Here is a 72,089-nt window from a genome sequence, read left to right as displayed (position 1 = left end):
ACAGCTTTACAGTCTGATAATTGGAAGAGGTCAAAGGTAGGTTTAGCCGGACTAGTTAAATTAGACTGGAAATCTAATACAATAACTCTACAGGCAAAATGACCATTACATTTATTTTCATGAGTCTTCTGAGGTAACTCTAATCTCCAGTCTAGACGACATAATTCTCTCATGATGAAGAAGTAACAGTGTTAACTTTGTGTTCCTGCCTTGGACTGCCTGTAATGAAAAACTTTTCAATTTTGCCCACTTCAGTTCGGCCAACCAATGTGCGTTGCTTCTAATAGTGCGAGAGGAGAAGGCAGTCCCATTTGTAGAAATGAGGTTGAGCGAGTTCAAATAAAGACAATTGGAACCAGCTGGAGTTAATAATTAGAAGACAGCCCAGGTCAGCACTTTAAATGTCAATCAATAAAAGTAATTAGTCTATTAAGTTATAATGGATGACGGCAGGCACTGTACCAGGAAATTGAGGACAGACAAGATACCTGAAGGACAAGCAATGGGTCAGGTTCTTTATTTGTCCTCACAGTTGCATAACGGAGTACCTGCTAAATACATTATTAAGTCTTTGTCACAGTAAAACATTAAGTTGGTTGCTAAGCCGGAGAAATTGTCCTATAAAAGTTCTAGGTAATGGAAAAGGAGAAGCAGAGAGATTGGTTACTCAATCATGTTTTAAGACCACAGACCATAAGACATAGGAGTGGAAGTAAGGCCATTCAGCCCATCGAGTCCACTCCGCCATTTAATCACGGCTGATGGGCATTTCAACTCCACTTACCAGCATTCTCCCCGTAGCCCTTAATTCCTTGTGACATCAAGAATTTATCAATCTCTGTCTTGAAGACATTTAGCGTCCCGGCCTCCACTGCAGTCTGCGGCAATGAATTCCACAGGCCCACCACTCTCTGGCTGGAGAAATGTCTCCGCATTTCTGTTCTGAATTGACCCCCTCTAATTCTAAGACAGTGCCCACGGGTCCTAGTCTCCTCGCCCAACAGAAACAATTTCTTAGCGTCCACCCTTTACAAGCCATGTATTATCTTGTAATTTTCTATTAGATCTCTCCTTAATCTTCTAAACTCCAATGAGTACAATCCCAGGATCCTCAGCCGTTCCTCGTATGTTAAGCTACCATTCCAGGGACCATCCGTGTGAATCTCTGCTAGACACGCTCCAGTGCCAGTATGTCCCTCCTGAGGTGTGGGGCCCAAAACTGGACACGGTACTCCAAATGGGGCCTAACCAGAGCTTTATAAAGTCTCAGTAGCACAACGGTGCTTTTATATTCCAACCCTCTTGAGATAAATGACAACATTGCATCTGCTTTATAATCACGGATTCAACCTTCATGTTTACCTTGAGAGAATCCTCGACTAGCACTCCCAGATCCCTTTGTACTTTGGCTTTATGAATTTTCTCACCGTTTAGAAAGTAGCCCATGCTTGTATTCTTTTTTTCCAAAGTGCAAGATCTCACATTTGCTCACATTGAACTTCGTCAGCCATTTCCTGGACCACTCTCCCAAACTGTCTAGATCCTTCTGCAAAGGAGGATTTATGCGCTTTATGTGAATTGAAATACTTGTTCTGTATTCTCAGGCATTTCCTGAATTTAAGATGAGGCCACTTTAAACTTAGTAAAACCTGTGAATTTCTTAACTACTTTCCTATGTAACTGTAGAACTCCAATCACCCCTTGCCATACAACTCTACGTGGCCGACATGTGAGACTGCAATTTGCTCGCATTTCTCCCCAATATATTGGATGGGCCTGGGGGAAAGGAAGCTGCCCCTTTGATGGGTCACTCCCTCATTCCTGGTGAAAAGGTGATGTTCGAAATGTTGACTCTCCTACTCCTTGGATGCTGCCTGACTGGCTGTACTTTTCCAGCGCTACACTTTTAACTCTGATCTCCAGTATCTGCAGCCCTCACTTTCTTCTTTTTTCCCTAGAATGCTGCATTGTTTGCAAATAAAAAGTTCTACCCTCCGTGAGAGAAGAGGATGAAATTCATTTGGGGCAGTAGTGCATAAGGAGCAACAATGAATTAGCAATTTTCTCTACAATTGCTTTTTCTCCTATTATTGCTTTCTTATTATACTTCCCTGCTGCTGCCCATGTGACTGAATTTGGCTCATAATTCATTGCAACAAGGTATAGACTTTGTTAGGCACAGGACACAGTTTTCTCTGAAGAGTTTTTGACTAGATGGGTGGCACAGTGGCCCAGCGGTTAGCACTGCTGTCTTACAGTAACAGGGGCTCAGGTTTGATTCCAGCCTCGGGCAACTGTCTGTATGAAGTTTGCACATTCTCCCCGTTTCTGTGTGGGTTTCCTTTGGGTGCTCCAGTTTCCGAGCTAAAAACAAGGACTGCAGACACTGGAAACCAGATTCTAGATTAGAGTGGTGCTGGAAAAGCACAACAGTTCAGGCAGCATCCAAGGAGCAGGAAAATCGACATTTCGGGCCCGACACACTCCCACACTCCCACATGCACCCCTCACAGACTTAAGACACTCTGCACTCACTACACACACACACACACACATACACTTTCTCACACTCACAACCCCCAACCCAGACACACACACACACACACACACACACACATACACACACACACATATTTTGTGGGGTGAATTTGTACTTGCAGGGTTACATTGTACTTTGCTCAAAAACTGCATGCATTCGTGTAGAACCCTGAGCTCAAAAACTGCATGAATTTACATAAAACTAAACATCATGGCATAGACAGAGAACAACAGAGGGCTAACACCTTCAACATATTGTCTAGCTATCACCATTGTTAACAGCTAACCCGAGAATGCAACTTTTTAAAAAAGGTTTTGTGATTTACACATGAAAGAAGTGAAACTATCATGGTATTCTAACAGATGAAAGGCTTAACAGACAATCAATTTTTCAATGTATAATTTCAGTTACATCACACTGTAAATTTTTGCTATAAATTCTGTGTTAGGATTGAGCCCTCCACTATCACCTGATGAAGGAGCATCGCTCCGAAAGCTAGTGTGCTTCCAATTAAACCTGTTGGACTATAACCTGGTGTAGTGTGATTTTTAACTTTTTACACCCCAGTCCAACACCAGCATCTCTAAATCAATTGTTGATGAGTAGGATCCTGTGCAAGTTATCGCACGTTATTAATTTCCAAGTTTCATTCCTAACTATCTGCTAGTTAGCAGATAATGGCATCTCTAGCTGCTTCAACATTTGAGTTACCTCTGGAATCCCCAAAAGAAATATGATTACCCCACTTATTTCTCTTCTACACTCTCCCCTTAATCATCTGAAATTTCAAAGTTAGGTTTCGCATGTATGATGATGGCAGGTAAGTCTACCCCATCCTCTGAACCCTTCTATTTTCTGTTTGCCTGACATCCACTACTCGAGTCGCAGAAATTTCCCCAGTTAAATATTGGAAACATTTAAGTCATTGGCACCTATATATACGGCGAAATGGACAGAGATGTGCAGTGAAATGGAGGAAATCTAGAAATCCCAGGATACATAGGCCCTGCTGAATTTAACAGTTTCTGTTCTTTCTATAATTTATCTAATGCGCCTTGCAACATGTCAGATTGGGGATTCCTCCATACCCTGTCCCATTCAGTCCTGTTCTCTTATCGGCTCCTCAAATGCACAAGCAAACTGCATTACAGCTTGTTGAGTATTTTATATTTGAATGGGTCCACTTTCAGTGGCCATGCTATCCAGGCCCTAAACTCGAGAATGATCTCCCTACCTCTTTCAACCTTGCTCTCCCTTGGAAGGCACTCATTAAAACCTCTCTTTGATTGGGCAATCCTTCAAACCAAACTTCTTCTTATCTGCTCTCATATTTCATTATGCAGTGTGGTGTCATGCTTTGTGTTATAATAGCTCTGTGAAGTACTGGAAGATATTTACTCATTTTAAAAGCACTGCACTAAATCAAATGGTTATTGTTGAGATGCTTCCCAGTGAATTAAATCCAGAGATGTCAATATCCCATCACCAAATCACCCTTTGTTCGCATGTGGAGAGTCCTCAACACTAATGAGGGCAGAGCCAGCCCTCAGAGTGAACAGGAACTCTGACAATCCTGTTCTTAACTGTCAGCCAGGGCTCCCGATTGGACCAGCTTAACAACCCCAATCAGCGAACTCACATTCTATGAGGTTCCTTGGCTGACCTCATTATATTCACGACACCCAGTAAAACAAAACGTTTAGGTGTCAGAGAGGGTGGATCTGGACATTACAATTGGGAGTGAGGTAATGATCAGGGAGATCAAAGTGTGGAAAAAAGGTGGAAGGATGTGAGAGAAGGAGTGAGATTTGAAGTATGGGGGTGTAGAGAGTGTGAGGGTCATGGGGAACTGACTGTGGAAATGAGGAGAAATGTTTTCCACACCAGTTCTCCTTCAAGGTTTGGGGAGCACAAGAGAATATAAGCTGCAGAGTGATCACAGGATTGAGTAGAAGGATATGATTAAGCTCGAGAGGGTTCAGAAAAGATATACCAGGATGTTGCCAGGAATGGAGTGTTTGAATTATAAAGGGAGACTAGATAGGCTGAGACTTTTTTCACTGCAATGTCAGGGTATGAGGGATGACCTTATCAAGGTTTATTAAATCATGACAGATATATTAAAGGTAACTGACAGGTATCTTTTCCCTTGGATGGGGAATTTCAAGACTAGGGGGTATATTTTTAAGGTGAGAGGAGAAAGATTTACAAAAGGCACAAGGGGTAACTGGTTTACACAGAGTGTGGTTCATATGTGGTATGAACTTCCAGGGGAAGTGGTGGATGCAGGTACAGTTACAATGTTTAAAAGACATTTGAATAAGTACATGAATAAGAAATGTTTGGAGGGATTTGGGATAAGCACAGGTGGGTGGGACTAGTTTAGTTTGGAGTTATGGCTGACGTGGAGTAGATGGACCAAATGGTCTGTTTCTGTACTGTATGACTATGACTCATTAACTGAATGCTAATGCTGAGAGCTTGTCATAGGGGAAATGAAGTAGTGTTACTTTGCTTTGCTAAATGAATAACTTAAACTGATCATTAAATAGAACTTAAATAACATTCAAAAACAGTTAACTAATCAAATAAATAAATCAATGGGGTTGGATATATATGGTGAGGGCATTACCAGTTGGAGGTGAGAATCTCGACCATAGCAAAACCACACAACCACTTCTGTGCTGAGCGTACAGCTGAGTTTTTGATGAGAAGTTGAGTGTGCAGCTGAGTTTTTGATGAGAAGTTGAGCATACAGCTGAGATTTTGATGAGAAGTTGAGCGAATAGCTGAGATTTTGATGAGAAGTCCAAGAATGAGACATTGTGGGGGATCAGGGGATCGGATTACATCTTTGTTCATGAAGACAGGCACCCTCCTTGGGTTAAATAGAGCTTCAGAGTTGGGCAATAGTCAAGCACATGAAAGTGTCACTATGAGTCAGATGGAAAATAAGAGCCCAATTCCAGTGATGGAAGAGCCTTAACTTTGATCATAGGCCACATTGTACTTACCTACAGGGATGAGGAAAAAGGACAGCAGGTTAGGAAGTCTCATAGGAACATTCAGCCCCTTGAGCATGTTCCACCATTCAATGAGATCATGGCTGATCTGTGGCCTCACTCCATAGACCTGCCTTTGACCCCTATCCCTTAATCCTCTGCTGATCAAAACATTTTCTCGCTCTGTTTAAATTTAACAACTGACCCAGCATCCACTGCCACTTGTGGAAGAGAGTTCCCGATCTTTACCACCATTTATATGTAGAAGTTATTCCTAACTTCTCTCCTGGATGGTCTGGCCATGATTTTTAGACTATGCCCTTTGTTCTAGAATCCCGAAACAGTGAATATAATTTATTTTTATCTCCTCTGTCTTTTCCTGTTAACATTTTGAAGACTTCAATCAGGCTATCCCTTAAACTTCTAAATACTAGAAAAACAGGCTTAATTTATATAAGCTGTCCTCATAACTCAATCCCTGAAGTCCAATTATTTTTCTTGTAAACCTATGCTGTACTCACTCCAAGGACAATATAACCTCCTTGAGGTGTGATGTGCAGATGAACTCAAAGTATTCCGAATGGAGTCTAACCAGGGCTTTGTATAACTGCTGCATTAACAGGTTTTAGCATGGTGATCCAGGAGGCCACATAAATGAGGGGAATGAAAAGGAGTGTGCTCATGATAGAGAGCAATATAATTGGCAAAATATATACAGTATTGTTTCTTTGCAGCCGTGACTGTCGGTTCTAGATATTGCAAAACATGTACAATGCCAGGTTTAGGGATGACATCTCATGGTTGAAGACTGGAGAAATGGACAATTAATCTAGTCCACACAGGAATCACTGACTTTGTAAAAAGGGAATAATATTCTTCAGCGAGAATTTAGCAATTTGGGGCTGAAGTTTAACAAAACAAACAAAACTGCAAAGGCTTGAATTGTTACTTTACTCAGATGCTGCAAGACCATAAGAGAAAGAAAATCAATAGGCCATTTGCCCCCTGGAGCCTTCTCCTCCATTCAGCAGAATCATGGCTAATCCAATACTCCTAATGTCCACTTTCCCACATTCTCCCCGTAAGCCTTGGCTCCCCCACTGATCAAGAATCCATCAGCCTTAAATGTACACAAAGAATCTTCCCCATGCAGCTCTTAGTCGCAAGAAGTTCCAAAGACTCAGAACCAACTGAGAGAAGAAATTTATCCTCATATCAGTCTTATATTGGTGCCGTTATCCAAAACCATGCCCTCTGGGCCGGGACTTTTATATGGGAGGAAACTACATATACCTGTCAATCCCTTAAGAATCCTTCATGTTTCAATGAGATCACCTCTCGTTCTTCTCAACTTCAGTGAGTAGAGTTCCAACCTCTTTAGCCTTTACTCATAAAACAATCCCTCCATGCCAGAGATCATCCTAGTGAACCTTCCCTGAACTGCCTTCAGGGAAATGATATCTTTCCAAAAATAAGGAAGCAAAACTGCTCACAGTAATCTAGATGTGGTCTGATCAGCACCTTGTACAGCTGCAGTAAGACTTCCCCACTCTTATATTCCAAATAAGAGCCAACATTCTATTGGTCTTTCTGGTTACCTGCTGCCCCTGTGTGCTAGCTTTCTGTGTTTCATGTTTAAGAATCTCCAAGTGTTTTTGTGTTGGAGGGTTCTGCTGTTTTTCTCTCATTAAATAATACTGTTCTTTTGTTCTCCCTTCCCAAATGAACAAGGAGGGAGGTGGGGTTCAATGGACAGTTACCTAGAGGGTTACACTAGGAATTTGCTCTGTGACATTTCCTAAATAAGTAAATAAGCATTGTTCTAATCTTCAACTCAACTCTAACAAAGACCCAGAGACATTTTCACAGGAGAGCAGGGGAATTGCCAATTGGAATTTTCAAACTTCTTAAGTAACGTCCACAGAGTCAGTGCATCGGGATTCTTGGGGGTCCTAATGCACAACTTGAGTCATAAGTAACCTTAGAATTCCTACAGTGTGGAAACAGGCCCTTCAGCCCAGCAAGTCCATACTAGCCCTCTGAAGAGTAACCCACCCAGACCAACTTCCCTACCGTACTACTCTACATTTATTATGGGCAATATAGCACAGCCAATTCACCTGATCTGCACGTCTTTGGACTGTGGGAGAAAACCAAAACATACAGAGAAAACTAACGCAGACATGGGGAGAACATGCAAACTCCACGCAGACAGTTGCCTGAGGCTAGAATTGAACTGGTTCTGGTGCTGTGAGGCAACAGTGTTAACCACTGAGCCACCATGCTGCCTCATGATTTGGAGATCAGAACACCTCTGCCTTGATGCATACTCTTCTCTAACCTTGTTGCTAAAATATCACAGAATAACTCTTTCTGTTTGAGTCTTTCTTAATCCAAAATGGCCTGTTCCTAGTTGTGTCTATGATATACTGATTTAGAAAGATATCTTTTATACATCTGTGAACTTGTATTCCACATTAATATGGAGAAAATGAGGACTGCACAATCAAGAGTGTGTTGCTGGAAAAGCACAGCAGGTCAGGCAGCACCCGAGGAGCAGGAGAATCAACATTTTAGGCATTAGCCCTTCTCTGCCCGAACCATCGATTCTCCTGCTCCTCTGATGCTGTCTGACCTGCTGTGCTTTTCCAACCTCCAACTCTCAACTTCCACATTAATATACCAAATTTGCTTTGCTAATTTTATGTGAAGATTAAAGTCCCACATGATTATTTCATTATCCATGATATGTGTGCACTTGTTTCCTGATTTACTCTCTGCCTGTCACTACAATTAATGTTGGCAGGGAGGAGACAGTTTCAATATCATCTACACAAGGTTTCAGTTCCTAATATAACTACAACTGAGTACTAACCTTGTAATCTTACAAAAATCATCCAGTAAATAGATGAAAAAAACAATGCCTAGCTGCACCAGTTTTTCTCTGTTAACTAACTGAATGTAGGAGGTTCACTTTGAGAATCGTTTCCCTCTCTTTCCACTGCACCCTTATTACCTTTGTCATCCTCAACACCTAACACACTTGCTCCTCCTTATTTACTTCCCTGCAACTATATTCTCTCTTCTAATGGGTTGATGTGACACAAACAATTCATCTTCCCATGATCAGGATTATGAATCAGATTATTCACCTGAGAACGTGGAGTACTGAATTGTGCTTTCAGATGTTTGCCTCATAATGACAACAATACCAATACTTCATCTCCCAGCTGTAACATTCGAGTTGGAGAATGCTTGGCTGTCCATTCTTTTGCTTTTGCCTGTGAAAATTTAACATGTTCTGGTGCTACCTTGCACACTTACTAGAAACTTGGGCATGTACTCTAGCACTGAGGATTCATTATTTTCAGGAACATCTCCCTCACCAGTTTCATTGGATCTTGAATCACATGACATTCATCAATTCAAATTGACCAAGGCAGTCTGACTCATTTGGGGTATCTCTGATAGTAAGTAATACAAAATCTAATTGTTTTTCCCAATCCTGTGGGTTTTCATAACAGTATATCTTAATCACAGTTAAAAATCACACAACACCAGGTTATAGTCCAACAGGTTTAATTGGAAGCACTAGCTTTCGGATCGATGCTCCTTCATCAGGTGATAGTCACTCTGAAAGCTAGTGTGCTTCCAATTAATCCTGTTGGACTATAACCTGGTGTTGTGTGATTTTTAACTTTGTACACCCCAGTCCAACACTGGCATCTCCAAATCATATCTTAATTATGGTTATGAAAGTCTGACAGCATCTCTGCAAAGCTTGTTGTTGACTTCAAATATTTTATATTCAACCCACTAGTCCTGAAAACTTTAAGCATAAAGTTAGAATCCTGATCAGATTGTATTTCAATTGGTATAGTGATTTTTTAAAAAATCCATTATTACTGAAGCTGAAATTATCCTTAAAGGAATATTTTCTGGAAATTGAATTTTCAAATTCATAACATAAGGATATAGTGGTGTCCTGATTTCATTTTTAATAATGGTTTCACACAATCTCCTATTGCATGATTTTCCAAACACTGCTTTGGGTATCTGAATTGCTGGGTTAATTATATGTGCAGGTTTTCATACCATCTGAGCTGGATGACATGTTTTACGGCACTATATTACATCCTGATAAAGTCCTGGTCAGGTAAAATGTCTGTGTTTTTCTGTTGCTACATTCCTTGACATTGGAACTTCATATGCTCCCTACAATATTAGATTAGATTAGGTTAGATTCCCTACAGTATGGAAATAGGCCCTTCGGCCCAACAAGTCCACACCCGCCCTCTGAAGAGTAACCCACCCAACACCCATTCCCTTATATTTACTCCTGACTAATGCACCTAACACTATTATCAATTTAGCACAGTCAATTCACCTGATCTGCATATCTTTGGATTGTGGGAGGAAACCGGAGCACCTGATGGAAACCCACACAGACACGGGGAGAACGTGCAAACTCCACACAGAGAGTTCCCTGAGGTGGGAATCGAACCCGGGTCTCTGGTGCTGTGAGGCAGTAGTGCTGACCAATGAGCCACCGTCTTCCTGTGATATCTGTGAAGTATGACTGTTTGAAGAACAGTTGTCCATGTTTTATCTGAAGGTCAGTAAGAAAGCCTCCAGTTCAACATCCACTTCCATTTTTAAGGTAATTTCACTCAGAAATTTCTTCAGCCTCATCTTTGCTGTGAGTCATCTGTGAAACATAATAAACTCCATATCGCTTCCTGAGCCTCAATTAACAAAGTAATGCTCAATATTTCTTTTGAACTACCTGCATTCTTAAGTTTCAGCTATCCTAGTATCTGTCTGAGGTATTAATGTGGCCTCTGATTATAAAAACTTTCTATAGCCATTCCTCTGGACACTGCATGCAGTAAAAAAAATCCAGAACCTGTTCTTGCAACTCTTCCCTCTCTTTAACTTCATGCAAATTTCCCAAGAATAGTGACAAAGCTCTAACTTTACCTCCAGTCAATTAATTCCCTGTGAGTCAATCAACCCTAACTACTAAATAAATGTGCTGTAGCCCATCAGCAGAATAGTAGTATTCCAGCCATTTGCTGCTTTATTACATGGCATAGCCCACATACAATTATGATTAATCCAGGGTTTTAACCCTTGATCAGTAAATAGTGAAGAAGGGCATAGTGTAAGCAGCTGAAAAGGTGCTGCTGGTTAAAGCACAGCAGGTCAGGCAGCATCCAAGGAATAGGAAATTCGACGTTTCGGGCATAAGCCCTTCACCAGGAATGAGGAGAGGGTGCCAGGCAGGCTAAGATAAAAGGTAGGGAGGAGGGACTTGGGGGAGGGGCGATGGAGATGTGATAGGTGGAAGGAGGTCAAGGTGAGGGTGATAGGCTGGAGTGGGGTGGGGGCGGAGAGGTTAGGAAGAAGATTGCAGGTTAGGAGGGCGGTGCTGAGTTGAGGGAACCGACTGAGACAAGGTGGGGGGAGGGGAAATGAAGAAACTGGAGAAATTTGAGTTCATCCCTTGTGGTTGGAGGGTTCCCAGGCGGAAGATGAGGCGCTCTTCCTCCAACCGTCGTGTTGTTATGTTTTGCCGGTGGAGGAGTCCAAGGACCTGCATGTCCTCAGTGGAGTGGGAGGGAGAGTTAAAGTGTTGAGCCACGGGGTGGTTGGGTTGATTGGTCCGGGCATCCCCGAGGTGTTCTCTCAGGGACGCCCGGACAAACCAACCCAACCACCCCGTGGCTCAACACTTTAACTCTCCCTCCCACTCCACTGAGGACATGCAGGTCCTTGGACTCCTCCACCGGCAAAACATAACAACACGACGGTTGGAGGAAGAGCGCCTCATCTTCCGCCTGGGAACCCTCCAACCACAAGGGATGAACTCAGATTTCTCCAGTTTCCTCATTTCCCCTCCCCCCACCTTGTCTCAGTCGGTTCCCTCAACTCAGCACCGCCCTCCTAACCTGCAATCTTCTTCCTAACCTCTCCGCCCCCACCCCACTCCAGCCTATCACCCTCACCTTGACCTCCTTCCACCTATCACATCTCCACCGCCCCTCCCCCAAGTCCCTCCTCCCTACCTTTTATCTTAGCCTGCCTGGCACCCTCTCCTCATTCCTGATGAAGGGCTTATGCCCGAAATGTCGAATTTCCTATTCCTTGGATGCTGCCTGACCTGCTGTGCTTTAACCAGCAACACATTTTCAACTGTGATCTCCAGCATCTGCAGACCTCATTTTTTACCCATAGTGTAAGCAGCACCAGGCATACCTAAAAAGTAAGTGCCAACTTGGCTAAACTCCAAAACACAATAACCTGCATGCCAGCCACCATAAACAGCAGTGATAGACAGAGATAAGTGTTTGCACAACCAACAGTCCAGAACTACAGTCCAGCCATATCCAATGGTGGTGGAAAATTAAACAACTTACTCGAAGAGCAGGGTCTACAAATTTTCCCGTCCGAAATAATGGAGCAGCCAGCATATCAGTACAAAAAGATAAAAGCTGAAGCTTTTTGCAACAGTCTTCAGCTAGAACTCCACCTTGACCCACTCCAGAGGTCCTCAGCATCACAGAAGCCAGCGTTAGTTAATTTCATTCACTTTGATTGGATGTCACATAGGCCCTGACAACATTCCAGCTATTATCACCAAGCTGAGCTCGGTCTGCACATGGAACCCAGGCACCATGCCAAATCACAGCATGTCCCAGTAACTTGTTTTGAAAAGTACAGCAATTCTTTCTATAGTCCATGGCTTTAAAAAAAAAGTCTTTTCCCCATTTCAATCTGCAATTAAAAAAAAGAAAAATGAGAGGTGGGATTATTGCATTCTCTAGCTTACCACAGGTGAAGTCAGATCAATAGGTGACTGTTGCAATGAAGATCATAGATAATGAAGGTCAAGTTAGCATAAAATGTCAGATAGACAGATGAACAATATCATACCTTTAGAGACCATAAGGACATAAGACATAGGAGCAGAAATTAGGCCATTCAGCCCATCCAGTTTGCTCCACCATTCCTTCATGGCAGATACATTTCTTAACCTCATTCTCCTACTTTCTCCCCATAACATTTGATCTGCTATATAATCAAGAACTATATACCTCTGTCTTAAATATACTCAATGATCTGGCCTCCATAGCCTTCTGTGGCAATGACTTCTATAGATTCAACACACTCTGGCTGAAGAAGTTTCTTCTTATTTCCATTCTGAAGGGTCTTCCCTTCACGGTAAGGCTGTGCCTCAGGTCCTCGTCATTCCTGCCAATGGAAACATCTTCCCACTGTCCACTCTGTCCAGGCCATTCAGCATTCTGTAACTTTCAGTTAGATCCCTCTCATCCTTCTAATCTCCATCAAGTATAATCCCAAACACCTCAAATGTTCCTCATATGTTAAGCCTTTCATTCTTGGGATCATTCTCATAAACCTCTTGTGGACCCACTCCAGGGCCAGTGCATTCTTCCTGAGATATGGGGCCCAAAATGGCTCACAACACTCTAAATGTGGTCTGACCAGAGCCTTGTAAAGCCTCAGAAATACACCCCTGCTTTTATATTCTAGCTGTCTCAATTTACTTTCCTTCCCAATTACCGACTCAACCTGCAAGTTTACTTAAAGAGAAATCTGCACTTGGACTTCAAAGTCTCTTTGTGCTTCAAATTTCTGAATTTTCTCCCCATTTAGAAAATAGTCCATGCCTCGATTCTTCTTACCAATGTGCAGAAACTCACATTTTCCAACGTTGTATTCCATGTGCAAGGTGGAACATAATGATCCATTAATGAAGCACTCAAATGAAAGGTTGACTTTCGGGCATGGGCGCTTGCTTGCTGCACACACAGTGTGTTTGCTGCGTAAGCATCCATCTTAAAGCCAGTTCAATAAAAGAGGCAGACTGATCATGGTAACATCAGTGGACTAATATCCAGAGGCATGGGATAATGAACTGGAGACAGGTTGAAATGCCACCTTGACAGCTGGTGTGATTTAATATTGAGTTAGAAATCTGGAATTAAAAGTAAGTCTCAGAATAAATGCTCATAAAAATGTGAGGTCATGCCCTTTAGCAGGAAGATTGGAGAACTGAATATTATTTAATTGAAGAAAGACTACGGAACAGTGCAATTTGAAAGGCGACATTCATGATAGCATCCAGGTTTGGTGGATAGGAGGAAAGGCAATTGGAACCTTGGCCGTTATTTTAAAGGGAAATAAGTATAAAAACATGGAGCTGTAGTCAGACCACAGCTGGACTGTTGTGAACAGATTTGGGTCTCATATATAAGGAAAGATATATTGGCATTACAGGAAGTCAAGAGAAGCTTCACTAAACTAATACCAGATATGGAGGAACTGTTTAATCAGAAGAGCTTGAGTTGGTTGGGCCTATACTCATTAGAATTTAGAAAAATGAGAGGCAACATGTTATTGAAATGAATTAGATGCTTAGGGGACTTGACAGGATCAATGGGGAAAGGTTGTTTCCCCTGTGAGAGAGTCTATGACCGGAGGATATCATCTCAGAATAAGGGGTTGCATACTTGAGGCAGAAGTGAAGAGAAATTTATTTTCTTAGACAGCAGTGAATCTGTGTAAATCTTTATAACAGAAGGCTGATTGCTAAATACTCGGGGAATCAAGGGATATGTGGAAAAGGCATGAAAATGGAGTTAAGGATTATCAGATCAGACATGGTCTCATTGAATGGTGGAGCAAACTGATGGGCTGAATGGCCTGCATCTGCTGCTACATCTTATGGTCTTAAAGGTGAAGACATTTCTCACGCTACTAATATTGGCTCTTCAAAAACACAACTTTTATTTCATCTCTTAATATAACTTATAACAATCTGTAGCTGCTAGACTCCCTGGAGTCAAATTTCCTTTATTTTGGTTCATAAATCAACGCTCAAGTCTAAACTTCAAGGACAAATTGAATGGTTTTCTTTCAACTTGCAATACCTGGTGAAGTCCTGAAGTTTTATATTAACTGCCAGCATTCCAGATTAACAAAAAAAGGCAAGATTTCATCTTACCTGGTTAAAAAATAAACTAATCTGTGTGCTTTTCCACTTATTCTTTTAGAGACATTTAGAATTTAATCAGCTTTTCAAATCCACATATTGCACTAATGGCCTGTTTAAGGCTGCAGCAGCACATGGAATACTTAGAACATAGAACAGTACAGGCCCTTTGGCCCTCAATGTTGTGCCGACCTTTTATCCTACTCTAAGATCAGATTCACCTACATACCCTTCATTGTACTATCTTTCATGTACCTATAGTAACTGATGGACCAGATATTCAACACAATGCACATATTACTTGTGAATGAAGATTGTAATGTGGTGGGCAGGAAACACAAGTACATTTCCAATAAGAAAGGTTGAAAGAAGAAATTGCAAGGGTGCTGGTTGTAAACGGTTTCGGGAGGGGTAGGGTGGCGGGTGATGGCGGGTGTTTGGGGGTGGTGGAGAGGAGGTGTCAATTGAATGTGGCTGGGATCAGGGAAGCCCAGGGAATTTTGAGAGAAAGGCAGTGGCTCAGCCCAGAACTATCTATAACATGATGCTGGAGTTTTCACTTGGATTTTCAGCAGTTGCACTTCTTTGATCTTTATTCACTTGCAAATCAAGATGACCAGCGTCCAAAGCAGCCAACTGCACCACTGCCCACACCTCACCCAGCTATTTTCAGTACCAGTCCTGTCCCTCCCTCTCAATGGTGTCCCAAAGCTCTAGTAACCCATCTTTTGTCGTGTTGCTTGATGAGTTTGCATTCGGGATCAGGTCAAGATCAAGATCAGGCATACGATTCAAAGTAATAGGGTTATTATAATTTAATATGAATTACTGTCATACATGCTGATCACAGAGACACCAAGCTCTGATTTTATATTTACCTGAGGCAAGGACTAACCTATCTTCTCCATGCATTCCTAAGGGTATGCTCTCAAAACTCCTTGTCATTCTAGAGTGTTGCAGTCTGCTGACATTCTTCCAGAAGCTGCAGGGTGTTCTAACTCCATTCACATTGATCTGTTTATGTGCAGCACTGTGCAGCTCTGTGATCTCATCGCAAGGTTGCTCCAGGGTCCTGACCTACTTACAAAACAGCGCCATCAACCAGCACCAGGCCTTTCAGCCCAGTACCAACTCTTCACTGCTTTTCCTTTTGATGGTATCCCATAGCTGTTAGCAGTCCTGACCCTACTTCTTCCCCTTAAATTTTGTATGTGTGTTGTGTGTATATGTGTGTGAGAGAGAGAGAGAGAAAGAGTGTGTGTATGTGTATGAGAAAGAGAAAGCGAGAGTACGTGTATATATGAGAGAAAGAGGGTGTGTGTGTGTGTGTGTGTGTGTGTGTGTGTGTGAAAGAGTCTGTGTGTGAGAGCGCAAATATGTGTGAGAGAGTGAGAGTCCGTGTGTGAGAGAGAAATTGTGTGCATGAGAGAGAGAGAGTGTTTGTTGGGGAGAATGTATTTGAGAGAGAGAGAGCGCACGCGCGAGTGTGTGTGCCAGACAGAAAGGGCAGAGAGTGTGTTTGTGTGAGAGAAACAGAACGTTTGCATGAGAAAGAATGTGTGTGTGAGAGAGAGAAAAGCACAAAAAGATGTGTGAGAGAGAGTGTGTATGAGACAGGGAGACAGAGAGAATGTGTGTGTGAGAGAGACAGAGAGAATGTGTGTGTGAAAAAAAGAGAGTAAGCGTGTCTATGTCTGTGAGAGAATGACTATGGGTGTGTGAGAGAAAAGAACATGTGAGAAATAGAGAGAGTTTGAGAGATTATTGGATATTGCATTCCCCAAAAAACTGAATTTTCTGAGTATTTACTATGTAGCATAAGATTTCATACAACAGCTATTACAGCAGTAATTCCAACATGGAGAAACATGAGGGAAGAATTATCAAAAACACCGAGGTTGCAATGCCCATTGAATTAGTATCAGCGATTTATCTGGCACCAAACACCCTATTATCTGTGCCTTATTTTTGAAAACAGGAATTATTTCTTTTTGAAAGAATAGCAATCTCACCCTCAGATGAGGATGACCGCAAGCAAAGGGACGATGAGATTCTGACATCATGAATCCTACAGTTATTGGTTAAAAGGATTCGGACATTGGATTAACACAGGAAAAAAAACTTGCACCTAGAAATATCAGATAACAATAAGTGATAAGGGGTAGAGGATGTGTCTTCTCGGGGAGTTTTTAATCAAGCAGAGCTGGTGGGGCCAACATCCAGCCATCTTGCCAAGTTGTTGAGGAACTCTTCCCTTATTCTTCGTCCTCTCCCTTTGGTTGGTCTTCTGTCTACCTTGTGAAGACTGTTTGATGAAGACCACTCTCTGGGGACCACCCAATGAGGATGGCTGCCTATAAGGTCTGCTTGATGAGGTACAAGGCAAGGCAGCAGTAATGATGAGCCTGGCTGAGGTGTTAAAGCAAAAGTAAAGACAAGGCAAGACACTGCAAAGTAGGGGTCATGTGAGCATCAAAATGAGTGAGCAATGGAAGACCCTGAAGAGGTAACCTGGTCCAGTTCATAAGTTGGACGTGTGTCCATGTGAACACACTGTATCCTTGTTGCAGCATTGGAATAATAGTTGTCAGTGTAGCTGAGGTACACATCTTACAGTAGAATCGCTCTGCAAATGGTTCAAAGTTATGCCATGAAGTTTATTAGAGCATGTTGGATGCCAGTTTCTGTGGATGAGGGGATGCATGTGGGTTCATGAATCCTGCCCTCAGGTGTTAGTGACTGGTTTCCAACATGGAAGTCATTTGGAGAAAGCGTTGAGCTGAATCCACCAGGTGTTCGTGATGGTTTCCTAACACCGAGTTATTTGGCAAGTTTGGTAACATGGGAGGCCAAATATTAATGAGGTGTGAAGTGATGAGTTGAGTTAGTTGACAAGCTATTTAATGACCAATATTCACCATCAATTATCAACTCATTGCTGCACAGTTATAATTTTACCAAGCCAATTGTGAAAAGCATAACAGGTGGCATGAGTTGTTCCCAAAATTGAGTTGAGCCTTGCAGCACCTGCCAATCCCTTCTTCCACACATCTCGTTATCGACCACATCATTTAGACTCTGATAATGGAACCCTTAACGGTTCCAACCATTGACTGTTTCTCTCTTTGTGAACCTGCCTGGCCTTTTGATTATTTTCATTTATGTTGCAGATTTCTAACATTTGTCATACTTCGCTATAGGAAAAGCATCAGGACCGAGGCGTCTTGCCCTGGCCTGCTCATAATGAGGAACACTTCTACTGAGTGAACTCAGCTACCGTTGAAATGTAGATCATGTGCAAGAGATCCATGCATTTGAGGTAAACCAGAAGTCTAAAGTCAGAAACAGGGGTCAAAGAATTTCCTTTTACTCAATGATAGATTGAAATTTTGATTGTGGTGTTTTTAAGTCTAAAGAAAATTCATAGCTCCATATTAAGTACAGTGACGAATTGCCTCTCCTGATATCAAGATATGCGAAGCAATGTCAGCATGGCAGTGTGAGTGAAGAAAAGAACAGTTCTACATATTTGTCCAATAACCTTTTGTTAAAAAGGTCAAGATTTGAACTTCTCACAGTTTTCAAAGCCATGAAAATACTATTAGCATATAAAGAGCCATAGCCAAGCTTGCCATGCATCCCCAGACAAATGAATAACGATTTTAATAAAAATGGAACTGAGAAATACTCAATTTAGTCTTAAGCTGTTGTCAACATTCACCAACAACAATGGGATCTTCATGCTAATTTATTTTTCAAATATTCACAAGTCAATGAGCTACAGGGAAGCTGTCTCACAATGAAGTACTGGAAACCTGAGAATAAAGAATAACTACAGTAGTCTGGCTTAACTCCAAATCAGCAAGTAGTCAGGACTTCGAGTTCCACATGTGTTGAAATACTTGAGAACTTTATAGTAATTTTGACATGATGAAGCAAAGCATAACCTTAAATGTGATTGACAGTGACTGTGCTGTTTGAAGTTTGAACAGAGGACTTTCAATGCCTAATAAATGGCACATCACAGGCAAGCTGGCATTCTGTTTGTGAAGAAAGCTGCATGCAGACCTCACTGGGTCAGATTACTGTGGAGACGTTTCATTGTTTTCTGCAGATGAACTTGTCCCTTGTTGGGCTTGTGGTATTTACCAAAGCATAGATGGGAATAGTTGCACAGAGGAACACTCCTTCTATAGAAACTACACAATCAAAACCTCTTTTACAAGAGACAGGGAAAATATTGCTTTTTCAAAATGAATGCTGTAATTTTAAATGTGCTGTTGATGTACTTGTAGTTTAACTTGTGATTTTGCACTCCTGGGAGGCTTATATTAACGAGATGTGGCTCCAAAATTGTAGTCCTAACTCTGAGTCATTTCCTGGGAGCAGAGCATCCTGTTGGGAGTCAAGATTATGGAACTGCCCTTTTAATTGAAACTTCATAGTTTTCATTGAAATGTCTTGAAACCACTGTGTTGTTAAAGTGTTGCTGCAAAACACCAACTAATCCTGCCCACTACAATTTGGATAATCCCAACTAGACGTCATGCTGAATTTCAAAGTGACAACTGATGTATGTCATATTCGCATATGCACTCATGAGGGCAATGATTTATTATTTAAGAATGAAATTCATTTGAAAGTGTAGCATATGTCCAAAAATTGGCAAACTAGGACACATTTATCATTGTCAGTTTTGTGCTTCATAAGCAGTTAATGAGCTGATAAATTGACTTTGTTTAATGAAGGAATGCGAGGACAGATTGCTGAAGTGTTCAGGAAGTGTAACTTATTGTGCACACATCAAAATACAAAAGCTAAAGCACAATGGAAATGCATAGCAACATCCAAGTAAATGTACCTCTGTCATATGGTCATCCTGTTTCCATCAGACACTATTATGTTTTGCAGCTTTTATACAACATGTATACAACATATTGTTTCATAAGTACCTGCCTTAAATTCTTCCTTGGTTCAAGCTAGACATTTGAGTTGCTTTTCATTGCTTTCTTATAAGACGTGGCTCAGTGGTAACACATTTATTTCTGAGTTTGAAAGTTACAGGGTTGCCTCACACTCCTGCAGCATTCCAAATTTGGAATTTTGTCTGCCACTTCAGTGTGGTACTGAGGGGGTGCTACGCTGTTGCACGTGGTTGTTAAATTGAGCCACGACCTTCCTCCTCAGGAGAATGTAAAATATCCCATGGCCCCACAAGAAGAAAAGCAACAGATTTTTCTCAGTGATCTGGCTAACACTTATCCTTCAATCAACTCTAACAAAAGTTGATTACCACATTGTTCTTTTAATTGTTGGTTGTAGAATTTTAATGTGGTATATCGTCTTTTATTTCGGATGGAAAACAAATTTGGATATTCTGAAAATATCATAGGCAGTTTATGAATGATTATTGAAATGCAAATTTATTCAAAAGTTGGGCAGCACAGTGGCTCAGTGGTTAGCACTGCTGCCTCACAGCGCTAGGGAGTCAGGTTCAATTCCTGCCTATCTGTGTGGAGTTTGCACATTCTCCCCGTGTCTGCATGGGTTTCCTCCCACAATCCAAGGATGTGCAAGTTAAATTGACATGTTAAATTGTCCCATTGTACTAGGCGCATTAGTCAGGGGTAAATGTAGGATAGGGGAATGGATCTGGATGGGTTACTGTTCGGAGGGTTGTGTGGACTTGTTGGATCAATGGACATGTTTCCATACTGTAGGTAATCTAATCTACTGTAACAAACCTTCTGGATGAACCAATGAAATAGCTCACTTTATTTCAACAGATTTAATTGGCTATATCATACATATCATTTCTTCATTGAAAGAACAAGCCCTTTGCTAAAATGTGAGTTAAACTATAAACTACTCAATAGATTTGTGGATCAGTGACAATAGATTTGCAATAATTATTCAATTAACTATAACAGGGGTATAGATAGAAATGATTTTTTTAGCTAACACTCAACATTATACTTCATTTTAAAATACAGTTATTTAGATGGCGGTTCACTTTGAACTGACCACAGTATCCCTGTCATTTTTCCTCACTTTGATGATCACATAATGAGGAAAAACTGAATGGAAATCAACCCCAACTAGACTGCCAAAGAAATTTCAAAAATGTTTTGGCACAAAGTAATGTGAAATCAAAATACCTCTGAAGCACAGTCATAGTTGTCAATCAAAAAAATGTTTACCTTAAAAAAGATCCACAGGATCCTTGCAATTGAATGCAATGGCTTGGATCTCTTCCAATGAAAAAGATTGATCGTCTCAAAATTATTCGCTTCAGCTAATAGATATGTTCCATTAAAAAACAAGGGTCTGTTTTCTAATTATAAAGCGATGTCTATTTGCATATAGATGCATCCTACCCAATATTGCATCTCTGCTCAGTTCTTCCCTGATGCATTAACAAGAGTATACGATTTCCTGGAAATGAAACTTATTTTAACCCTAAATGTACCATCTCCAAGTTAGAAGTCAATGGTGTAATCCATAACAGACAATAGCAATTCAATTTTATCACAGATGCCATCATTCAGAATAGTGAACATGGAGATGCAGAAATGATGTAAGAACATGGGAAGAGAATTAGGGCATTCAGTCCCTCAAGCCTGTCCCACCCTTCAGAGAGATCATGGCTAGTCTGTGGCCTAACTCAATGCTTTTGGCTCACATCCCTCAATACCATTGCTGAACAAAAAAAATGAACTATCTCAGATATAAAATGCACAACTGACCCAGCAGCCACTGCCATTTGTGGAAGAGAGCTCCAAACCTCTACTCTCCTTTGCCTGTGAAGTGTTTCCTAACGTCTCCCCTGAACGGTCTGGCCCTAATTCTCAGACAATGTCCCGAGTTCCAGAATCGCCAGCCAGTGGAAATACTTGATTTACCCTGTGTTTTGCTGTTAATATTTGGAAGATTTTGATCCGATCACCCCGAACCTTCTAAATCCCAGAGAAAACAGACTTAATTTGTACCATTTCTCATCAGAAGTGGAAATGCACTGGGCAGAGTGCCGAGTTAGAGATCATGTTTCTTTATCATATTATCTTTCAGAGTGTTCTAACTTCAATAGAAAGAATATATGTGACAACATCTCAGAAATATATGTAATGAAAATATGCTGACCTCACAAAGTTTGAACCACAGTCACCTGGCTGTAATTTGCTTTGTAATTGGAAGATGCACAAGACATAGCCCCAGTCGCTCAAGCGCAGCCAATACAAAAACTTCCTATATTGGACCATCTTCTTGGTGCTACTTCTATTGTATGTATCACTGCTGCTGGAAAGAGCAGAGAGTTGGTTCATGTGTGAGGAGGAGATGACAGGATCATGGTATCATGGTCTGGGGCTGAGTGCAGATTCAAGTCCTAAGGGCTTACGGGAGGGTGGGATGTTGGCACTTGGAGTCCATGTTAGGCAGGAATGGGGACAGGACAGAAGCTCTCTCACATCTGGACAAGGTGGAGAAATTCCAGGAAGGTTTGGGTGGTAAAGAAAGAGGGGTGAGGGGGCACTGATTAAAAAAGAAGGTATCAGAAGTGGAGTTTGAGCAGGGATAGAAGAAAGTGAGTGTGTTGTGTGGAAGACTTATGTGGAGCTATCAACATATATCTTGAATTTCTCCATAATGGACACTTTGCAAAGGAAAAAGATGCTGTGTACAACATCAATTGCATATAGTCAGGAAGGCTTACAGAGAGAGAATGCCTGACTCAGTTTGTGGGTGAAATAAGGTCATTACATTTTTGACATCAGGCAGAGAAAGAATTAAAGACCTGCCTGAGCGACACCATTCTATCACTCTTTATCTCTCTTCCTTTGTAACTTGCTTCATCAAAACATTTGAGCTGAGACCCCCAACAGAGTCATCTTTACCACTTCTGAAAGATTCCTGGAATTGACCCCATCACCTGGTAGAAAGGGAACTTAAGCCATGAAAATATCTCAGTGCCAGCAGCACCTTAATGCAAAATAAATTCGGAATCTGAACACCTGAACAACCCCTATCTTAATCATTTTTGTTTGTCCAAGGAACGTTAAGGTAACTCCTCTCCAGATTTTTCATTTTTCATTTCTCCCTAAACTCAAGTTGGTCAAATTTAATATTCATTATTAAAAGCCACACAACAGCGAGTGCTGCTCTGAAAACTAGTGATTCCAAATAAACCTGTTGGACTATAACCTGGTGTTGTGTAATTTTTAACTTTGTCCACCCCAGTACAACACCGGCACCTCCACATCATTAATATTCATTGTGATTAGTGGAGAAGTAAAGAAAATTGTTCACCCCCCAACATCAGTCGTAGCACTGCCTAATTATCACGATTGATGCCTAAAGATTGGTATAGATGCCTCGTTCCAAATTACATCTTTTAATGTCAAAATGATTTTAACTAATGTTTTGAATACAATTAAATGTAAATGATGTCTAATATTCTAATAATAATCTTAATTGATTCCTATAGTTTACTCAAGGTGTTCTCTACCCTAGACGAGAAACAGAACCAGCTCTTACTTGAAGGAATTTAGGACTTAGCGTTCCTTACACAAAAGGCAGTCTATTCCACACATTATTTTCGTGAAAATAAACATCTCCTGGCATGTAGCTCAGTTCTAATCTGACATAAATTAAGATTGTGGACCTCAAGCCCTGCTTTGTAATAAATTCAGTGGAGGAAACTATATCTGCAGGCACAATCTATTTGTTTCATCATTGGATCTGCCTTTGCACAATCACCCGAAAGTCTGTTTCTCTAAAGTGTAAGATTGTTGCACTTTGAGACTATTTTGAACCACAGATGTTTAATTAATGTTGTTATTATTGAATTTCCCAGTGCTGTTTTGAATTTGTGCACACTAGAAGAGTTATTAACACATCAGAAATAAAAATTATACTATTTTATCAATAATTTACTGGACAATCTGCATGTAGCACAGCTAGTTATTCATTAATGCTTATGAGAAACATTTCATATTCTTTTCATTTTACAAAAATGACAAACCCTGGATCCAGTCAACATTATTCAAGTGCAACTTTAAGAGTTTGACAAGATTTCAAATTAAACCAATATAATATTTCTGATTTACTGGAATATTTCTCTGATCATCAAAGTCATAATTACTCATGAAATCACACAATACAGAAAGTGGGAATTTGGCCCAGCCTAGCCCATTGACTAGTGATTAATTAATCCCATTCCCCTTTGTCCTTATGGCCTTCAGCATTTTCTTTGTCAGCACATCCCCATATACAATGTTGTCCATTCTTTGACCAGAGCTCCTGGTAGAGAAGTCAGCATACCTACTGAGAATGAGTTTCAACGTCTTAGACCAGCTTGGGAGGTTCTTGTAGTAGACTCCAGAGTGTAAACATAATCCCAAACTATGCACATATACAGCAAGCAGAAAGACAATGTGGTGGATGCCGAAGAAGTTGAAGAGTGGGAGCAATCTTCCAAGGAAGAGCAGTAGGGCATCAAGCAGGAGAGACATCACCCTATACATGATGGAGCACAGCTGCATCAGGCTCTACATGCTAGAAAGTGCTTCATTGATATCATTTCCAATTGATGAGAGTGCAGTGATCATTCATCGACTGTAAAATTGTTGGTGCTCAACATGCAAGCAGATAGTTTGTTTACCAAAAGTCAAATGCAGATTCTGCTTATTTAATTTCTGTTCATGTTAGGTGTTTAGAAGAGAGAAAGGGAATATTTTGAGGCAAACAAAGGTTTCTTTGCAGGTAATGATCTCACATTGAACAATGTTAAGACACTGGAATACAATGGGTACTGGAGAAAATGTTAAGACACGGGGTAAACTATCCTGCTTAATTTAAAAACCAGCAACACAGAAAAGATTTATCCCATGCAGTAATCTATAAAAGCTTGAGTGATCAAGAATTATATCAAGTAAAAAGTGACAAGTTTATTTCTTAAAGTACAACAGAGAATACTTATCTAACCAGTATTTGTAACTCCTTCCTCTAACCTATCTTTTACCTTCCCTTCTATAATAATAGTCCGATAAAACTCCCAATTAAGATTTACACAGCAGCATTTCTTATCTCAAAACCAGGCAGTTATAGGTTCTTGTCTTTGTTTCTTCCTCTGTCTTCTTTTTTCCTTGTTAGCAATTTCTGCGCCACAGGTTACTGATCAAAGAGGGACTTTTAACAGAGGTTTATTTTTCAAGCAGTCTGGCACATACTAGGAATGCAGTTCTCTTCTCAACTGTTCAATTTTCCCCTTGTCCTATACCCCAGATCATCGGATTGTGTCATTGGCTTTTAAGATTGTCAATATACTCAATTCAAACTTGATTGGAAATTGGTGGGCTTTTTACAGTGTATAATTTAAACTGATTGGCTGGATTCAAATTTGTTTTTGTCTTCAGACAATGACCTATTTGAGTTGTTCGACCAAGTGTTACATACATTGTTGCCTTATTGAAAACATTTGGTGCTGTGTCCAGTAGTTCTGCTGCTTCTAACACTCTTAAAGGTGCACCCACACCTTCATAACAGAAGAGTGGCAGTGACATAGAAAAGGATGTGGTTTTTGTTGGTAAGCATTGCTGACTGGGTGCTTAAAAAGTATAGTAATGTGTAGTAGTATGGGCAAGAAAGTGCCCCCTCTGTTGTGATAAGCATCGGTTTATCACTGTTGGACCACTACATTGACAGTGAAAGGCAGCTTTGAAGTTGGCATCCCACGTAGACAGAATGGTTAAAACATGTTTATCACGCTTGCTTTTGTTGCTCAGTTCTTTGAGTATAGGAGTTGGAATATCATGCTGAGGGTGTATAGAAGATTGGTGAGGCTTCTTCTGGAGTACTGTGCACAGCTCTGGTTACCCTGTAGTAAAGAATGAATAGGCTGGAATGTTTTTCACTGAAGCATAGGAGGTTGAGGGGTGACTTTACAGAAGTTTATAAAATCATCAGGGGCATAGATAAAGTGAATGGCCGATGTCTTTTCCCTAGGGCTGGGGAATTCAAGACTTGGAGGCATGGTTTTAAGGTGAGAGGAAAAAGATTAAAAAAAACATGGGGACAACTTTTTTTTATACAGAGAGTGGTTCATGTATGGAATGAACATTCGGAGGAAGTATAGCTACAACATTTAAAAGGACATTTGGATAAGTATCTGAATATAAATGTTTGGAGAAACATGGGCCAAGCACTAGCTGGTGGGGTGAGTTTAGTTTGGGATTATGATAGGCATGGACTGGTTGGACTGAAGTGTCTGTTTCCATGCTGTATGACTCTATGACTGTATAACTCCAAGTTGCCACCATTTGACTGAGTGCATGGCTGAAGTTCTGGGAGGGGAGTGAATAGTCACTAATTAAGAGACTTCAGGAAGATAGTGAGAAAATCTACTCAGCATCACAGAGAGAGAGAGAGACATCCTCCCTGAAAGCTCACTAAAATTACACTTTGTCAAAATATGATAGGATTCAACTCTTAGTCTCTTCATATTTGTCTTTACAGATAATTTGTTCAGAGATAATAAAATTTCAATTAATTTGCTACAAATAGCTCAGGTTCTGGAATTATTTATGTTCTATATGTAGATTATGATTTATCACAGACTTAATGCTAATGAATCTGGTTTTCCACTGCACTGTGATACAGGTTTTAGTCAGATTTCATTACAGAAGTGTTTCTATTTTAATAAATCTGTTTTGATTTTTAGACTGTGAAATAATGCTTTATTTAATATGAGTTGCAATTTGCATTGCATTCAATATAAATTCATAAAGGATATAGAATTATCTTCTTCCCACCCCACCTCAAAACCATCGTGATTCTTTTTCAGTTATCAGCATTTGTGGTATCAAATTTATCTATCCTTTCTCAATGTCACTCACAGCACGATTGAGAGTAAAATATCACTTTTATCTTAGGTTTCAGATTGAGCAAAACTGTATGTGTTCAAGAAGTATCTTTTTAATCATTGAGAAATACAAATTGTGCAATTCCCTCACATACACTTCAATCTGTGGCCAAATATGAGCATGAGAAACACTGCAAGAAAAGGCGATTGCAGTAACTTGAAAAGACTTGCATCGCGTTGTATCAGGTGGATAATATTCAATATGCTTTAAGAAGAATGAGGGGGTAATCGTATGGAAACATAAAATTATGAAGGGAATAGATAAGATAGAAGCAGGAAGGTTGTTTGGGTGAAACTAGAACTGGTGGGCATAGTCTCAAAATAAGGAAGTGCAGATTTGGACTGAATTGATGAGGAACTCCTTCACCCAGAGGTTGTGAATCTGTGGAATTTCCTGCCTAGTGAAGCAGTTGAGGCTACTTCATTGCAAGTTTTTAAGGCAAAACTAGATTTTTTTTAAAAAGTAAAGGAATTAAGGGCTTATGGTGAGAGCATGGGTAAATGGAGCTCAGTTCATGAAGAGATCAGCCATGATCTTACTGAATGGTGGAGTAGGCTCAAGGGGCTTGAGAGATACAAACATATGTTTACAATAATTTTTGGTGGATTGCGTGGAGTAGTTAATAATTAAATCATGAATGGAAATTAAACATTCATCCCATGTAGCAGACAAATAGATGATTTTGAGTTTTCACTTGCATTCCCTGTAATCAGCTCATCTCTGCCTGGACATTTGTCACACCTGCCTGACAATAACATTACTTAGAGCAGTTCAAAATATTCAGAGATGTTACCATGGTCACACCATTAAGAGATAAATCCCTGAATCTAAAACCAACCATAACCAAATGCATCTATAATCAAAACTTTTAGATCCTAGTGATTTTACAGACAGTTTGTACTCTGCTGCCAGTTGTTCTTCATGAAAATTAGTCACATAAGTAGAATTAAGTCACTGCTATAACAGATATTACCAACCCATGCTGACATGGGAGTAATAAGGTTGGCACATCAGGCACCAAAGATGCTGCTATCTTCAAACAAACTGTTACATGTAAAATGCTAGTGAAGACTTGTGCATAATTTTGATCCAATATTCTTCTTCTGGAGGTTTCTGTCCAAAGGCAGGTCTGACTATGGGTAGAACAAAGAGGCAGATATACAGACTAGCCCAGCTAGAACAGGGATTAAACCCCCTGCTATTGGCGCTAATCTAATCTTCATTGGTCTTCCAGCAACTGAGGCAAAAGGCCCTTCAAGGAATCTGGGTTGCTATGGAAACATATGGAAACATTTAGATTGTAGTCTGGATAGTGATGACACAGGGTCTAATTTCTTTTCATCATTTGGTTGATCAGGAATCTCTGAAATACCTACATCCATCGCTGGGGTATGTTCAAAGAATTTAAAGCTTGATATCCAACCTGTTTAAAAATGTGCATTTCTTCACCATCAGGACTTGAACCCGAGTTTCCGGGTTAGAAGGAGGAGCAGTATCACTGCACCATAAAACTTCCTTTTCATCTGAGCAATTGGAAAATTATGTGACATTAAGACAGTTGTAAATATGGAATCTTGAATTTTAACTTCTATTATCTGAATGTTATACCTGATACACTTCATGGACTAAAATGTGTTTTTTTTAAAAAAGAAAAAATCATGGATATAAAACATTTGTAGTGATCACTTGACGACAGATTGAGGCCAGCTTTAATAGATCCATAATTAAGCTTTATGCACCAAAATTATTATTTCTAACTAAAGGCATCAAAACCAAGTGAACAACTCAGTGTCAAGAAATCTGCATCACCTGTTTTAGTTCACACTTGGATGATGTTTTATCATAAAGGGAAATGAAATGCTGAGCTAATCCCGTTAGCCAATTTGCAAAGACAATGGAGCTGGTCTCAAGAAAACACACTGAACCATATTTGAATGGCAGCTTTTGACTAGCAGAGCATTAATTTGTGACAACAAGAGCCGGCATTTTCTCCCTCTTTCTCCCTGCTGTTCTCTTCTCAATTTGGAAGATAACATCTGCCAAAAAAAGGCAAACTGAGTAAATTTGCTGAGAACTTCAAGATATCTAAACAATTTGCCACTACTGAGGACTTGGGTCAACAATTACTCAGCTATCAAAGTGAGACCAAGAGACATGGGGAATCCACAAGACAAGTGTCCCATCTCCCATTCAATTACTTGTCGCTCCGAAAACACAGCTGTACATCTGCTGAAGATTTGTTGTCATCGGCTCTCTAAATTAGGTTCAGTAAGCATATTTTGTAATCGGAAATGCATATAATTTCTGATGAGGTTAATATTTGTATTTTTCCTGGGTTTAACAAGAAACATACATGCTTAATCTATGACATGAGTTCTTCGCTAATTGCCAATCAGTGCAAGTTCCAGAGGAAAGCGGTTGCTTCTCTGATTGTGTGTTTTAACATTCTGAACCACAGGTAAACCCGCAAGCAGCTTTATAACTAATTACACGAATCGCCAATTACTATACACAGGGCTTAATTATATTCTGGTACAGTTTAACATGCTTTGCATTGAGCGCTGCTTTGTGGCAGACTTGTGCGCAGATGTGCGCACAGATGTGTTTTGCATCTGTGTAATTACGGATCACTTTTAGGGAATTGCTTTTCAAAGTAATTTTAAAGCTTCTGTGTTATAAATCAGCCAATTTGTGGTCGAGCTAAAAAAAACATAAAATGGCTACTAACTTTAGTTATTTTTTGCTGACATTAAAATGGTGGCCAACCATCTGGAAGGCTAGAATTTGAGAGAAAAGGAAGTTTATCTTAGGATACTGAATTCCTCTATTTATGTGAGTTGGATTGCTAGTTATAGATTGTGATAATTCAATATGTAAACTGTGACCCATAGTGACTTCAATTATGTTATGATTGTGTCTATTATACAATCAATTAACCTAATTAGATTTTTTTATAAAGTTTGTGACAGGAATAAAAACAAGAACGTCAAGGAATCTTTTGAGCATATTTACTCAACTATAGGAAAGAAACAAGTACTTCAACCCAAAAGCTCGATAATATAAGTGAGGCTCCTCCCTTCTTGCTTCAACTGGTCCCAAGCAATATATCCATCTTTCCTTTCTCCATTATGTACATTTTTGTTTTATTCAATTGTGGGACTTAGGCATTGCTGGCTGGCCAGCACTGATAGCCCATCGCTAGTTGCCCATGAGAAGGTGGTGGTGAGCTGCCTTCTTGAATCGCTGCGGTCCACTTGCAGTGGGTTGACCCACAGTGCCAATAGGGAGGGAATTCCAGGATTTTGACCCAGCGACAATGAAGGAACGGCAGTATATTTCCAAGACAGGATAGTTAGTGGCTTGGAGGGGAATTTGCGAGTGGTAGTCTTTCCAAGTACCTGCTGCCCTTGTCCTTAGAAAGAATCATGGGTTGGGAAAATATTTGGTGAATTTCTGCAGAGCATCTTGTTGATAGGATCCACTGCTGCTACTGAGCACCGGTGGTGGAGGGATTGAATGTATGTAGATGTGGTGCCAATCAAGCAGATAGCTTTGTCCTGAATGGTGACAAGATTTTTGAGTGTTTTTGGAGCTGCCCCCATCCAGGCAAGTGGGGAGAATTCCATCACACTCCTGACTTGTGCCTTGTAGATGGTGGACAGACGTTTGGGTGTCAGGAGGTGAGTTACTCGCTGCAGTATCCCTCATCTCTGACCTGCTCTTATAGCCACTGTGTTTGTATGGTGAGTCCAGTTGAGTTTCTGGTCAATGGTCACCCCAAGGATGTTGACAGTGGGAGATTCAGTAATGGTAGTACTATTGAATGTCAAGAGGTGGTGGTTAGAGTGTCTCTTATTAGTGATAAGCATTGTCTGGTATTTGTGTGGCACTAATGTTGCTTGCCACTTGTTGGCCCAAGCCTGGATAATGTCCACGTCTTGTTGCATTTGAGCATGGACTGCTTCAGTATCTGAGGAATTATGAACGGGGCTGAACACTGTGCAATCATTGGTGAACATCCCCACTTCTGACCTTATGACAGAAGGAAGGTCATTGGTGAAGCAGCTGAAGATTGTTGGGCTGAGAACAAGGCTTTGAGGGACTCCTGCAGAGATGTCCTGGAGCTGAGATGACTGACCCTGCACTTCTATCCACTCTACAACTATCTTCGTTTGTGCCAGGTATGATTCTAAACAGTAGAGTGTCTGCCCACTGATACCCATTGATTCCAGTTTTGTCGGGGATCCTTGATGCAACACTCGGTCAAATACGACCTTGGTGTCAAGAGCTGTCATTCTCACCTCACCTCTGGAGTTCAGCTCTTTTGTCCATGTTTGAACCAAGGCTGTAATGAGGTCAGGAGCTGAGTGGCCCTGGTAAAACCCAAACTGGGCGTCACTGAACAGGTTATTGCTGAGCAGGTGCTGCTTGAACGCACTGTTGATGACACCTTCCATCACTTTACTGATGGTCGAGAGTAGACTAATGGAGCGGTAATTGGCCAGGTTGCATTTGTCCTGGTTTCTGTGTACAGAACATACCTGGGTAATTTTCCACATTGTCGGGGAGATGCCAGTGTTGTAACTGGAAGAGCTTGGCTAGGAGAGTGGTAAGTTCTGGAACACGCATCTTCAGTACTATTGCTGGAATGTTATTAGGGCCCATTACCTTTGCAGTATCCAGTGCCTCCAGCCGTTTCTTGATATCACGTGGAGTGAATTGAATTGGCTGGAGACCGGTATCTGGGGACCACTGGAGGAGCTCGAGATGGATCATCCACTCGGCACTTCTGATTGAAGATTGTTGGAATGCACCAGTATTATCTTTTGCATTGATGTGCTGGGGTCCTCCATTCACGACTGGATGTGGAAGGACTACAGAGCTTAGATCTGATCCATTGGTTGTGGGATCGCTTAGCTCTGTCTACCACTTGCTGTTTGTGCCATTTGCATGTAAGTGGTCTTGTTTGGTGGCTTCACGAGGCTGACACTTCAAGTTTAGGTATGCCTGGTGCTGCTCCTGGCATGCCCTCCTGCACTCTCCATTAAACCAGGGTTGATCCCCTGGCTTGATTGTAATGGATGAGTGGGGGATATGCCAGGCCAAAATGTTACAGTTCAGCTGCTGTTGATGGTCCACTGTGCCTCATGGATACCCAGTCTTTAGCTGCTCGATCAATTTGAAGTCTGTCCCATTTAGAATGGTGATAGTGCCACACTATATGATGGAGGTTATTCTCAATGTGAAGGCAGGACTTTGTCTCCACAAGAACAGTGCGGTAGTCACTTTTACCTACACTGTCAAAGGCAGATGCATCTGCAGCCGACAGGTTAGTAAGGATGGGGTCATGTATGTTTTTTCCTCTTGTTGGTTCCTTCACCACCTGCCACCGACCCAGTCTAGCAGTTATATCCTTTAGGACCCAACCAGCTCGAACAGTAATTCTGCTACCAAGCCACTCTTGGTGTTGGACCTTGAAATCTCCCATCCAGAGTAGAGTTTGCACCCTTGACACCCTCAATGCTTTCTCCAAGTGTTGTTCAACATTATTGATTCATTAGCCGAAAGAGGACAGTACGTAGTAACCCATAAGAGGTTTCCTTGCCCATGTTTAACCTGAAGCTATGAGACTTCATGGGGTCCAGAGTTGATGACAAGGACTCCCAGGGCAACGCCCTCCCGGCTGTATCCCACTGTGCTGCCACCTCTGCTGGGTTCCTGGCGGTGGGACAGGACACATCTAGGGATGGTAATGATGGTGTCTGGGGTGCTATCTGTAAGGTATGATTCCGTAAGAATGACTATGTCCAGCTGTTGCTTGACTAGTCTGTGAGACAGCTCTCTCAATTTCAGCACTAGCCCCAGATGTTGGTAAGGACGACTTTGCATGGTCGACAGGGCTGTTTGTGTTTTTGCCATTGTCTTCTCTGGTTCCAAGGTCGATGCCAGGTCATCTGTCTAGTTTCATTTCTTTGTTGTGAATTTGTGATTTATACCACTGAATGGCTTGCTGGGCCATTTCAGAGGGCAGACCAGGTAAGGATGGCAGATTTCCTTCCCTGAAGGACATTAGTGAACTAGATGGTTTATTTTCTGACAATTAGTGATGGTTTAATGGTTATCAGTCGACTCTCAATTCCAGATTTTAAAAATTGAATTCAAATTCCACCATTTACCTTGGCAAGATTTGAACCTGGGTCCCCAGATCATTATTCATGAAATGAATAAAAATGGTCCCTAGGTCTCCAGAACATGTGTAACTTCCCCTTAAATAAAAATATCGTACTTACCACAGAAACTGTTCTTTTCTCCTCACATTCCCATTACTCTCAAGGTAATGAAAATTCTCCTAATAGCGGATTAGATTTATTAGTGACGGCTTTTTTTTTATAAGCATTAAATTTGATCCTATTCATGAGTGGAAACATCTCTATTAAACCATCTGATAAGTTTAAAGAACTCTATCAGAGTCTGCTACACTCTTTTGTTTTTGTCTGATAGTTGCATCTTTCAGTTATGGGTGTACTCGTTATAAATCTTTGTGGAAATTTATCTAATGCTTTTATACCACTTTCATAAGATAAAGACCAGAACAGTACATAGCACTGTAATTATGGTCTAACCAAGGTGTTATATGTATCTAACATAAATTTCCAATTCTGTCTTTCTTCAAATGTTAGGCTTAGTTGCGATATTGAATGCTTTGTAAAGCTGTAACTCTAGCTTACTTGATTCTTTTAAACCATTTTTGTTGCAAATGGTAGGAAACATTTTGTTCAAACTCTGTGTGTTATTTCGCCTCTGCAAAATTGACAGTGAGGCAATTATCATCTCCTTTCACTGCTGTTAGGGTCAAAGGTAGAGGGCAGAGAGGAGAGAGTCCCTCCTGTGGATTTTAAGTGTCTAAAGCAGACGGATTCTTGACTCACATATCTTTAGACACGGGGGCAGATCCTCCTCTGAGGTACTTGCATTTCCAGTACAGTACTTATTTAATCTTTTTGGTTGTTCTTTTGCCATTATTGTTCTGCTTCATCATCAAGGACTCCAAACGTGATTTTGTTGGATGGACAAGTTGTCACGAGGCTGAGTGATTGATAGCAGGATCCTCCCAGTCCCTAATCTCAATGTTAATGTGCTTTGAGATGAGCTGCAGGATATCTTAATATTCTTTGTCTTCTTCTGGAACATTAACCATTCAAGAGAACAGAGTCTGGCAGGAAGACAATTTTTAGCCATGCTCTCACAGTGGCCAGCCCATCAAAGTTGATTTTTCAGGCATTTTGCCCAAATCCTTGCAGACCTGGCTTCAATAAGGAGACTTGTATTTTTGTATCAGTGGTTTCATTGAATTTGAATGATGCAGAAGAGATATTACAGATGGAGTTTGTCTAGCATTCTTTTGTGTTGCCTGATACACTCTCACATAAATGAAGGCAATAGCTCTGTAGACTAGAACCTTTGTTTATTCAAATAGGCCTTTGTTGCTTAAACACTTACAGTCATAGAGATGTACAATACAGAAACAGACACTTCAGTCCAACTCATCCGCACCCATCAAACAGCTACCTTTCCCCCAGCCTCACCCTCTCACGTTTATCTCTGCACACTCGAGGCTCCCAGCATCATTCCTGATGAAGGGCTTTTGCCCAAAATGTGGATTTTCCTGCTCCTCAGATGCTGCCTGACCAGCATCACTCCAATCTTCATCAATGTCCTGTACAGCCACAATGTGACGTCCCAACTCCTATGCTGACCGATGAAAGCACATGGGCTAAACGCATTCTTCAACACCCTGTCTTCTTGTGATGTCGCTCTCAAGGAACTGTAGAACCTGGGTCTCTTTGATGTTAACACTCCCAGGGGCCTACCATTAATTGCATATGTCGTGCCCTGGTTTGTCTTATTTGCTTTCCTAGTTTACAGAAGAGTTAGCTGCCAGAGATTATCCAGTTTTGAATCTCCTCATCGTAATAGTCAATGATTGATGAGATGACTGCCAAACTATGGGTAAAGGGTCAACATTTTCAGAGGATCCCATCAACATTTATGGGAAGTGAAATATTTGGCAGACCGGGGTGAGTTAATCTGAGTTTGTTTCAGCTGGCGTTCAAGGACAGACCAAGTTTCTTTTGTGCAATATTGAGGAGATGAAGAGATGCTCAAAGATCAGTTGCGGTGTGGCCAGCCATAAGCTGTGAACTGGTGATCGTATCTATGGTGGCCAGTTTGATTTTGGCAAGGAGGTGACTGAATTTAAAGAGTTTTTAAAGTCTAGTCAGCATTTATTACTCATATCAGCAATCAATGAGGTGAATATTCAATTAACACTGTTAGATACAGGAGCAGAAATTAGGCCATTCAGCCCATTATGTTTCCTCTGCCATTCAATCATGGCTGATAAATTTCTCAATCCCAATCTCCTGCTTTCTCTGTGTAACCCTTGAACACGGTGATACACAAGAACCTGTCTATCTCAGTCTTAAATAGACTCAATGACTTGGCATCCACAGCCTTCTGTGGCAGTGAATTCCATGGATTCCTCACTCTCTGACTGAAGAAGTTTCTCCTTATCTCTGTTCTAAAAGGTCTTCCCTTTACTCTAAGGCTATGCCCTCAGGTCCTATCTCTCCTACCAATGGAAACATCTTCCCAACATCCACTCTGTCCAGACCATTCAGTATTCTGTATATTTAAATTTGATCCCCTCATCTTTCTAAACTCCATCGAGTATAGACCTAGAGTCCTCAAACGTTCCTCATATGTTAAGCTGTTAATTCCTGGGACCATTCTCCTGAACGTCCTCTAAACACACTCCAAGGCCAGTACATCCTTCTTGCGATATGGGAATCAAAACTGTGCACAGTACTCCAAATGTGGTCTGTCTATAGCCTCAGAAGTATATCCCTGCTTTTATATTCAAGTCCTCTCAAAATTAATGCCACCATTGCATTTGCCTTCTTAACTACTGACTCAACCTGCAAGTTTACCTTGAGAGAATCCTGGACTAGAACTCCCAAGACTCTTTGCACTTCAGACTTCAGAATTCTCTCCCCATTTACAAAATAGCCCATATGTCCATACTGGGAAGAATGTGAATGGAAAAAGTGAGGACTGCAGATGCTGGAGATCAGAGCTGAAAAATGTGTTGCTGGAAAAGCGCAGCAGGTCAGGCAGCATCCAAGGAGTAGGAGAATTAACATTTTGGTGATTCCTGAAGAAGGGCTTACGCCTGAAACGTCGGTTCTCCTACTCCTTGGATGCTGCCTGACCTGCTGCGCTTTTCAGGAACACATTTTTCAGAATGTGAATGGTGAAAGCAAAATATTGCAGATGCTAGATATCGTCATCAGGTGTGCCGACCATTACATCACAGAGGCTGAGCATCAATTTTCTGATACTTACTCCTATCTGACCCTGGAGCATGACTACTGTGAGCACTAAACTGTTGTTTCCAGGACTGTCAGTGACCTTATTTCCTCAGGAGATCTTCCCTTCGCAGATTCCCTCCCTGTACACTGCCACCACCCCTGACACCACCCACTTCTACCTCCTTCCCAAAATCCAGAAACAGGATTGCCCTATCAGACCTGTCATTTCATTCTGTTATAGCTCCAAAGAAATTATTCCTGCCTGCTTTGAAGTCTCATCATTGTATTAGGCAAGGTAAACTCCTGCTAATTAACACCACCCACAATCCCACTCCCTCTCAACTGTTCATCCATCTTCAACATTACTTGGTGAAAGAATTGAAGGTGGCAAGTGTACAGAGTGTACTCTGGTTGAGTAACTTTAATATGTATCACCTAGATTGGCTTTGTAGCACTATTATTGGCTGAGCTTATGGACTCCTAAGGGACATCTTGGGTTGTGTTGTAGAACAGAGGGACCTAGGGGTTCAGATGCATAATTCTTGTTTGCGTCATATATAAACAGGATGGTTAAAAAATGTGTTTAGCACACTTGCCTTCATTGCTCAGTCCTTTGAGTATAGGAGTTGGGAAGACATGTTGAGGTTGTACAGAACATTGGTGAGGCCTCTTCTGGAGTATTATGTCCAGTTCTGGTTACTCTGTTATAGGAAGGACATTACTCAGCTAGAGAAGTTTCAGAAGAGATTGATCAGGACGTTGTTGGGTCTGGAAGGTTTGAGATATAAAGAAAGGCTGGGGCTTTTTTCACTGGAGCATAAGAGGTTGAGAGGTGACATTTTAGAGGTTTATAAAATCAGAAGGGGTATAGATAGGATTAATGGTAGGTGTCTGTTCACTAGAATGGCGATTTCAAGACTGGATGCATTTTTTAAGGTGAGAGGAGAGAGATTTAAAAATGACATGAAGGGTAAATGTTTTACACATGGGGTGGTTCGTGTGTGAAATTGACTTCTTGAAAAAGTGGTAGAACAATTGAACATTTAAAATCCATTTTGATAAGTACACAGACAGGAAAGGTTTGGAGGGATAGGACCAGGAGCAGAGAGGTGGGACAAGTTTGCTTTGGGATTATGTTTGGCATGGATGAGTTGCACCGTAAGGTCCATTTCCATGTGCTGCATGACTCTATGAGAATGCTCCTTAACTGGTTTTGTGCTGTCAGTGAGGAAGCCAACAAGAGTGGGAAACTCACTTAACTCATCCTGCGGCACATGTTTCAACTTGTAACCAGGAGTTGTCACCACACTTACCTTGTGGAGGTGAGGTGTCATTGTAATGCTGAGGATAAGACCATAAGACCATAAGACATAGGAGTGGAAGCAAGGCCATTCAGTCCATCGAGTGCACTCTGCACTCCATCATATTGTGTGGCACTACCAATTTGCAAACTGAGAAAGATTCTGAATTGATCTAGCAACACGGCTCTGGGCATCCATGAGATATTGTAGACCATCAGCAGCAGCTGAATTGTGTTTGGCAACAGTTTGCGATTTCATGGCCTGACATACCACCCACTCTGACAATGCAATTGATTCTGCTATAACACATGTTTCTTCAATGCAAATTGGCTATAATATGATTGAAGAACTTAAGTTATTATTTGCAGAACACGAACTTTCCTTACCTGTATTGGCTAAAACACGATTCCAGTCCCATTAGTTTACATGGTGCTGCTATTACACAATTTTCTTATAACCTGGGATCGCACAGGAATGGAACTATCGCCTTATATCAGAATAGACTGTCCAATAATGTCAGGGGAGCAGCTCTAGTTCAATGGAGAGTGCAGAAGGGAATGTCAGAAGCAGCACTGGATTGACCTAAAAATGAGGAGCCAACCTACAAAACAGGATTAGTTGTGTCAAACAGAATAAACCACCAGTGATAAAGAGAGTTAAATGATTCTGCAGCCAATGGTTGAGCTCTAAGTTTTACTGTCCTGTCACATCTCGTTATGAATGATGTTGACAATTAAACAACTCACGAGAAGTGGAGTTCCAATAAAAATCTTCATCATCAAAGAAGGAAGAGGCCAGTATCTGAATACAAAAACATTTTGGACAAAAAATTTAACTATTTGCAACCATTTTCAACCAAAATTTCCCAATGGATGATTCATCTCAGCCTCCCCTGGAAGGCCACAGCATTGCAGATAACAGTCTTCTGCAAATTCAATTCACTGCACATGGTTTCAATAAACAGCTGAAGGCACTGAATACTTCAAAATCTATTGGTCTTAACAAAGTACTGGTGACAGTCCAGAATAATTATGTTCCAGAACTTGCCACACCCCTTGCCAAGCTGTCCCAATACAGCTACAATACTGGCATCTACCTGACAATGTGGAAACTTGCCCAGGTGTGTTCTGTACACAGAATTGAGGATAAATTTAACTTGGCTAATTAATCCCCATCAGTCTACTCTTGATTAGCAGTAAAGTGATGGAAGGTGTCATCGTCAGTGAGATCAATAAACTTGCTTATCAATTACCTGCTCATAGACTCTTAGTTTGGATTTTTCCAAGGCTACCCAGCTCCTGACTTCATTACAGCTATCATTCAATCATGGATAAAAGATCTGGATTCCAGAGGGAAGAGATGCAAGTGACATTTCCTGATATCAAGGCAACATTTGACCAAGTGTGGCACCAAGGAGCCTTGGCAAAACTAGAGTCAATGAGGAAGAGGAAGAAAATTCTTTATTGGTTGGCACAAAGGAGGAAGATTATGCTTGTTGAAGATCGGCTATCTCTGGCTACAGGATGTCTCTGCAGGAGATTCTCAGGAATATGTCCTCAGCTCAACCAGCTTTAGCTCTTCACCAATGATCTCCTGCCAATCATCAGGTCAGAAATGGAAATGCTCATTGATGATTAGAAAATGTTCTGCACAATTTGCAACACTTCAGAAAATGAAACAGTACATGACCAATCACACCAAGACCTAGATAATATCCAGATTTGGGCTGACAAGGAACATCTAACATTTGGACAAATACAAGTGCAAGACAATGACCATCTCTACCAAGAGAGAATTCAACAATCATCCCTTGATATTTCATTACATTGTCATCCCCATTATCAACATGTTGAGGGCTCAAATTGACCACAAACTGAACTGAATTAGATAAACAAATGCCTTGGCTGCAAAAACAAGTCAGAGGCTATGGATTTGGCAGCTCAGAACTCGCCTCCTAACTCTTCAGAAGCTGTCCACCATCTACAAGGCCCAAGTCAGGAGTGTGATGGAATACTCCCCACTTTTATGGATGAGTGCAACTCCAACAATGCTGAGGAATCTTTACACCATTCAGGACAAAGCAGCCTACTTGAACGTCACCACATCTGCAAACATTCACCTCTTCCACTGCTGCTGCATTGTAGCAGTACCTCATAAAGATGTATTGCAGAAATTCATCACATCTCCTCTGGCAGTAATTGAGAACCTACATGGAAGGACAAAGACAGCAGATACATTGGAATGTCCATGAAAATTCCTTCCAAAACATTCCACATCCTGATTTGGAAAGATATTCTGCACGTTCATTGTCACTGGATCAAAACTCTGAAACTTCCCAACTGCACTGTTCATATTTGTTCGATAAATATGTTCATAGTTTGTTATTTGCCATACACCTGAATGTTATAACACGGTTTAAACTCTCCTGCTTAATTTAAACCGGCAACACAGAAAAGATTTATCCCATACAGTAATCTGTGAAAACTCGAGAGGCTAAGAACCATTTTGAGTAAAAATTAACAACTTTGTTTCTTAAAGTATAACAGAGAATAATTAATTAACAACTAGTTACAACTCCTTCCTCTCACCTATCTTTTACTTTTCCCTCTCGTGTGATAGAACCCCCGAGTAAGATTTACTGAAAAATTCAAATTTCAAAACCAGCCAGCTGTTGAATCTTCTCTTTACAGATTTGCTCTCCTTGTCGGTATCGATGTTTTTCTCTGTACAAACTCCTTCTCTCGACAGGTAGCTCTCAGGTAGTTCTGACAAGCAGTCTCCATCTGTTGGTCTTTTGGTAGTTCTCACCCAACTGCTCAATTATCCCCTGTCTTATTCCCACAAAGCATGAGATTGAAGATTGTCAATATACTCAAATCAAACTGGATTGGAGTTTGGTTTATTTTTGGGGTATAGTTTAAACCAATTGGCCTAATTCAAATTTGTTTTTGTCAAGAGGCAACCAGCTACCTTAGCTGCTGGTCAAAAGGTTACGTTATATCTTATTCAGAACTTATGGTGCTGCCAGGTAGTTCTGCAAGCTTTTAACTCTCAAAGGTTTAGTACTCCTTAAACTTTCTTATCACCTCTCCCTTTAAGAAAAAAATGAACCATCATAAAGAAAAGATGGCTTCATTTTTGTTTCCTATTCTTCAAACACATTACCCTAACATACCGATAACTTTAATCTAAGTTCACCTTGATTTTTTCCCTATATAGCATTAAATAAATACAAATGTCATCTAAACTTTATCAATTAAATCCGCGATAATGGATCTGTAATTACATTCTTATGACCCACAACATATATGATTTTTAAATTAAAAGTCTGCAACATAAGACTCCAGTGAAATAGTCTCATATTCTTGTCTATAAAGTGTTCTAAGAATGTAAGAAGACTGTGATCCGTGTACACAACTATGTGCGACACATTGTTCGTGACATATACATTAAAATGTGGTAAGGCCAGTACAAACTCAATAGTCCTTTCTCAATTGTGGAGTATTTCCTCTGTTGAATGGTGATCTTCTTTGAAAGCTAACCAAATGGCAGTTCAATCCCATCCTCATCTTCCCGTAGGAGTACAGATCCAACTCCAATTTCACGAGCATCGATGGTGACTTTAAAAGATTTTGAAACGTTTGGTGTAGCTAAAACTGGTTTGGTGGTTACTATTGATTTAAAATGGTCAAATGCCTTCTGGCATTGTTCTGTCCACTGAAACTTTGTGTTCTTCTTCAGCAAATCGGTTAACGGTGCCACTACCCTGCTGAAGTTTGGAACAAACATCCGATAGAATCTGTTGAGTCCTAAGAATCGAACATCTCTTTCTTTGAGCTACCTGGTTGTGTAAATTCCTCAGTGGCCTTTGTCTTTGTGTACTGTGGGGTCAACCTTCCATGACCGATGTTATGCCCCAAGACTGTCACCTCTGCTTTCACGAATTCCATTTTAGTTAAGTTTATCACCAGTTTTGCTTCTCATAGTCATTTAAAGAGCTCTGCCAACTATACCATGTGATCTTTCCAGAACTTACTAAAGGTCACTACATCGTCCAAATAGACTGCACAGTTTATTAACCTAGCCACAACTCTGTTCATGACTCTTTGGAATGTGGCAGGTGCGTTCTTCATTCCAAAGGACATCACTTTAACCTGGTACAGCCCATTTGGGTTAGAAACACAGAAATTTCTTTTGTCATCTCTGATAAAGGTACCTGCCAGTAACCACGCAGTAAGTCCAACTTGGTGATGTAACCAGCTTGTCCGACTTTCTCGATGTAGTCCTCCAACCTAGGAATTGGATATGAGTCCAATTTTGTAATGGTGTTGACCTTCCAATATTGCACACTGAATTGTTGAGTCCCATCTGGCTTCGGAACTAAGACAATTGGTGAACTCCACTCGTTCTGGCTTGGTGCGATGATGTCCTTGTCAAGCACGGCCTCCATCTCCTCCTAGACCTATCTGGCTTTGAAAGGGTAAAGCCGATAGGGGTGTTGTTTTATCGGAGCAGTATTCTCTACATCTACTTCATGTACAATAGCATTAGTCCTCCCCATCTGATTCTTACATATGTCCTTATACTGCAGTAATAAATCGTTCAACTGTGTTCTATGCTCCTGAGACAGATGGCTTACCAACCCATCCCATTCCTCAAGGACTTCTTCATTTTTTAATCTATTTTGAGACATATCAAAATCCACATCATCTGGATTTGATTTCTCACGCTGCTGGGCAGTAACTAACACCTGTTGCTCCTGTTCTTTGTCTCTCGTATAATACGGTTTCAACATGTTCACATGACATACCCAATACTTTTTTTATATCTGGCATCTTTACTCAATAGTTCACCTGACTCAACTTTTTCTCAATTTGATAGAGATCACGAAACCAGGCTTTGAAGGGATTATCTACCACTGGTAACAGTACTAACACATTATCTCCTCAGAAAAATGTCTGAGTCTCAGATCTTTTAGCTGCCACCTACTTCATTCTACTCTGTGCCCTCTTTAGGTTCTGTTTAGTTAACTCACCTACTCGATTTAGTCTCTCCCTCACCTCTGATACATAATCTAATTGTGAGATCTCCAACTTTGGTCCTATGAATTAATTTCAAAGGGCCTCTCACTTCATGCCCAAATATCGAATGGAGTAAACTGAGTAGATTCATTTGGGGCATCTCTAATGGCAAACAATATGAATGGGATACCTTTATCTCAATCATTTGTGTAATCCTAACAGTATGCTCTCAAAATGGTCTTCAAGGTCTGATACCATCTTTCTCAAGCTCCCTGGGATTCAGGATGATATGCATTGGGTTTAAAGTTGAAAAATGTGTTTAAAGCTGAATCTGAAGGAGGGCTTATGCCCGAAACGTTGATTCTCCTGCTCCTTGGATGCTGCTTGACCTGTTGCGCTTTTCCAGCAACACATTTTTCAGCTCTGATCTCCAGTATCTGCAGTCCCCACTTTCTCCTGTTGGATTTAAAGTGCTGTATACCTAAGCTCTCCATAATCTCCTCAAACAGCCGAGCAGTAAAATTTGACCCTTGGACCGGCTGAATCTCTCTGGGTAGCCCACACCGTGTGAAAAAAGCTACTAACTCCTCTACCACCTTTTTTGTTTTGGTACTCTGTAATGGAATTGCCTCCAGAAATCAGGCAGACACATCCATTATGGTTAACAAGTACTGGTTCCCACTTTCAGTTCTCAGGAGAGGACCTTCACAATCAATTTGCGCTGCCCTTCTCACTTCCTAAACTTTCGTTCCTCCACATGAAGTCTTACCATCTCTGGAAGTGAATTTTTAAATTCCACAAGCCGAATGATCTCTCTTAAAGTCTCATAGGTTTTTATCTATCTTTAAGGCTTGCACCCATTGATCAAAATTACAATGTTTAATTCTTTCAAACTCAACATAAGGCTGATTTGGTTCCTTGTTTATGTTTCTGAACCGCTATCTATAGGCTTCTAGTACCAATTTATAAGCACTTAAAATAACCTGTTTAACCTCTTCATAATTTCTTGACACCTCATCTGACAATGCAGCAAATACCTCATGAGCTCTGCCTACCAGTTTAGTCTGACCTAGCATTAACCAAAATTCCTTGGACCACTCCATCTGTCTAGCCAATTTTTCAAATGAAATAAAGAAGGCTTCAACATCTTTCTCATCAAAATGTGGCAGAGTTTTGACATACTTATCTATATACCACTACCTTCTCTTTTAATCTCCATTCTGTTAACTTGATTTTGCTGACTAAATGGAAACGTCTCAAGTTCAAATTCTATCTCTTTTTGTCTCTCCTTTCTTCTCTCTCTCTTTATTTCTCCCTTTTTTTTCTCTCTCTTTACTCAGCTAAGAACCTTCCCTCTCTCTTTTTTCTCTCTCTCTCTTTGTCTTTCTCTTTCTCTCTCCCCCTCCCTTTCCTCTCTCTCCCCCCTTGTTTATCTTTTATTTCCATTTTCCTCAATTATAATTTACCTTTTTCTAACTCTACTGCATTTGTCTACTTCTCTGACACATCTAAGTGTTTGAGTAACTCCCTTACAATTTCAGCTTTACCTTTGTCCTTGGTTAAACCCAAATCTAATGTCTTTACTAATTCTAAAAGTATAGCCTTTTTATATCCTTCTAAATTTTCTTGGCAATTTTGAGAATCATCTTCAAACCCCAGAACCTCATTAGCAATTTTAAGAACCAAACCATCACTTTGAATTTCATGAACCACAAGTCACCAAAATTAAACAAATTGCCTCACCTGCTTTTAATGTAAAGATCTAGGACACTGATCTGTAAGTGTTTAAATCTGCTTGGATTTTTCGTATCCCCAAAACTATTCAAATCCAAAACTCAAACTGTTCAAATTGTGGATAAAAGCCCCCTAAACCATTCAAATACCTATGATGCATCCCTAAACTGTAATGACACGGGTTAAATCCTCCTGCTTAATTTAAACGAGCAACACAGAAAAGATTTATCCTGTGCAGTAATCTGTGAAAATTGGAGAGGCCAAGAACTATTTAAAGTAAAAATTAACAACTTTGTTTCTTAAATTATAACAGAGAATATTTAACTAACAGCTATTTACAACTCCTTCCTCTCACCTATCTTTTACTTTTCCCTCTATAATACTCGTGTGATAAAATCCCTGAGTCAGATTTACTGAAAAATTCAAATTTCAAAACCAGCCAGCTGTTGAATCTCAACTTTGCAGATTTGTTCTCCTTGTCGGTGTTGATGTTTTTCTCTGTACAAACTCCTTCTCTAGACAGGTAACTTGCAGAAAGTCCTGACGTGCAGTCTACATCTGCTGGTCCTTTGGAAGTTCTCTCCCAACTGTTCAATTTTCCCCGGTCTTACACCCCCAAAGCATCAGATTGTGCCATTGGCTTTAATATTGTCAATATACTCAATTCAAACTGGATTAGAGTTTGGTATCTTTTTGGGGGTAAACTGATTGGCCTCATTCAAATTAGGTTTTGTCTCCAGACAACTATCTATCCTAGCTGCTGGACTGAAAGGTTGCATAATATCTTTATCAGAACACTTGATGCTGTCAGGTATTTCTGTTAGTTTTTAACTCTCTTCAAGGTACAGGACCCCTTAAACATTTGTAACATGAAAGCTGGAATGATGAGCTAAAAGGTAGAATCAAAACTTTCTACTGGAATGTGCGCTTTGCTCTGTGAAAGATTATATAATCAGGAGGCAATTTATCAATTGTTACTAAAAAATATAATCTATGTTATTTCTTCTCAAGTGTTAAAAGGTCTGTTTATGTATTTCATTTCTTTTCCTATCAATTGCAGATTTTCACTTCCCTTTACTTAATACTAACCATGAGTTTAAAAAAAACACTTCTGACAGATGTCTTATGTTAAGGTATGTTACAAGAGCCTAGCTATTGCTCTCATTTGTAAAGCTTTACATTGAAGCAACCAGCAGCCTGCACCATTGCAAATATGGATTACACTCGCTTAACACTTATGTCCAGTTCCAAAAGTAGCTATTTATAGAGACAAGATGGTGAAGGGAATCAGGTTATATTTTTGACTTTGAGTGACAACTTAAAAACAGGCACTTATACTTCACTCCTGATTTTCATTTACAAATGGAATAGGAAATCAAAACTGGTGTATAATGTTCAGCCGATCTGATATCGTGCAGTTGACACCACCATCCAGAATTAAAATTAGCTACAATTCTAATTGTGATCATTGGAGCACATTTCAGGATAAAACATACAGTGTTGCCTTTTACAATTTGCAATTAGTCCTTGCCCTGTCCTGTTGAGTCAGAAAGCATGTAAAATTGATGGTACTTCTTAATTTGAACGATTGTAGTACACAGCCTAGTGCCTAACATGCTGGTGGCTGACATTATTCTCAACAGGGGATTTAGTTGTAAGCATGTCTAACACATGCTTCAGCGAGCCTGCACTTCTTAAAGACAGGCTGCTCATCTTAAAGAGGAGCAGCATTAATTATAAGGGAGCTGCTGCTGAGAGTCTGTACAGCAGTTGGCTGCAGGGGCAAGTGTACTAAATGGTGAAGCAGCCCAGATAACACTTCCAGCAGATCATAAAAGACAAGGAAGTGATCTTTCTGTATGGGGCCAGGAGATGCTTATATTTGTGAACAATAAACAGAGGTTGAGGTAGATGGAGGTTAAATGTGAATGGGGAATACTTTATTGTACACCTCTTGGTTCCACAGACTGCTGCCCCTAACTCCATCTTCTGGTCACCTGACCTGCTCTCTTAAAGGGGCAACGCGTACCCAACTACATACATAACCCTCCTCCTCTTTATTTTAATACTCCACTGAACAATATGTATACATCCAACAATTATAACTATTATATAGGTATTGCAGCTAACATATGTACATCATCAGAAATATATACAAAAAACATTACAAAAGACAACAATCCTTCCATAGTTTACATTGACATGACCATCTCTCAGGAGGTGGACATTCTTTGAAGACTGTCTCTTCACATCTCAGAAACGTTTTCTACTGTGATGTTCCAGGCTTCTGGAAGCTCCTGTGGTCCGCAGATATGTCCCTCTCCCATTGGCTGTTGATGCCCTGTGACCCTGTGTCTCCTTTCTGGATTTGGCCAACTCTGACTTAGAAATAGATGATTCAATTGATAACACTGGTCCCATTTGGACCAGTTCAGTATTCTGAATGACATTCTCCCCCCCCCCCCCCCCCCAGTTGGTGAGATGCAGTGACCAGCTAGTTTGAGTGTTTCATGAAGATCAGTTCATCCCAGGTCCACACCGTATATGATGTTTCTGTCTGAACCAGCACACTGGGATGCATTTTCCCCTATGTATGAATCCAGGCCAAGATGGCCTTTGTTCTGTGGACTACTCTCACCCAATAGGTTCCTGCCCTCTGACCATCTATCCTTCTTGATTTCGCTCTACAACCTCTCTGGTGTCTTCCAATCACAGTAAGTCAAATATGGTTGTTAGCTGGTGGTTGAACATTAAGGACACTGGAAAGCATTAACTTGTTCATGCACTTGCTGAGGATCTTGTTGATTTGCTGCCCTAGCAAACCCTCTCCTTCTGAGGCCTTTAAGGTCTGCTTCAAGGTTTGTACAAATCTCTCCACCTGGCTGTTTGTCTCAGGGTTATATGGAACTGATCTCACCTGTCTGACACCATCAATGTCCAGGAACCCGCTGAACATTTACACCACAAACTGTGGACCATTTTCACTCATGACTTTTTCGGGACTCTGAACCTGGCAAATATTTCATTCAGCTACTCTAGACTAGATTGCTTCTACTGATACTGATTTCATGAGCACTACCTTGGGCCACTTGGACTGGGATCTATGACCACGAGTGACATCTTTCCCTCAACTTGTCTCAAGAAATTAATGTGAATCAATGACTGCAGTGATTGAGGCCATTCTGGGACTATACTCAATGGAGTTTAGAAGAATGAAGGGGGATCCAATTGAAACTATCAGAATACTGAACGGCCTGGACAGAGTGAATGTTGGGAAGATGCTTCCATTGGCAGGAGAGATGACAACGCAAGGACACAGCCTTAGAGTAAAGGAAAGACCCTTCAGAATGGAGATTTGGAGAAAATTCTACAGCCAGAGATGGGGAAATCTATGGAATGTATTGCTACAGAAGGTTGTGGAGGCCAGGTTATTCAGGGAGGGAAGTTGTCATTTCCTTGCTAAATCATAGGCTACTCAAAAAACAGTCCTGGTTGAGATGGACAGAGGAAGAGTGCTGGCTGATAATTCTTGTAAGTCAGAGGCTTCTGTGGACAGCCTTCCTCCTTCTCATCACGCACACAGTCTCATCATTCTGGTACCTGGGTAAGATGTTCTCTATCATGTTGCAGGTGAAAAAGGGTTTCACTGTAGCCTCCATAACTGTAATAGGCCTTCATGTACTAAATGAAAAACCTCTCTGGTCTCCCTCTCCAACAATCATGGAAAGATCTTCAAGCACACATCACAGCACTTCCACAGTCTTTGCAAAGGCAAAATTAAGTCAAAAGTACCTTGTGTGCAAGTGCTTTGGCCAAAACCTTCAATACTGGAGGATCCATGCATCAGAAGGCACATGCAGCCATGAGTATTTAAGACACAATGTTAGCTGGTCATGCCTAGTTCACGTTGTCAGAACATGTGTTATGCTAATGCTTTATAAGTTGAGTATGTTTATGAGATGAGGAGCAGCATGACACACATGATGAACAGCAAGAGAAGCAGCAACATGTTAGGCTAAGCATCTGTACGTAAGTTGTTAAAACTCCAATTTATCAATTTTTCTGTACAGTAAACTTGCTTGACATCTTAAATTAATTGAACTTGCCCTTCTTACCAAACTAGTGTGACAGTGAAACCAGTGCAAGCAAATAGCTAGAACTAAGTTTTCTTTAAATATTTGCATTAAAACAAACCTCGATACTTCTTGATATATTTAAGTCGGATAACCTGGTATCCCATTAGTAATACAGTTGAAAATAATTTTATCAAAACAGAAGCACTTTTAGTCAGTGCCTAATTCACCACTTTTGAGTAATTCAGTTTTATAGGTTTTTGAGCATCAAGGGGATTAATGGTTAAGGGGAGAAAGTGGAAGAATGGGGATGGGAAACTTAGCAGCCACGATTGAATAGCAGAGCAGACTCGATGGGCTGAATTGCTTAATATCTGTAACTATGCCTCATGTTCTTAAGGTCTTTATATAATAGAAAATATATTTTATTAATTGTACAGAGACTCCTATGGCTATTAAAATAAAAATGTCTCTCAGTTTTCTAATGCCAAATGCCTTCAAGTAAGCAATGGACACACAAGAATTTTCAGCCAGCTTTCTGATCTCTGGTATGTCCAGCTATGTCAAATACCTCTTCGTGTTTTATTGTTGATCAGGAGCACCTATATAAGAGAGTGCCATGCTTCCAAGAGCCAAGGGCTATTGCCAGGTTTTGTGTTGCTAGAATGCTATATGCCATAGGACATAAAGTGATTTTACTTTTAACTCAATGTTAAATCCTGCCAAATCATTAAAGCTGAAATCTGCTTTCTTAGCCATCTTCACAATGTTTTACATAACATCAGATTTAAAGGCAAATTGAGGGGATGGATAACTTCAGAGATCTCAAGCTATCTGCTGAAAAGAGAGAAAGAATTGAAATTTATTTAACTTTGTAAATATTGAAGTAAAAGTGGATTACTTCCAAGGCGATGCTGGATTTTGGATATTTCAGGATTTGGAGTCAGACAATCTGAACATTGGGCAATTTGGGTCAAGGCAGATCAGGTGGGGTCAAGGGTCAGAAAACAGCAGGATAGAGCACACATAAATCTGCAAAGCTGGAGACGAGACTGGAGCCATACCTTGTCAATACAGTGTTGAATGAAATTGCCCAGGTAAGTTTTGTTTTAAAACATTACTCAAATAAAATTGATGAATAGAAGATTTATTTTCAAATGCCACTGATATGAACCTATCTGGATTTGAGATGCTCTACCTGTCCAACCAAAATATTGAGCTATTCAGGTGAAATAATGGGATGGTTATCCATTGGAGAGCACAAAACTAGAATTTTGCCATATCTTTATTTCACTTTAAAAAAATAGTTCTAGGGTGCTCAATGGTTAGCACAGCATGTCACAGCAGCAGATACCTGAAACAAACTCGCTACCACAGCCACATTTGCTTCCTCAGTGCCTGCCTCCATAACCAACTCATCCCACACGAACTCCGGACCACCTTTAAACCAGCAGAGTTCGGACCCGATCAGGACAAACAGTACAGACTACAGATTCAAAAACACCAGCAACAGTTCTCTTTCAGGATCCTCCACTCCACGCTTGCAGCAATGTGCCGGCACCTAACCTTTCTACAGTCAGCCCTGCCTCAGCTGAGTGCCACAGTCTCTCAGAATTGCAAAGGACCCATTCTGTACTACATCCTCAGGAGAATTCATGCTCTCAACAAACAGTATTTCAACTCCATCTCAAACATCAAAAACTGTAAGTACAACAAACTTTTATCTACCCACCTTCATAGCCAGCACTCCTCAAACATTCTAGAAGATTCCCTTGACCTTGGAAACGACTCAGACGCCATCATCCATGCAGCTGATGCAGCTACCACCCCCACGCTGATTGATGATGTCACTTCCCCCTCATCATGGCCACTCCCACAACCACTTCCGCCCCTCACAATTCCTCATGTATCACATGTGACATCACTTCCGCCCCTCACATCATCGCTGATGCCACACGCTCAGTGACTTCCGCCACCCCTACTGCCGTGTCTGCCACCACTTCCGCTCCTACCAGCGCCACTCATCTGCATTCTGCTGACACGCCCCCCCACAGACCCCACTGTCACTATCCCCACCCACCAGAACCCCGAGGGGAACATTACCCCTGCTCATGACTCCACCCCTATTCCCCCCACCATCACACCCACTCCAGTTATAGGTTCTGCCCCCACTCCCAGCTCCACACCCATACCAGATCCCAGCTCCCAGCCCTGCCGAGTTTTCACCATCCCCCCAGATCTCCCCCTCACTGAGGATGAACGATCAGTCCTCAGCAAAGAACTCACCTTCATCCCCCTCTGTCCACACATCAATGAATTTATTACATGCCGTGACGTCGAACAATTCTTCTGTCGCCTCCGCCTCCGAGCTTACTTTCACAATCAGGATTCCCGCCCACCTTCCGAGGACCCCTTCACCCACCTCCAACATACTGCATCCACCTGGACACCCCACACTGGCCTATTACCTGCCCTCGACTTCTTCATTTCCAACTGTTGCTGGGACATTAACCGCCTCAACCTGTCTACACCCCCTCCCTCACTCCAACCTCTCACCCTCACATCGTGCAGCCCTCCAATCCCTCTGCTCCAATCCCAACCTCACCATCAAGCCAGCAGATAAAGGGGGCGCAGTGGTAATCTGGTGCACTGACCTCCACACCGCTGAAGCCAAATGCCAACTCAAGGACACCTCTTCCTACTGCCCCCTCGACCATGACCCCACCCCCATCACCAAGCCATCATCTCCCAGACCATACAGAACCTCATCACCTCAGGAGATCTCCCACCCACAGCTTCCAACCTCATAGTCCGGGAACCCCGCACTGCCCGGTTCTACCTCCTTCCCAAGATCCACAAGCCTGACCACCCTGGCTGATCCATTGTCTCAGCCTGCTCCTGCCTCACTGAACTCATCTCTACCTACCTCGACACTATCCCATCCCCCCTAGTGCAGGAACTTCCCACTTGCATTCGAGACACCACCCACGCCCTCCACCTCCTCCAAGACTTCCGTTTCCCCGGCCCCCAATGCCTCATCTTCACCATGGATATCCAATCCCTCTACACCTCCATCTGCCATGACCAGAGCCTCCAAGCACTCCATTTTTTCCTCTCCAGATGTCCCCAACAGTACCCTTCCACCGACACTCTCATCCGTTTGGCTAAACTGGTCCTCACCCTTAACAATTTCTCCTTTGAATCCTCCCACTTCCTCCAGACCAAAGGGGTAGCCATGGGCACACGTATGGGCCCCAGCTATGCCTGTCTCTTTGGGGCTACGTAGAACAGTTGATCTTCCGTAATTACACCAGCACCACTCTCCACCTCTTCCTCCGCTACATTGGTGACTGCATTGGCGCCAACTCGTGCTCCCGTGAGCAGGAGTTCATGAATGGCCTGCTTCACCAACACATTCCACCCTGACCTTAAATTTACCTGGACCATCTCTGACACCTCCCTCTTCTTCCTGGACCTCTCCATCTCCATTAATGAAAACCGACTTGACACTGATATTTTTTACAAACCCACCGACTCCCACAACTACCTGGATTACACCTCTTCCCACCCTACTTCTTGCAAAAATGCCATCCAGTATTCCCAATTACTCCACCTCCACTGTATCTGCTCCCAGGAGTACTAGTTCCACCACAGAACAGACCAGATGGCCTCCTTCTTTAGAGACCGCAATTTCCCTTCCCACGTGGTTAAAGATACCTTTCAACGCATCTCGTCCACATCCCGCACCTCTGCCCTCAGACCCCACCCGTCCAACCATAACAAGGACAAAACGCCCCTGGTACTCACCTTCCATCCTACAAACCTTCGCATAAACCAAATCATCTGCCGACGTTTCCGCCACCTCCAAAAAGACCCCACCACCAAGGATATATTTCCCTCCCCACCCCTTTCCGCCTTCCGCAAAGACCGTTCCCTCCGTGACTACCTAGTCAGGTCCACTCCTCCCTACGACCCACCCTCCCATCCTGGCACTTTGCCCTGCCACCACAGGAACTGTAAAACCTGTGCCCATATCTCCTCCCTCACCTCTATCCAAGGCCCTAAAGGAGCCTTCCACATCCACCAAAGTTTTACCTGCACATCCACTAATATCATTTATTGTATCCGTTGCTCCCGATGCGGTCTCCTCTACATTGGGGAGACTGGGCGCCTCCTAGCAGAGCACTTTAGGGAACATCTCCAGGACACCCGCACCAATCAACCACAGCGCCCCGTGGCCCAACATTTCAACTTCCCCTCCCACTCTGCTGAGGACATGGAGGTCCTGGGCCTCCTTCACCACTGCTCCCTCACCACCAGATACCTGGAGGAAGAATGCCTCATCTTCCGCCTTGGGAACACTTCAATCCCAGGGCATCAATGTGGACTTCAACAGTTTCCTCATTTCCCCTTCCCCCACCTCACCCTAGTTCCAAACTTCCAGCTCAGCACTGTCCCCATGAGTTGTCCAGACTTGTCCTACCTGCCTATCTCCTTTTCCACCTATCCACTCCACCCTCTCCTCCCTGACCTATCATCTTCATCCCCTCCCCCACTCACCCATTGTACTCTATACTACTTTCTCCCCACCCCCACCCACCTCCAGCTTATCTCTCCATGCTTCAGGCTCACTGCCTTTATTCCTGATGAAGGGCTTTTGCCCAAAACGTCGATTTCACTGCACCTTGGATGCTGCCTGAACTGCTGTGCTCTTCCAGCATCACTAATCCAGAAGCAGATACCTGGGTTCAATTCTACCCTCAGGCGGCTGTCTGTATGGGGTCTTCACATTTCCTTGTGATGTGTAAGTTTCATGTGGGTGACCTGGTTTCCTCCCACAGTGCAAAGATGTGCAGGTGAGGTGGATTGGCCATGCTACATTGATCATAGTGTCCAGGAATGTGCAGGCTATTTGGATAGGCCATGGGGAATGCAAGGTTACTTGGATAGGGTAGGGAGTTGAGTTTGAGTGGAATACTCTTTGGAGGGTCTGTGTCAACTCAATGGGCTGAATGGCCTGCTTCCACACTGTAGGGATTCTATGAATTGCGAAGAGTGATGTTTGTTGATACTGATTCTTCTGTCATATCTTTCTCTCACACCAGTCATAGAACACAACAGGAGTAGTCAGATGGTCATTAGGATAGAAATGGTTTCATATCATCATGCTAACAGTCCACAGGAATGGAAGTTAAAAATCATACAACATCTCGGTTGACAACCACCTGATGAAGGAACTGCTCTCTGAAGTCCAGTGCTTCCAAATAAACCTGTTGGGACTATCACCTGATGTCGTGTGATTTTTAGCGTTATCCACCTCAGTCCAACACCGGCATCTCCAAGTCATGACAGGCATAGAAGTCTGTCTCTGAAAACAATGAGCCCACAGATTCCACAGCAATAAAAAAAATGGAAATAAAATAAACTACTGCAGATGCTGGAAATCTGAAATAAAAACAAAAATTGCTGGAGAAACATAAGTCTGGCAGCATCTGTGGAAAGAGAAACAGAGTTAACATTTCTGGTTCATCAGAACTGGTAGTGGTTAGGAAAAGCTAGTATACAGGCTAAAGTCTGGGATTGGATTGATGGTGTGGGAGTTGGTAAAGGACATGGATAAGGGTGCATTGGCCACACCTGTACACTAGGCTGTGTCACGACACTGACTGCTTTCAGCACGGCCAAACCATTTTCAAAATAAAAACTGAAAGAGCTGTGGATGCTGGTAATCAGAAACAAAAATATAAATTGCTGGCAACATTCAGCAGGTCTGGCAGCATCTGTGGAGAGAAATCAGAGTTAATGTTTCAGGTCCCAGTGACCCCTTCTCAGAACTGGGGGGGGGGGGGGGGGGGTGGGCAATGCAGGGAGGTAAGGAGAAAATGATAGATGGAAACAGTTGGGCCTATTTTCACCTACTTGTGATTCCCCATTAACAACCGTTCTTTCTCCCTAGTTTACTCTTATCTTCACAGTTGTCTGACTACCTCTTTCCCTCTGGGCTCAATCTCCATCTATCGCATACTCCAACACCATCTCCCTGTCCACACCACTCCTTGCCTTCAGCATATACCCAACCTTTTCTGAGCTACTGCTGGTAGTGAAGGATCAGTGAAATCGGTTTTCTCTCCGATGCTGCCAGACCTGCAGAGTTTCTCCAGCAATTTCCATATTTGTTTTGGATAAAAAAAACGTGGCATTGCTAGTAGTTGAGTCACAGCCACAAGCTGGATTTCTGTCCCACTTGTAATTATTCAGTGATACGGCCACCAACTTTCATTATATTATTTACTCCGTAGCCGGAGAAAGTCTTCTGTAGGTGTTGATAGCAAACTGGTTGCCACTAAAACATTGCTTCAGATAGTAATTGCTGACTGTCACTCTGTAGCACATGCTCCAAAACACCATTCAATTAATGCCAGCATGCAAACTGTAAAGTCATTTCAATGTGTGAAATAAAGTGAGATTTAAGATATCTAGCTTTTAACAAGTGCACTGTTTACTAAATGTGTCAATGAATGCCTGAATTACTTAAGATTTCTCCAGCCAACTTGAGGTCTGTTGTGGTGATGAGAGTGATGTTTACAGTCATGAGAGGGGACACTGGCTCCAGTTTTAACATGGACCCTGACCAGTGAGCCTGGGTGGTCATTGGCAGAGTTGTGGTTAGGCTGGGTATTGGTGAGGATAGGGTGTTGCAGTCAATAACTCCACCAATGAGAGCAGCTCCAGGGGTAAGAGATTTCAGGGACTGGGAGGGTGAGAGGAGGAGGGAAGAAGATTACAAAAGGCATCAAGATAAATAGGAGAAAAGCTGATTTTGTCAGGAAGAAGGAGGAAGATCATATCGACAGAAATATAAGAGGAAGAGGAGGTAGGAAAACCACACAGGCCAGTTAGAAAATGTCAGGGAAGGGAATTGGGCTTGGTCCATGGGGTAGAGGTTGGGTCCAAATACTGGCAAGGTGACTTATTAGATGGTGAGGAGGATAGCCACTCTGTTTTCCCTTGGCCCCAAGCAATGTTCAAAAAGCACAGGGTCGTCTTATGACTTTGTTTCCTAAATCCAAGGAGAGCCAGCTGACCAGTTTTAAAGTTAACACGTGGGAAAAATCAAAGATACACAATCTCAAGAAGGCATTTCAATGAGTCAGAGATGTCCAGAGAGCATGTTGTTTACCAAGCCTGCATCCTCTGTTCAAAAGTTAAGGAGAGACTTCAGGCAAATTGGATTCGGGTTTGAAGTGTTGTTTGTACCTCTCACCTGATGCAAATGGTGAAGTGAAAACTCTCTCCATTGTGTCTGATAGGGGTTGCTGCATGCACAAGTAAGGGATGGAGATCATCAGGGAGCAAATTTCAAGTATTCAAGGAATGATTCCTGAATTGATTACTTGCGGAGAACAGTAGGATCCACACTGAGCACTGTGAGATAAATTTGCAGACTCCTAAGTCATGGTGATCAATCTTTAATTTGAATTGATTGAATGTCAGCCTGTAATTTTTAATCCAGCCATTCTGCAGCCAATGCTGCTTCTGATCATTAATTCTCAATCACAGAAACAACTCTTCAGTGTCAACATTACAGAACTAGATACAGAATTCCTTTCCTCGGCTCATTTTGAACTCACTCTTCGACACTAGTGTGACAATTTTCCTCTCATTTACAAATTACCAGCCCTCATCCTGTCTGACTGACTCACAGATCATTGTTATTGCTGCTTTGCAAGTCAAGCTCTACTTGGATGTAGTTTGAGAGAAGCCAGCCCCATCTCCTGCAGTGGGCAGTTTCTAGCATAGGGCAAAAATCTGCTCAGCAGCTTTGGATTTGGTCAGTGCTAAAATGTTGAGGCTGACATTGCATTAAGCTTTGTCCAACCTGATGATTCCTATAACCTAATAATAAGACCCGTTGTGGTAAGTAGGTAAGTGCTGCATTTTGCTTGTTTGTTTCTTTAGATCTAGTTTTTAAAGTTTACCTTTTAGAGGGATGGCAGCGAAGGCAGTGCAATGTTCCTCTTGCAACATGTATGAGGTGAGGGAAGCCATTAGCGTCTCTGCTGATTACACTTGCAAGAAGTGCATCCATCTCCAGCTCCTCCAAGACCATGTTAGGGAACTGGAGCTGGAGTTGGATGAACTGCGGATCATTCGGGAGGCAGAGGTGGTCATAGATCAGAGCTTTAGGGAAGTAGTTACTCCGAAAATTATAGAGAGATGGATGACAGTGAGGGGGAGTGGGAGGAAGCAGCCAGTGCAGGGACCCCCTGCGGTCATTCCCCTCAAGAACAAGTATACCGTTTTGGATACTTGTGGGGGGGGATGACTTACCAGGGGTAAGCAACGAGGTTCAGGCACGGAGCCTGTCCCCGTTGCTCAGAAGGGAAGGGTGGAGAAAGGTAGAGCGATAGTTATTGGGGACTCAGTAGTGAGGGGCACAGATAGGCGGTTTTGCGGGGGCGACAGAGACTCACGATTGGTATGTTGCCTCCCAGGTGCAAGGGTACGTGATGCCTCTGATCATGTTTTCCGGGTCCTTAAGGGGGAGGGGGAGCAGCCCCAGATCGTGGTCCACGTTGGGACCAATGACATAGCTAGGAAGAAGGGTGAGGATGTTAGGCAGGCTTTCAGGGAGCTAGGTTGGAAGCTCAGAGCTAGAACAGACAGAGTTGTTGTCTCTGGTTTGTTACCCGTGCCACATGATAGAGAGTCGAGGAATAGGGAGAGAGAACAGTTAAATGTGTGGCTACAGGGATGGTGCAGGAGGGAGGGATTCCGGTTTCTGGACAACTGGGGTTCTTTCTGGGGAAGGTGGGATCTCTATAAACAGGATGGTCTACACCTGAACCTGAGGGGCACCAGTATCCTTGGGGGGACGTTTGCTAGTGCTCTTTGGGAGGGTTTAAACTAACTCTGCAGGGGCATGGGAACCTGGACTGTAGCTTTAGGGTACAGGGCCTTGAGTGCAAGGAGGTTAGGAACATGGCATCAATCTCGAAGGAGGGTGCCTGTAAACAGGAAGGTGGCTTGAAGTGTGTATACTTTAATGCCAGAAGTATAAAAAATAAGGTAGGTGAACTTGCAGCGTGGGTTGGTACCTGAGACTTCGATGTTGTGGCCATTACAGAGACGTGGGTAGAACAGGGACAGGAATGGCTGTTGCAGGTTCCAGGGTTTAAATGTTTTAGTAGGGTTATTCCTGATGAAGGGCTTATGCTCGAAACGTCGAATTCTCTATTCCTGAGATGCTGCCTGGCCTGCTGTGCTTTGACCAGCAACACATTTGCAGCTGTGATCTCCAGCATCTGCAGACCTCATTTTTTACTCAGAAATGGGGGTAAAAGAGGGGGAGGTGTGCCATTGTTTGTCAAGGATAGTATTACAGCGGTGGAAAGGACGATGGAGGAAGACTTGCCATCTGAGGTAGTTTGGGCTGAGGTTAGAAATAGGAAAGGTGAGGTCACCCTGTTAGGAGTTTTCTACAGGCCTCCTAATAGTCCGAGAGAAGTAGAGGAAAGTATTGCGAGGATGATTCAGGAGAAGAGTGAAAGTAGCAGGGTGGTTGTTATGGGGGACTTTAACTTCCCAGATATTGGGAAAGCTATAGCTCGAGTTCGTTAGATGGGTAGGTGTTTGTCCAATGTGTGCAGGAGGGTTTCCTGACACAATATGTAGACAGGCCAACAAGAGGTGAGGCTATACTGGATTTGGTTCTAGGTAATGAACCAGGCCAGGTGATAGACTTGGAGGTAGGTGAGCACTTCGGGGACAGTGACCACAACTCGGTGACTTTTACTCTAGTGATGGAGAGGGATAAGTGCACTGCAGGGCATGAGTTATAGCTGGGGCCAGGGAAATTATGATGCGGTGAGGCATAACTTAGGATGCGTGGATTGGAAAAATAGGCTTCAAGGGAAGAACACAAATGACATGTGGAGATTGTTCAAGGAACAGCTAATGGGTATCCTTGATAAGTATGTACCAGTCAGGCAGGGAGTAAAGGGTCTTGTGAGGGAGCCGTGGTTTAATAAGAAATTGGAATCCCTTGTGAAAGGGAAGAGGGCGGCCTATGTAAAGATGAGGCGTGAAGGTTCAGTTGGGGCGATTGAGTGTTATAAGGTAGCCAGGAAGGATCTAAAGAGAGAGCTAAGAGCAGCGAGAAAGGGACATGAAAAGTCCTTAGTTGGTAGGATTAGGGAAAACCCAAAGGCTTTCTATAGGTATGTCAGGAATAAAAGGATGACTAGGGTAGGTATAGGTCCAGTCAAGGATAGTAGTGGGAAGTTGTGCGTGGAGGCGGAGTAGATTGGAGAGACACTAAATCAATACTTTTCGTCAGTATTCACTCAGGAACAGGACACTGTTGCTGATGTGAATATTGAGTCACGAGTGATTAGAATGGATAGCCTTGAGGTATGTAGGGAAGAGGTCTGGGGAATACTGGAAAGGATGAAAATAGATAAGTCCCCTGGGCCTGATGGCATTTATCCTAGGATCCTCTGGGAAGCTAGGGAGGAGATAGCGGAGCCATTGGCCTTGATTTTTATGTCGTTGTCTACGGGAATAGTGCCAGAAGACTGGAGGATAGCGAATGTGGTCCCCTTGTTCAAGAAGGGGAGTAGGGATAGCCCTAGTAACTATAGGCCAGTGAGTCTCACTTCTGTTGTGGGCAAAGTCTTAGAGAGAATTGTAAGGGATAGGATTTATGAACATCTGGATAGGAATAATGTGATCAAAGATAGTCAGCATGGTTTTGTGAAGGGCAGGTCGTGCCTCACAAACCTTATTGAGTTCTTTGAGAAGGTGACCAAGGAAGTGGATGAGGGTAAAGCAGTAGATGTGGTGTACATGGATTTTAGCAAGGCGTTCGATAAGGTACCCCATGGCAGGCTAATGCAAAAAGTACGGAGCTATGGCATTGAGGGTGCATTAGAGGTTTGGATTAGTAATTGGCTGGCTGGAAGGAGACAGAGAGTAGTAGTTGATGGTATAGGTTCATCTTGGAGTGCAGTTACTAGTGGTGTTCCACAAGGATCTGTTTTGGGACCATTGCTGTTTGTCATTTTTATAAATGACCTAGAGGAGGGGCTTGAAAACTGGGTGAGCAAGTTTGCGGATGACACGAAAGTCGGTGGAGTTGTGGACAGTGAAGAAGGATGTGGCAGGTTACAGCGGGATATAGATAAGTTGCAAAGCTGGGCAGAAAGGTGGCAAATGGAGTTTAATGTAGCTAAGTGTGAAGTCATTCACTTTGGTAGTAGTAACAAGAAGATGGATTACTGGGCTAATGGTAGGCTACTTGGTAGTGTGGATGAGCAGAGGGATCTTGGTGTCCATGTACACAGATCTCTGAAAGTTGCCACCCAGGTAAATAGTGCTGAGAAGAAGGCATATGGTGTACTGGGCTTTATTGGTAGAGGAAATGAGTTCCGGAGTCCTGAGGTCATGTTGCAGTTGTATAAGACTCTGGTGCGGCCTCATCTGGAGTATTGTGTGCAGTTTTGGTCACTATACTATAGGAAGGATGTGGAGGCATTGGAACGAGTGCAGAGGAGGTTTACCAGGATATTGCCTGGCATGGCAGGAAGATCGTATGAGGAAAGGCTGAGGCACTTGGAGCTGTTCTCATTGGAGAAAAGAAGGTTTAGGGGAGATTTGATAGAGGTGTACAAGATGATTAGGGGTTTAGATAGGGTTGACAGTGAGAACCTTTTTCCGCTAATGGAGTCAGCTGTTACTAGGGGACACAGCTTTAAATTAAGGGGTGGTAGGTGTAGGACAGATGTTAGGGGTAGATTCTTTACTCAGCGGGTTGTGAGTTCATGGAATGCCCTGCCAGTAGCAGTGGTGGACTCTCCCTCTTTATGGTCATTTAAGCGGGCATTGGATAAGCATATGGAGGTTATTGGGCTAGTGTAGGTTAGGTAGGCTTCGGTCGGTGCAACATCGAGGGCCGAGGGGCCTGTACTGCGTTGTATTTTTCTATGTTCTATGTTCTATGTTCTATGATTCATTGAAACTTTGTGTCAAGAATTAGGCGACAAGATCCTGATGGATTCTGATGGGGCCCAAAGTGCAATTTTTTTCTGATAGTCTTAATTATGCCGAACTAGTTAATATACCCTACACCCATTGCTATTAAGAAACACACTACCTCTTATTAGAGTCATGGAGTCCTTGAGATGTACAGCACAGAAACACACTCTTTGGTCCAACTCGTTATTGCTGACGAGATATTCCAACCCAATCTCGTCCCACCTGCCAGCACCTGGCTCATATCCCTCCAAACCCTTCCTATTTATATACTGATCCAGATGCCTTTTCAATGTTGCAATTGTACCAGCCTCCACCATTTCCTTTGGCAGCTCATTCCATACACGTACCACCTTCTGCATGAAAACGTTGCGCCTTTGGTCTTTTTTATATCTTTCCTCTCTCACCCTAAACCTATGCCTTCTAGTTCTGGACTCCCCCACCCCAGGGAAAATACTTTATCCATTTATCCTATCCATGCCCCTCATGACTTTATAAACCTCTATAAAGTCATCCCTCAGCCTCCGACACTTCAGGGAAAACAGCCCCACACTATTTAACCTTTCCTTATAGCTCAAATCCTCCAACCCTGGCAACATCCTTGCAAATCTTTTCTGAACCCTTTCAGGTTTCACAACAGCCTTCCAATAGGATGGAGACCATAACTGCACGCAATATTCCAACAGTGGCCTAACCAATGTCCTGTACAGCTGCAACATGACCTCCCACCTCCTATACTCAATAGTCTAACCAGTAAAGGAAAGCATACCAAACACTTTCTTCACTATCCTATCTACCTGCGACTCTACTTTCAAGGAGTTATGAACCTGCCCTCCAAGGTCTCTTTGTTCAGCAACACTGCCTAGGACCTTACCATTAAGTATATAAGTCCTGCTAAGATTTGCTTTCCCAAAATGCAGCACCTCACATATATCTAAATTAAACTCCATCTGCCAGTTCTCAGCCTGTTGGCCCATCTGATCAAGATCCTGTTGTAACATGAGGTAACCTTCTTCACTGTCCATTACACCTCCAATATTGGTGTCACTTTCAAACTTACTAATTATACCGCTTATGCTTACATCCAAATCATTTGTATAAATGACGAAAAGGAGTGGACCCAGAGTGATCCTTGTGGCACTCCACTGGTCACACGGCTCCAGTCTGAAAAAACAACCCTCCACCATCACCCTCTGTCTTCTATCTTTGAGCCAGTTCTGTATCCAAATGGCTAGTTCTCCCTGTATTCCATGAGATGTAACCATACTAACCAGTCTCCCGTGGGGAACCTTGTCAAACTCCTTACTGAAGTCCATATAGATCATGTCTACCGCTCTGTCTTTTTGTTTAGACTTGCTCGTGTTGTATGCTCTACAACTGCTAATTAGAAATACCTTAGGCTAGCATAGAAAGACAGTACTGGGACAGAATGGTAGTAGCATAGTAGCAATAACACAGTGATAGTGTCCTGAACTCTGGACCCGAATGTCCAGACTCAAGTCCCACCTGCTTCAAACGTGTGTTGTAGGTTGTCGGAGCAGGATGATTAAAAATATTTCCAATGTGAGGTAAGTATGTACATTCAAAATTCTGTAATAAGACAACTGCATTATTGCCTTTTGGCAAGATTTGCTGTTTGCTTTACTGGTATTCTCCTAGGAGAAAGTGAGGACTGGAGATCAGAGCTGAAAATGTGTTGCTGGAAAAGCGCAGCAGGTCAGGCAGCATCCAAGGAACAGGAGAATCGACGTTTTGGGCATAAGCCCTTCTTCAGGAATGGAGCCCTGAAGAAGGGCTTATGTCTGAAACGTCGATTCTCCTGTTCCTTGGATGCTGCCTGACCTGCTGCGCTTTTCCAGCAACACATTTTCAGCTCTGGTATTCTCCTACCTAAGGGTTCTACAGTTGCATCAACATGACCTGGGTATGATTCTCAGTCAGAGATGAAGATTTCTTTCTGGAAGTCTACAACTGTGAGAGTTGACCATTTGATTTTGATACAGTACCCCACCTGTTAAAGTTTTATTTTATGAAACGTGGAAAGAATTGAGGGTTGTGTGGTGCAGTGGTACTGGGCCAGTAGAACTGGTTTCAAGTCCCATTTACCCTGTGTCATTACACAGTCAACCAGCAGTGGATGAATATCAGGCCTCCAGGAATCCCCAAGCTTACCTTTGTTTTGCATATTCCAGTATCGCAATGCTGTCCCATTATCGTAACACTGTCCCAGTATCATAACGCTGTCACAGTATTGTAATGCGTTCCTAGTATTGTAAATCTGTCCCAGTATCGTAATGCTGTCCCAGTTTAATTGGTGTCCTTCATTGTCAGTGCGCATTGAAATGAGGGAAGACTGGTCGTGTCATTTTGTTGCAAAGCTGCTGCTCATGTATTCAGGTGACAGATTTCCTGCCCATTTGTCCTATGATTTGCATCCATGGCGAGGAGTCACTGATAAAACTACACAGTGTCATCAACAAGTTTCATCCCACCATCAAACTCACCATGGACTACTCTCGACTGTCTGTCTCATTCTTGGACACATGCATCTCTATCAAGGATGGACACTTCAGCATTACACTCTACCGCAAACCCACAGACAACTTCACAATGCTACACTTCTCCAGCTTCCACCCAAAACATATTAAAACAGCCATCCCCTATGGACAAGCCCTACACATACACCAGATCTGCTCAGATGAGGAAGAACATGATGGACACCTGGAAGTAATCAGGGATGCCCTCACAAGAACGGGGGTACGATGCCCAACCCATTGACCGCCAGTTCTGACGTGCCACAGCAAGGAACTGTAATGACCTCCTCAGGAGACAGACACATGTTGCAACCGACAGGGTACCCTTCGCTGTCCAGTACTTCACAGGAGCTGAAAAACTACGCCATGTTCTTCGTGACCTGCAACACATTATCAATGAGAATGAGCACCTCACCAAGACCTTCCCCACACCTCCACTACTTGCCTTTAAACAATCACCAAAGCTCAAACAGATCGTTGTTCGTAGCAAACTGCTCTGCTCTCAGCACAACTCCATACAACCCTGTCACAGTAGGCGCTGCAAGACGTGTCAGAGTGTGGACATAGATACCACCATTACGGGTGGGGACACCTCCCACCTTGTACATGGCAGGTACTCATGTAACCCAGCCAAAGTTGTCTATCTTCTGCGTTGCAGGCAAGGATGCCCGGAGGCATGGTTCATTGGGGAAACCAAGCAAAGGCTACGACAACGGATGAATGGGCACCACACAACAATCAACGGACAGGAGGATTCCCTCCCAACTGGGGAACACTTCAGTGGTGCAGGACATTCAGCTTAGGACCTTCGGGTGACCATCCTCCAAGGTGGACTTTGGGACAGGCAACAGAGGAAAGTGGCCGAGCAGAGGCTGATAGCTAAGTTCAGTACCCATAGGGAGGGCCTCAACCGGGACCTTGGGTTCATGTCACATTACAGGTGATCACAATTACACTATGCAGACACACAGATACTCCTACACACACACACACACACACACACACACACACTCACACATGCACAGGCACTCCTATACACACAGGCACACATATGCACAGATGAGCACACAGACACCCACACACACCCTTACTGACACACACACTCCCACACTCCCACATGCACCCACTCACAGATTTAAGACACTCTGTTCTCACTACGCACACACATACACTTTCTCACACATCACAACCCCCAACCCAGACAGACACACACACACACAGACAGACAAAGACCCACATTCATACATATATCTTGTGGGGTGAATTTGTACTTGCAGGGTTACGTTGTACTTTGCTCAAAAACTGCATGACTTCATGTAAAACTCCATTATCTCACTTTTTAGATTAGAATCAATCTAAGTATCATGGCATAGACAGAGAACACAGGGGGCCAACACCTTCAACATTTTGGATGCTGCCTGAACTGCTGTGTTCTTCCAGCACCACTGATCCAGAATCTGGTTTCCAGCATCTGCAGTCATTGTTTTTACCTTCAACATATTGTCTCGCTATCACCATTGTTAACAGCTAACCTGAGAATGCATCTTTTTTTAAAAAAGGTTTTGGTGATTTACACATGAAAGAAGTGAAACTATCATGGTATTCTAACAGTTGAAAGGCCTAACAGACAGTCAATTTTTCAATATATAATTTCAGTTACATCACACTGTAAATTTTTGCTATAAATTCTGTGTGTTAGGATTGAGCCCTCCACTACCACCTGATGAAGGAGCGTCGCTGCGAAAGCTAGTGTGCTTCCAATTAAACCTGTTGGACTATAGCCTGGTGTTGTGTGATTTTTAACTTTATGTTTGTCCTATGGCATGTTTCTTGCAGTTGCTTCATGATATTTTGTATGTCACATTCATCCTGCATGTTGTGGGTTTAGGGTCTTTTGTCCTGGATAGTAGCTGGTAAAGTGTGGCTGTTGGTCTATCTAACTCTGATTGACATTCATGGTGTCATCTTAAACCCTGACCCTCTCCAAGAAGAACTACCGTTGATCAGGAACTTAACTGGGTCAACCACATTAAATATGGAGCAGGGCAGAAGCTGTGAATTCTGAATGAGTAAATTACTTAAGCTGCAGCAATACCCAAAACAACTAATATATTGGTTTCAACAGGCTTTTATTTTAAGTCCCAAGGAGCTTCACAGTAACATTATAAATCAATATTAGCCACAAAGTTACATAGGGCAATATTAGAGCAAATAGCCAAAAGCATTGTCAAAGAGTTAAGTTTTAAGATTAATCTGAGATGAAGAAAGAGAGAAAGTAAGGTACACTTTCACAGATGTTTAGGGAGAGTTGGGTCTGGGAAGCTGAAGGAATGATCACCAGCATTTAAACAGTTAAATTTGTGAATGCTCAAAAGAGACGAGAATTAGATGTATGCACATATCTCAGAGGGCTGTGGAACTGAAGCTCATTATAGAAATAGGGAGAGTTGAGACCACAGAGGGATTTGAAAACAAGGATAACTGTTTTGAGTAGTGTATGTCATTTAACTCAGCGTCGATAGGTGAACAGGAATTGGTGTGACTAAGGACATCACCAGCAGAGTTTTGAATGATCACAAGTTTTTTTGAGCTTAAAATATCGATGGGTCAGCAAGCATGGGTCAGAACAGCCAAATGTAGAGATAAAAGAGATGTGACAGAGGATTTTAGCAGCAACTGAACTGAGACAAAGTAAAGTCAGGTGATGCTATGGAAATGGCAATATCTTAGCATCAGAGGGGATATGTGTGCAGAAGCCTATGTCAACACTGAATAAGATATCAGCTCATATATATATACATTTTAAAAAACTGCTGTACATATAGACTGCTGTCAGGGAGAGGAATGGAGTTGGTAGCTAGGAAGCTGAGTTTGGAATAGAAATTGAAGACAATGGCTTCAGTCTTGCCAATATTTCATTTTAAGAAATTTCTACTCAGCCAGTACCGAATGTTGGATATTCAGTCTGATAATTTAGTGACAGTGAAAAGATCGAGAGATATTGTGGGTAAGGTAAAGCTGAGTGGCATCAGCCTACACATGAAGTCTAATGTTGCAGGTGAGGGACAGCATGTAGAGGTGGAATGTGAGGGTTCGACGTAGGTCCTTAAGGGACACCAGAAATGATGTTGCAGAAATGTGAAGAGCAGTCTTCAGAGAGGATACCCTAGCTATCATTAGAGAGGTAAGAATGGAATTAGCTTCAAGTCTCACTGAGCTGTACAATAGCGAAGATATATTGGGTTGGGGTGACTTCCTGTGGCATCAAATGGAGAATAGCAAGTTAACTCTCTTGGTGTGTTGGTCAACAACACAAGAACAAAGTTAAAAATCACACAACACCAGGTTATAGTCCAACAGGTTATTTGGAAGTATTAGCTTTCAGAGTGTTGCTCCTTCATCAGCTAACTAGTGGGTTAGGATCATGAGACACAGAATTCATAGCAAAAGTTCACAGTGTCATGCAACTAAAATGACATATTGAACAAACCCAGATTGTCATTAAGTCTTTGATCTTTTAGAATGGGTAGCAGGTTTCAGTTCATTAATATGTAAATTCCAGAACTTCTTTAAGTCACTTTCTTGAGATAACTTAAGGTTTTATAAGAAAAGGTGACATCTCAGCTCAGACAATGTATTAAAGGTATGAGGTAAGGTACCTCATTCTTGAGTCAGGCTGGTTCAATTTCCAAAGTAGGAATTTATAAAATGTTATATGGATTGACTGCCTGTAGGTTGTGTGCTTTTTGAGCAAAAGTAGAAAGTATCTGCAAATACAATTCTCTAAATGCAAATTCACCCCATTGACTTATAATGTGTGTGTGTATGTGAGGGAGAGACAGTGTGAGTGTGTGCATGTAAGTGTGTGCATGTTAACGTGAGTGCGTGTGAGAAAGTGTGTGTTTGTCTGTGTGTGCTTGGTAGAGTATGTGCATGAGCATGATGGAGTATTAGCTTGTGACAGGATGTATGCGTGGGTGTGACTGTGTGGGGTGTATATGTGTGTCTGAGAGAGAGTCTGCATGATTTTTGTGAGTACGTAAGTGTGTGTGAGTGCATGACAGAGAATGCAAGGTGCAATGGGGTCACCTGTAGTGTGACGTGAACCCAAGGTCCCAGTTGAGGCCATCCCCATGGGTAACAAACTTAGCTATCAGCCTCTGCTTGGAAACTCTGCATTTTTGCACATTTTGAAGTCAGCCTTGAAGGATGGTCACCCGAAGATCCGAGACCGAATGTCTCTAACCCACTCAGGGCTTATATTCCATCAGGCTCACACACACTCTCTCATGTGCACTCACACTCACGTGCACACACTCACCCTCTCTGTCTCTCCCTCACATGTACATATACACACGCAAACGCACACAAGTCTCTGGGGTGAATTTTTGTTTGTAGAATTGTATTTGCAGATACTTTCTACTTTTGCTCAGAAAGCACACAACCTGCAGGCAGTCAATCCATATAACATTTTATAAATTCCTATTTTTGAAATCGAACCAGTCTGACTCAAGATTGAGATACAGACAGACTCTAACTTCATACCTTTAATACATTGTCTGAGCTGAGATGTCACTTTTTTTTATAAAACCTAAAGTTATCTCGAGAATGTGATTTAAAAGTAATTCTTGGAATTACATATTAATGGACCAAAACCTGCAATCCATTCTCAAAGATGAAAGACTTAACAGTAATCTAGGTTTGCTCAATATATCATTTTAATTGCATTAACTGTGATCTTTTGCTATAAATTCTGTGTCTCATGATCCTGCCCCACTAGTTACCTGATGAAGGAGTAGCACTCTAAAAGCCAGTATGTCCAAATAAACCTGTTGGACTATAACCTGGTGTTGCTTGTTTTTTAACTTTGTCCACCCCAGTCCAACACCGGCACCTCCACATCAATACAAGAACAGATTATCTGGTCATCCATCTTGCTGTAATGTATTCAGGGTAAAAACAATGATTGCACATGCTGGAAACCAGATTCTGGTTAGATTACACTTACAGTGTGGAAACAGGCCCTTCGGCCCAACAAGTCCACACCGACCCGCCGAAGCACAACCCACCCATACCCCTACATTTACCTCTTACCTAACACTACGGGCAATTTAGCTTGGCCAATTCACCTGACCCACACATCTTTGTGACTGTGGGAGGAAACTGGAGCACCCGGAGGAAACCCACGCAGACACGGGGAGAACGTGCAAACTCCACACAGTCAGTCGCCTGAGTCGGGAATTGAACCCGGGTCTACAGGCGCTGTGAGGCAGCAGTGCTAACCACTGTGCCACCGTGCCGCCCAAGTTAGTGGTGCTGGAAGAGCACAGCAGTTCAGGCAGCATCCGAGGAGCAGTAAAATTGATGTTTCAGGCAAAAGCCCTTCATGCAACTTGGTGATTCACAAATTAGATGCTGCAATTCTCACATTACGACAATGGTTAGCTTTTTAAATTACTTTACTAGCTGTGCACCATGTTAAAATATTCTTAGTTATAGCATACACTAAATAAATCCAATTTCTTTCATTTCCAGATATGAGTTTGGACAATAAATGGTAAAAATCTGGTAGGTTTGCATCAGCAATAATAACTAGCATTTATATAGCATGTTGAAATAGTAAAACATAAGGAAGACTTCACAGGGTTGTCATTAAACAAACTTTAATACTGAGGAAACATGCTGATCTAAAACTTTGTCAGAGAGGCAGAGTTTTTAGTTGTCCAAAAAGGGGAGGAGAGAAAGTCGAAGAGGTTGTAGCATCAATAAGAATGGTCACTACCAGCTTTTCAAAGACTCCAAGTTAGGCAATAAATACTGAGCTTACCTATAAACAAACATACATTTTAAAAACCTCCTCGAAATCTGCATTTGTATGAACCAGTTCTCAGCCGATTTCTCTTTGCCATGCTGTTTCAATTCATTGGTATGTGCAATAATCTTTTACCTGCTTCATCTGAGCAAGTCTGTATTGTGTGGGGCAATCTCTGCTCAGGTTTGAAATACATTGTTATTGTACGCGTTGAAACCCGGAACAAAGGGTTTGACATTACGTTTCATTACCTCAGTAACAAAGAACCCTATGCCCTGTCTGCAAAAATGAACCTACTTCATACTTAAGGTCTCAGTTGTAATGTGTTTGTCTTGCATTTCTGTTCAATTTGACATTCAATAGTTCTTGGGCCTCCAAGCAAATTACTTACAGCTCCTTAACCACAAAAATCACAATTTGTTTAATACTGGCAGACTGTAATCATTTCACGGTCACTCAAACTGACATTAATTGTTCACATTTATTGTATTTTTTTAAAAAAGTCAATTGCAAACATTTCTTTGACAAAATATTCCATTTTTTGGATGTAAACAGACTTAAATCAATTTCTGCCTAATAACTCACTATTTAATCTGACAAGTGAGCTCATGAGAATTTCTCATGAAAGAAACAAAAGGATCTTTTAGTGAGTAGCCATCAAAAATAGAATGTAGTTCAATTAATACCAACTGTTAGTTTGATCTAGGAGTCTTTGTTTTAATTGTCATGATGAGCTATAATTTTGCTGTTCAAGAATCTACTATTTCATGTATTTAATTAAACAATCAACATGCAGTGAACTCCAATTAAATCTTCTCAGCTTTCCAGTACCCTCTCTTGGGTCAGAATACTTTTCTCAAGTGGTTTCTTTCCATGTGTGAGTTGATCAGATGAGGCAGTTCCACACATGGTAAACTATCACAATCCATATCGAACTTCTGCCTACCTTAGGTCTGTACAAATGCTCTTCAAAGGACTCTGACCCTTACATCGAGGTGAAGTGAGTGCAGGGTGCATGTCAGCAGCTGTTAATTTAGAAATGCTAGGAAGGCAAAGATCCTGCTGAATTCACGAGCAAATTTTTTAAAAAAAATCGCTCGCACTCAACACTCGGAGATCAGGAAGTTGATTGGTGATGTCGTTAGAAAGCCTATGTTGGAATACCAGTTACTACTAACATGGGCCTCAATGGTGAAGAAATCTGCTGATCAGTGGAGAAATTAAAGAGTTCAGAAGAGAGATCACAGCCTGGGTTTGCTTAGAGATGAGCAGAAGCATTCCCGACATAGAAGCAGTGCTGGAAACGCACTCTTGTGCTGGATCTGGGCAGCTCCTACCTCTTATAAGCTGGGCTTTGCAAGCCCTTAAAAACCTGAAGAAGGGCTTATGCCGAAACATCGAATCTCCTATTCCTTGGATGCTGCCTGACCTGCTGCGCTTTTCCAGCATCACATTTTCAGCTCTGATCTCCAGCATTTGCAGACCTCACTTTCTTCTTAAAAACCTGTACACCATCTAATAATAACTGTAAATAACTGCCAATCTGAGGAATGCAGGCTCATAAATATACTATAAACAAAGCTTCCAGGAATGATATTCAAATTTTCCTAAACCCTGACTACCTTCCATTACCTTTGTATAGCCATCATGGGGACTGTTAAAATTTTCTCCGAAATTTCATCTCCTGATCACTATGCGTTAATTCTTGCTCAAACATACATATGGATTGTGGTCAACTCAAAACAGGATTTAAACTTACTGTGATTCCTCTTAAGGTGAATAATTAATAATCTCCCACCGTCTAGATACACACACCAAAAAAAAATCCATTTGCTTGAGAGCTATAGATACTATTGGAAAATTATAGAATTAGGCATTAGAAACTTCACATTCAAAGGCCTTTAACTGAGCACAATGAAATAGACTGACATTTCTATGAAAACAACAGACAAAGTAATTTCTTATGAACATTTTAACATGTTCATTTGTTAATGGCACTCAACATATTTGCACTCCCAAGAGACAAGAATAGGTGCAATTTAAGAAAAAAATGTGATCATTGAGATTGGGGTTTGTGTTTATTTTAGGCAATTCTACAATAAAATAGTTCCCAATAGCTCATGCATAGAATTGTGTTCCAGCTGACCTTTTACTCTTGTGAATCATAAATAACTTACGTCTGTTATACTTTTCAGTAATGGCTCTTTCATGCTTATGAGACAAGCCATGGTTTCCCATTACTTTTGAGATCAAGGCCATGAAATTTTATTGGATTTCACCTGATCTTTTGTTAGAGTTACACCAGAAACCAAGATAAACTCCAGGGAATTTCAGGGTCACCTCCACTGATAGCCAAAGGTAAACTTTAGCCCATATAGGAAAAAGGTTTGTGTAGATAGAAGGCTACTACCAGGGAGGTCGTTACACTAATTTGTGACTTGGGTGATATACCTGTTCAGTAACTTTACAGCCTGGGTGCAGTATGGTGTAGTGTGTGAATTGGACACAGTAACCTCTTTCATTGGACTCCCTGTGTATGTTCTTGTCAGGCAAATATCCACAGTAAATATTAGAGACATCTGAATTGTAGACTGGTAATTAGGGACAGACATAAACGCAATAAATAATTGTGTTCTTATGTAAATATAACATGTTCACAATTATGATGCCCTGAATTCAAGTCTGTCTCAGAAAAACTACCAGAGCTGTGATGAGGATAACTGTGCTCAAAACCAAGATGGAATTTTACTGAGTATAATGGGTGCCACGATGGCTCAGTGGTTAGCACTGCTGCTTCATAGCACCAGGGTCCCAGGTTCAATTTAGCCTCAAGCAACAGTCTGTGTGGAGTTTGCACATTCTCCCCATGTCTGCATGGGTTTCCTCAGGATGCTCTGGTTTCCTTCCACATTCCAAGGATGTGCAGGTCAGGTGAATTGGCCATGCTAAATTGCCCATAGTATTAGGTGCATTAGTCAGGGGGGAAATGGGTCTGGGTGAGTTGCTCTTCAGAGGGTGGGTGTGGACTTGTTGGGCCGAAGGGCCTGTTTCCACACTGTAGAGAATCTAATCGAATAAAAACAGTAAGGACCCTGAGCAAAACTAAAGCCGATGAGGATGAAATAAAGACTCTATCAATGTTGGAATCAACCTTAACACATACTGTCTGTGATCAGTAAAAGTTGTCATCACAGTCCAAAATATCTCAACTATCTTCAACTGCTGAGTAGGTGACCTTCCATGCATCAGTGTCAGGATTGAGACTGTGTACCAAGGTTTGCATCTCCATTCACAACCCATTCCAGGCTACACTTAAGGCCAGGCTAACATTCAGGTTTAAGCTAACAAAAAGAGAGTTACGTTTGCACTCCATAAGAATTTAAGTGCATAAGCAGGAGGAGCCAATTCAGCCCCTCGAGCCTGGTCTTCCATTTAATATCAACATGGCTGATCCCACCTTGGCCTCAAATTTCATTGGTCAGCCCATTTCCCATAACCCTTTAATTCATTACAAATTAAAAACCTTTCAATCCCCTCCTTAAATTTATTCAGTGTTCACTGTACTCTGGAGTAGTGAATTCCACAGATTCACAACCTTTTGAAAGAAATGATTCTTCTTCATTTCTGTTTCAAATCTGTCACCTCTCAGCCTAAAACTATGATGCCTCATTCTGGATTGCTCCACAAAGAAAAACATCCTTTCCATGTCTACTCTGTCAATCTTCTTTAGTC

This window comes from Hemiscyllium ocellatum, chromosome 6 (genome assembly GCF_020745735.1).
Source record: "Hemiscyllium ocellatum isolate sHemOce1 chromosome 6, sHemOce1.pat.X.cur, whole genome shotgun sequence".
Classification (NCBI taxonomy): Eukaryota; Metazoa; Chordata; class Chondrichthyes; order Orectolobiformes; family Hemiscylliidae; genus Hemiscyllium; species Hemiscyllium ocellatum.
Note: the sequence above shows the minus strand (reverse complement) of the source record.